General features: G+C 52.7%; 11 protein-coding genes and 1 pseudogene across 12 annotated transcripts in view; 6 read left to right on the forward strand and 6 right to left on the reverse strand.

Annotated features, from left to right (window-relative positions):
- Window positions 1-1181: 1181 nt before the first annotated feature.
- CTHT_0012780 (uncharacterized protein) lies at window positions 1182-2188 on the forward strand (the record flags this gene model as incomplete). Its single annotated transcript, XM_006691732.1, has 3 exons — window positions 1182-1262; window positions 1318-1543; window positions 1611-2188. The coding sequence occupies 3 exons, from the start codon at window positions 1182-1184 to the stop codon at window positions 2186-2188; spliced, it is 885 nt and encodes a 294-aa protein (XP_006691795.1).
- Window positions 2189-10330: 8142 nt separating this feature from the next.
- CTHT_0012790 (putative sequence-specific DNA binding protein) lies at window positions 10331-13498 on the forward strand (the record flags this gene model as incomplete). Its single annotated transcript, XM_006691733.1, has 3 exons — window positions 10331-10650; window positions 10844-11210; window positions 11399-13498. 3 exons carry the CDS (start codon window positions 10331-10333, stop codon window positions 13496-13498), a joined length of 2787 nt encoding a protein of 928 aa, XP_006691796.1.
- A 1053-nt stretch (window positions 13499-14551) lies between these two features.
- On the reverse strand, window positions 14552-16528 carry CTHT_0012800 (uncharacterized protein; the record flags this gene model as incomplete). The annotated part of the gene is made up of 3 exons (XM_006691734.1): window positions 14552-16141; window positions 16224-16389; window positions 16458-16528. 3 exons carry the CDS (start codon window positions 16526-16528, stop codon window positions 14552-14554), a joined length of 1827 nt encoding a protein of 608 aa, XP_006691797.1.
- A 1114-nt stretch (window positions 16529-17642) lies between these two features.
- CTHT_0012810 (phospholipid-transporting ATPase-like protein) lies at window positions 17643-22375 on the reverse strand (the record flags this gene model as incomplete). Its single annotated transcript, XM_006691735.1, has 2 exons — window positions 17643-21869; window positions 21935-22375. The coding sequence occupies 2 exons, from the start codon at window positions 22373-22375 to the stop codon at window positions 17643-17645; spliced, it is 4668 nt and encodes a 1555-aa protein (XP_006691798.1).
- Window positions 22376-25489: 3114 nt separating this feature from the next.
- On the forward strand, window positions 25490-27462 carry CTHT_0012820 (uncharacterized protein; the record flags this gene model as incomplete). Its single annotated transcript, XM_006691736.1, has 3 exons — window positions 25490-25780; window positions 25888-26682; window positions 26854-27462. 3 exons carry the CDS (start codon window positions 25490-25492, stop codon window positions 27460-27462), a joined length of 1695 nt encoding a protein of 564 aa, XP_006691799.1.
- Window positions 27463-27836: 374 nt separating this feature from the next.
- On the reverse strand, window positions 27837-28789 carry CTHT_0012830 (vacuolar ATP synthase subunit e-like protein; the record flags this gene model as incomplete). The annotated part of the gene is made up of 3 exons (XM_006691737.1): window positions 27837-27987; window positions 28068-28576; window positions 28757-28789. 3 exons carry the CDS (start codon window positions 28787-28789, stop codon window positions 27837-27839), a joined length of 693 nt encoding a protein of 230 aa, XP_006691800.1.
- Window positions 28790-30038: 1249 nt separating this feature from the next.
- On the forward strand, window positions 30039-31826 carry CTHT_0012840 (uncharacterized protein; the record flags this gene model as incomplete). The annotated part of the gene is made up of 4 exons (XM_006691738.1): window positions 30039-30080; window positions 30192-30207; window positions 30517-31542; window positions 31810-31826. The coding sequence occupies 4 exons, from the start codon at window positions 30039-30041 to the stop codon at window positions 31824-31826; spliced, it is 1101 nt and encodes a 366-aa protein (XP_006691801.1).
- A 413-nt stretch (window positions 31827-32239) lies between these two features.
- CTHT_0012850 (uncharacterized protein) lies at window positions 32240-32980 on the reverse strand (the record flags this gene model as incomplete). Its single annotated transcript, XM_006691739.1, has 2 exons — window positions 32240-32748; window positions 32812-32980. The coding sequence occupies 2 exons, from the start codon at window positions 32978-32980 to the stop codon at window positions 32240-32242; spliced, it is 678 nt and encodes a 225-aa protein (XP_006691802.1).
- A 4955-nt stretch (window positions 32981-37935) lies between these two features.
- On the forward strand, window positions 37936-38832 carry CTHT_0012860 (uncharacterized protein; the record flags this gene model as incomplete). The annotated part of the gene is made up of 3 exons (XM_006691740.1): window positions 37936-38187; window positions 38331-38465; window positions 38554-38832. 3 exons carry the CDS (start codon window positions 37936-37938, stop codon window positions 38830-38832), a joined length of 666 nt encoding a protein of 221 aa, XP_006691803.1.
- A 3287-nt stretch (window positions 38833-42119) lies between these two features.
- On the forward strand, window positions 42120-42647 carry CTHT_0012870 (uncharacterized protein; the record flags this gene model as incomplete). The annotated part of the gene is made up of 1 exon (XM_006691741.1): window positions 42120-42647. One exon carries the CDS (start codon window positions 42120-42122, stop codon window positions 42645-42647), a length of 528 nt encoding a protein of 175 aa, XP_006691804.1.
- Window positions 42648-57147: 14500 nt separating this feature from the next.
- CTHT_0012880 lies at window positions 57148-65545 on the reverse strand (annotated as a pseudogene; the record flags this gene model as incomplete). Its single annotated transcript has 4 exons — window positions 57148-62855; window positions 62928-64474; window positions 64622-64668; window positions 65498-65545. Coding segments are annotated over 4 exons (7350 nt in total).
- Window positions 65546-68587: 3042 nt separating this feature from the next.
- CTHT_0012890 (uncharacterized protein) overlaps window positions 68588-69165 on the reverse strand; it is a gene marked incomplete at both ends in the record, with an annotated part of 801 nt that continues 223 nt past the window's right edge. The window contains one exon of the mRNA XM_006691742.1: window positions 68588-69165. This exon is cut by the window's right edge and continues 223 nt beyond it. Within this exon, the coding sequence (XP_006691805.1) occupies window positions 68588-69165 (578 nt within the window).

A 69165-nucleotide genomic window follows, 5' to 3' on the forward strand; every position in this document is an offset into this window, starting at 1 on the left:
ACAACGGCTAACTAACAATGTATGCTTGATGCTTTTGTCAATAATTGAATGGAATTCAAGTCAATATTCCGGCATTCCGATTCCTGGGGGAGCTGGGCTTGTTGTTGTGGTTGGCTCGTCGGACATCCCCTCGTTTCACATCCGAGCAATGACTGGCGGCGACACAGGACCAGTTGGTGCTGCCAAAGTCAGTGAAATGAGAATCTCCAATCATTGATCTTGAGATATCTCCATGTCTCCATCGTTAAGCTCTTACTCATGGGTCCGCTTTCAATCTCTACCCTGTGAGCTTGGGTGATAACTTTGGTTTGGCGAAGTTGGACAACTAATAACACAAGCAAACTCCATTAGCAATTACTCCGCTTTTACTACAATGACAGCTGAGAACAGGCTACGTCAGTCCAGGACAGCGCCGCCTCAGGTCTGCCGCCTCGGTCCCGAGGGGCTGGGCACTCGCGGACTGAGCCGCTCAAGGCCCGCCATCACTGGTGCATCTTGATGTTCTATCTCAACAAGCTCGGTCATTTCGGCGCATATTACACGCAGAGTGACGCGGCTTCTTGCTCTCTCCTTCTTTCTGAAGATGGCGCTGCTGCGGCATCCATAACATAACGAACATCGAACATGCAGCCTGCTGACTGACTGATCAGGTCTCGTTGTAGTGTCACTGCGTTGCTGCTTGCGCTTCCCTGCCGCGTCGATGGTAGCACCTACCGTAGTGTCTGTGCCCCTGTGCTCTCACGTTCGCTGGTGTCTTTGCGGGCAGTGCCCGATGATGGAGTGAGATCTGAGAGCCCGCGATGCAGGGACGCGCGGCATCAGCGCGATGCAGCCTTCCATTTGTGCTCCTCCCCTGGTTTACCGGGCAGCTCCTGGCATGGCAGAAGCCTGCTGACCGAGTGTCCGGATCCCCGAATCGCTGACGTCGTTGTTCCGGAGATGCATCAGGCGTCATTGGGGGATATCTGAAGTTGTGTTTTCTATTTCGGTTAGGATGAGATTCGGGCACTGGGAGCTAAGGCCCTGCCGCTTGGGTATAAGTCTTCGCATTGGTCCAGTTATAGAGTGCTCAGAGGGCATCATTCTTTATAAATGACAGTGTGTATCTAAGATATTTCTGCCATCAATAACATCAGACTTTGTTCTTTGCTATCCAAGATACACGAACATTAAACGCAATCATGAGGACAATCGCCATTCTCGCGACTGCCAGCATTGCCTCTGCCGTCCAAGTGTGGTGGGGAGGAGCCCCTGAATGCGCCGTTCGTCTCATCCTCTACCTTTTCATCTCTTTTACAACCACTAACTCGAGCATAGGATGACTGTTTTTCATCCTTCTGGTCTTCGGCTAGCACCTGGCCCGCACCATTTGAGTACTGCTCTGCAACTCAAGGTCCTGATGTCCTGAATTGCCTCAAGTCCAAGTGCTCGGCCACTCCAACAGCCATCACATCCTACAGCTCTCTCTCCTCTGCCTTATGCGCAAACTGGGCCTCCTGCAGCGCGGCCGGTTCGACGGGCGTCTATACGGTTTCTCTCCCGGGTATGAAGTCATGTTGCATCATTGTGTCTTTCCTTACCTGAGCCCACACTAACTGCCACTTTTCTAGGCTTTACTGGCGCCTGGGGCCCAGGTCATTCCGGCCCTTATCCCGGCGGCCGTTGGGGTGCTTGGGGTTACCCCCATCCCATGCCAACATCCGCCCCCGATGCCAGTAACCCGGCCTATGATTGGGCTGACGGCCGCTGGCACGACTGGACACGCACCTGGTCTGGTGGCGTCTACACAGTCACCGGCTGTGAGTGGGACGGCAACCCGTGGGCTGGCGGTCCAGGTGGCTGGGGACCAGGCGGCGCTGGTGGCTCGCCGTGGGGTCCTTGGGGCAAGGGCTGGAAGTGGACGACAACGACGGAGATCATCACGCGCGTGGTGACCAAGACGGACGATGGCACGACCTCGCTTGTGACCTCTGTTGGCCCGGCAACCGTTGCTCTCGCTGTTAGTGGAGACATTACCAGCACGAGCGTGCTTAATGCGCAAGAGACTGACTCCTCGGGTTCTTCGGGTGGCTCTGGTAGCTCGTCGTCCGATTCGGGGGCCGCCGCTGGTAGGGGGGAGCCGGCTGCTGGCGTTATGCTTATGGGGACCCTGTTGGCGGGCGTTGTGGTTGTTGCTGGATTCCTTTGAGGGGTTGGCGAAACATAAGTTAACGGAGAAGCACGACCTTTTGGAATGAATTGCTGAGTTGTTGGTTCATGGTGGCAGAAGTGTGGAGTTGCAATATTCGAGGGAGGGTGGTTTCAAGTCGCCGTTTCTTTCCTTCTGACTTTTCATTGCAGTGTGCCTCTTACTCCAAGTTTCCCGGCGGATATCTTGTACTGGCCTCATTGATGTTCTTGGAAAAGATCCAGAGATGACAATGGTAGTGCTGAGGAAGAGTTGAGATTGCTAGACAGTCCTTGACGTATGGTTTCTCGTCAGTACAAGAATAAGTTCTTGGTCTAGACCGCCGTCACAGTATGATATTTATCTCCTCAGAAAGTTGTGCATCAACTATTTGACAATTTGAAACATGAGGAATAAGTTTGATGATATGTGACTTGCTACCCAGGGAAATATGAAGTTGACATGTTTAGTTCACTTAAACAATTGTCAGCTATGTCGAGGCAAGCAAAGACCTTAACGGACAGTCGGATTATGGGGAGCAATGGAAATGCAGAGGTTTAGTGTTGTGATATCTTAAGCTTAGGCTGTGTACTCCGTAGACATGAAGAAAAGCATAACTTGACAATCAATTACCTTCGCTTGTGATTCTTGCCATGTACTCAAGAGGTTGCACGGTATTATGTGTTGCTAGTGACCAAGTTCTGATCCTCTTCCCCCCCCCCCCCCTTAAAAACAGTAGGTGACTGAGGGCTCACGAAAACCCACAGCTGCATGGAAATGCTGTGTGTTGGCGTCTTTTTTGTTTTGTTTTGAGGCAGCAGAGCAGACTTTGTAATCATTCCAAGGGTCAACAACTGTTTGGAGCAGGGTAGTAGCCATATGTGTCAGGTCGATTCCTTGCTCTTATCCTGTCGACATAGTCCAGTCTTTTCAAGGAATCACGAAGCACTGCAGCAATGTATGCATCGTCTTCGAAAGATAACAATCAGAAGCCCTGCATGTCGTGCGCCGTCTCTTGTTGCACCTGTCAGTCGAGTTCACAAACACGTGGTTGTTGTAGTAGTGCCAGCGAAGGTTCACAAACAAGTTTTTGAACAATGACCATCAAAGAGCGCTTATAGCAAGGACTTGATGAAGGGTGACTGAGCCTACTAGTCACCAGATGGGCAGTAAAACGCTATGGTTGACCAACCCTGGTTACCATTATACATTGCACTCTCTTGCTTGGAAGATGACCCTGATACCGGTGGCCAAGAGGCTGTTTCATCAAATTCTGGTTGCCTCTCTTTGAGAAACCAAAGGATGGCTCAGCGATCCCAGGGCAACCATTCGTAAGGGTCGAAAGGGTTATGATCGCAAGGGTTGTTGATATCGTGGGATTGGCGTGATCAGGTAGTACCATATGCTTCGGTCACCACGACTAAACTAAACAGAGTCTTCCCCTGAGACGTTTGTCTCCTGAAGAATCGATAGCTTAAAACGGTCAACCCGGCCAAACGTTCGTCGATCCGTCTTATTCCGGGAATCCACTTCTAGGCTTATCGGTGCGCAAATTTCTCAAGTTGGGCATTGTCGTTGAAGGTTGAAACAAGCTCGAGGCTCTCCCATTTAGAACTTTCAAGCCAAACAGCCATCAGCTGAAGGGAGCCAGCGCACTTTTGTAGTATTTGATCGCTATCCGTGCAACGCAAAGCGCAGAACACGGTTGCGATAACACCATCAACTTCAAACAGTTAGGCAGCCGATAAGGGCAAATCCGTTGCAATCTGCCCAATGTGCGAACCGAAGAGGGCCAATCCGCCCCCTTCTTTCTTTATCAGTATCAGTCACCTGGCTCATTCGGAGGCCCCGTAGCATGCCACGGCCGTCCCTTTCCTGCCTGTCGGCTTCCTTCCGAGTTGCCCAGCCGTTAGCTCCAGGCATGAAAGAATTTCCTTCCAAGTCCAACGCCACGGAGCAGCACGATGGTGTCCGGCTCCCCTCACAACGCTGGGCGATGTACCCTGATGACCTTTCGTGCAGAAAGGCGCAGGGGTTTCGATGCATGCTGTACATCCAGGCTGGAGATTTGCGGCTGCTTCGTGTCAAGAAGATAAAGTTGCACGCGTGCGTGGCCTTCGTTGGGCGCTTGGGAAGCCACCTTGATAGTGACTGGTCTGCTTGTCAGATACTTAATCCCCTGAGCCAGCCCACCATCGAAGGGGCTCTGAACGCTCTCACACACTCTCTTACACCTCTCTTTCGCATTCACATTCTTGCTACCTATGCTGGCCGGTTAGTTCTATGGCCTTGTTTTCAACCAACTCATAACGTTGGAACTGAATCTCGGTCAACTTATGGCACCCTCTGCACGACGGTTACCGCACCTCATCCCTTGGATCACCGACGACGCAATCACGCACAGAGTTCCCATCATTGCCACTCATCATGCGGGTCAAGGATTGTTTGGCCTCACCATCTCCTGAAACCTTTCCTCCCAGCTTCAACCCCCCCTTCTCCTGGTGTTCGTCTGTTGTCGACCCCTAGTGTGTTAGGGTTAAGGTTGTGTCAAAGCCGAGGATATCTGGGGACGGCGACGATCATTTCTTGACGTTGCAGTTACCACGAGTCAGGCATATCCTATTTGTAAATCGCGAATTCAGACAATCAATTGCTATTATCGAACAAACCACTGGGCTCGGGAGCCACCCCCACGCTCCCCTGCCGTCCATGGCAGCAAGGATCAAGACAGTTTTGCCCCCACGCCTTTTCCAGGGCTTTGATTGGGCTGAAAGGACCTCAGCGACGGATCAAGCGCCCGAGAAATTCCGTAGGCAGTTTGGAAAGGCTGGGCAGGTTTCGGTGCGCTGCGGGTCGTATCCGTAACGTATTGATTGAACATTACCTAACTTTTGTTCACCGGGGTTGTCGTTGAAGGATGGAGAAGCTTTCATTAACGGACCAACGGATTTCCGTCCTCCCTAGTACGTACCTACAATCCTGCAGCCCGTTCTTTCTGGTTGAGTTTTCCCAATTTCGGTTCTTCGTTTGCCACAAAGAAGGTGTGTTTTGGTACGGGAAGTTAAGCGACTCGAAGAGCTTTCACCGCCTTCGACGACTGCGCAGACGGCAGAGCGGAAAGAAGGTTTCATCCAGCAACGGTGGCAGGCCAAGTGGAAGCAGTGGGTCAAGTCCAGCCTTGCGAGCAAGGAGGTTGGCATGACATGTGATTGCGATCTGGCGGTTGCGCTTCGACGTGGTCTTGGTGCTGATAAGCCTGTTGATCGCGCTGATAAGAAACATGCCATTGGCGAACGAGACCTGTTGAGTTGAAAAGCTTCTCGAAGCTCGGAAGCGGAGCAAGCAGCGAAATCGGAACCAAGGCTCACACACAGCATCCGGGACCCGGAGGGTTTCATGCTGGTATAACTGGACGAGAACCGCATTCCCGGGCCGATTCCGGGGCGTGCAGCCCAAGACGGGAACAAGCTTGGCGAGTGGAGCGGTGGGAACTGCAGCAGCACTGCAGCCAGCGCAGTTGAAGCCCAGCAGAATGGAGGAATGCGAGGGCAACTCAAAGTCGACAGGTAGACCGCTGTCGTCCTCCCAAGCGAGCCCTCCGGTCGTTGCTGTGGCTAAATTGGACAGCGGGGACCAAGCGTCGTACCGCACCCGAAATGTCTTCGCTTCGTCGCTGGGGACAACAGTAAAGGCTACAGGACAGCAGAGCCGTGGCAAGCCGGCTAATGCTGCTTTGGTGCTGCGTAGTGCAGCGTAAGACCTCGCCCGGCCGCTCAGTGGTTGTCGCCGGTCGGTTGCTACACTATGTGCGGTTTACACTACCGCGCAATCCATACGAACGCCGACCTGCTTGCCATCGCTATTTCGCTCGTACAAACCCAGAGTGTTGCAGATATGGTTGCTTGTCTTCGGAAAATGAAGGGAGCGAGCTCCACGAAGCAGTAGTGGGCCAAAGTGGGCTGCTAGAGCCTAGCAGAAAGCTTCACTTACCAGTGCGCATCCAGGCAAGTAAATGGTAAACATCCAGCTGGGGTTTTGATGCCACGGCTGGTTGTAGTTGTCGGATTCCGAAGACTGTACAACCCGTTGAGTATTGATGCCGGACGCTGCGACGTTGCCGTGACGTTTTTATTTTTGACGGTTTGCAAGTTATGGATGCAATAGGAAGCCCACCCGTCCCAGCTTTGCAGAGAGGTTCAGTCGGGAGCGTGAGGCACGACGAGGCTCCACCAAGCGGCCCAAGTGGGCCCAGGGGAGCCAAGGCTGCCAAGCACATGGCGAGACGCTAGTAATGTGGCTGCCGGGTAAGGTAACATTACGGTCCCTCCCGAAGTGTCCTTAGAGTTGGAGGAACGCGCGTTCTCAGCCAATGTGCTGTTGAACCGGAAGAAGCAAGTAAAAATATACATCAACGTTAAAAAGACGGCGTTGTGATAGGATATTTGGAAATATGATAATCTCAAAATGAAGACAGTGAGAAAAAGATGATGAGTCTACCCTAGCTCACCTTTTGGTCCTTGAAAGCACACGTACGGAGGTACTGTGTAATCCAACCTTCTGTTACGGGCTCCACAGCTAAGCTCCACTCCCTGGAGTGGGGGTTCCCATGCAGGCTGATGCAAGTGCTCGACACATTCTAGGACCAAGTACGGAAGATGGAGCGCAGCAACATGTCTCCGTACCTAGCGCACTTTCCAGCTCCATCTTCAGTTCTCGTGGAGGTTATTCGGGAAAACACTAGGCTATTTTGCTGTTATGGCCGCGTCGATCTAACGACACGAACTAACGGGAACAGCCTTTTTTTTTGCATCGAGCTTGCACTGATTAGGACGCATATGTTCTGAGAATACGGCCCAGTGAAAGCCCGAAGGTCGAGCACTTGTCGCCGGCACCTTCTGCGTCTCGGTACCTGTGTCGGCACCCCACACGGACTGTAAGCTGTAAGCCCTCAGTCCAAACTCGGGAAGCTCCCCACGCTCTCACCGTGTCACACGAATGCCTCGCGCCAATGTGCTCTTCCTCTGCTCTCCGAGGACTGGATCTTATAGCGGTTGGCGGAAAGACGGAAGTATGGATTCGCGGAGCATCTCGACACTCTGGACTTATACCAACAGGTTGCAGCTGCTTGAAGAAAATACGAGTGCAGTAATTGTACCATGGACTCACGAATGCTCTCAAACAGGCAACCGCATTATATTGCTTTGGACAGCAACTCAGTCAGGATATGTCTGGATAAAAGTAACATAGACCGAAGACCTCAGAGAAGCGTGAGCCTTGAGGAGAATTTGGATAGGTTCTCAGAACCCGGGTGCCCCGCATAACGTTTCTGCGCAAGGGCTGCCACACAGCCTTCCGGGACGTGGCAACCTGGAACGCGGGATGGCAGCCTTCCAGAGGGGATATTGTCCGTTGCCGATACGTATGTATGAACATTGGAAGTGGCTTTCGGCTTGACCCGCCTTGCTTCTTCCCAGCAACGAGTGCGACCCTATGAAAGGCTTCAGATGCATAGCCTGACCAGTCGAACCCGGGAAACACTGCACAAACATATGTCTGGCAACAGTCGTAACTGTCTGCTCTTCCCGTTCCCATAATTCTCCAATACTGGGCGGGAGCACAGGGTTCAAAACGCCGACGGCAAGTCGGCTGGTCGAATCCCTCAAGGCACGCATTCGCTAAGTTTATGAACGGTCCCCGTGGTCAACCGTGGTACATAGACCGGCCATCTCAGCAACCCCCCGTCTATCTGTCCAAATACAGGCTAAGGCCCGTTGACGGGCCCAAATAGACCCCGGCCCTAACACTGTTCGCACGAGCAATCTTGTCATCTTGTTATAGCCGCTGGAGAGACATGTTTGATGAATCTGGTGGCGATTTCGATCGTGGCAGATCTAGATTGGAACCGTGCTTTTCTTCACGTGTCAACAATCGCGGCAGAGGCAGCTACAACAATTAATCCTGAGCATTGGTTCTCAGCCTTGATCGCCTTGCCACCATTCACAGACAAATGGGAGGTTGTGGTGGGTCTTTCCGCGTGTCTGCAGTGGAGTTGCTTTACGCCGAGACTCTCCGCATCCCACCCATGCAGGCATGCCACAATCCCACCTTTCCTTCGGATCCACTAAGCGGGGCAGAGAGGTATGTACACGGCGGGAGAGTGGACATGGCCAAGTACTCGACTTTTCTTCGCCAGGGCACTCGGCACTTTGAGAGGCTTTGAAAGTGCTGAAGTCATGACTTTGTCGTCTCCTCAGACAACATGACATACGGCCCTCATACTGCCATTTGCGCATCATCCCATGGAGATCAAATGTTAAGATATCGTGGGGGAATACAACAGTAACATGGATCTCCTCCCAGTCCCCACAAATCCGCAGATTATTGTTCACAGAGGTGGCAGAACAAACCAAGAGGGGGGCAGAGCAAAGGAGCTGGTTTCTGCGGCCAACCGCCCATTCGAACTGCATATTAATAAGTAAAGGGAGAAAGATTATAGTAGCCCATTATGGACGAGAATGCAGCTGATGGAATTTCATCTGTCACGATTCAAGCAAATACTCCAGTACAAGTAATTTCCAGCTCATCCTTTGAAGGGCGGTCAGCCTTAAATGGGCGTAAGACGGGGGCTCTTGGAGTTCAACGTCTGAAATAGACTCGATGGACTTTGAAAACATGCTCCCAGAGACTAGTCTGTTGATTGTAAAGTAGTCTCCAGCAGAGTTTCTGGGTCCGTTCAGCTACGTTTATCTGAGATACATACATTCATCGGTCCCAATTCCCGCGGTATGCGGGCTGGCTGTTGGCGGGGTTGACTCGAGCAGCCGCCATCAACTCAGCGGTGGACAGTGGACGATCCCCACCGGCGGACAAGAGGCCCCGGCTATCCTCGAGGTTGCGGGCGATCGGCGCGCTAAGCACAGTTTTGCAGGACCAACGCTGCGACGCTGCGAACGCAGCTAGTTCCCAATACACGAGTTGGAAGACAATTCCACTTGCAGAGGGCGCAGGTGGGCCCCATTGGCTTAATTGGGGGATTTCAGGCCGGCTGCTGAACACAGTGGGCTGGCCCCTCCTTCCGTATGCTCACCCACCCTAAAATCTCATGTCTTGAAAACACGTAAAAGCAAAAAAGGCTGACGTAGCTGTTTTACCTACTACACCTAGCTCTGGTCTTTTGGCATCTGCACATCTGCCGAGTGCAGTGGCGTAGTGGGCCTTTTGGAGCTTGACAGCGAGGGCTTGGCTGCCGGTTCTGCCCGGAGCGCACAGGGAACGCGAAGCTTTAAAGAAAGCGTCCACGACACGGCCAGTGTGTGTGTGGATTGCGGCTGTCCAGTGTCTGAGTGTGCGCCTGCGTGGCCGGGTGAGCGCTGCTTCGAGCCCTTGCTTTCGTCCTGAACACATTGAAGGTGAGGCGCCCTGCGGACCCCGATCAGATGCCCACTGTGGTCTGGGCATTGGTGACTCCCACCACTGGCAAGGTTAAGTGGAAGCCAAAGTGGAAAGCGGGCAACCAGGGCAATCCACCAAGCTGCCCGGTGCCTGCCCAGCGCCACCAAAAGAGTGTGCGTACCCGCTGGAAACCCCCCCGGCTAACGACCTGGAACCCCCAGCAGACCTGTACCAAGGGGGCCTGTGCTGCCACCCGAACGTGGGGAAAAAGTCCAAAACCGGCACAGTGACGGAGGCACGACGGAGCCAGCGCTCCTTTGCCTCTCTTTTGCGCCGAGGGGCCGGGTTCCTTTTTCGCTTTCGCCGCCAGTGCTTCCAGCTTTCTCTCTCCCCTCCATACCTCGATCGAACCTGAACATTGAACACTCCTGGTGATCAGACTTCCATCATCACATCCCGTCTTCTCTGCATTGCACCGTTCGCTGCGCAGCCACTTTCTGGCCCATTGTCACCACTCACAGGGCAATGGCAGCGACAGCGGTAAATCCCTTCCTGACAACAAGTCCGCTGGTCTCAGCACACCATCCTACCACCACAGAGCACGACTTCCGCTTTCCACGCAGGCCCGCCAACACCATCGCCGCGACCGGGAGCCGGACAGGCACAGGCCCAGGTACAGGCGAACGACTCAATTCCGGCAGCCAGAACCAACCGCCTTTCACTTCAGTCACATCCGGGATAACGTCAACTACGACGACAACTGCAACGCCGATGGCAACAGTAGCGACAGCGACAGTTAACGGCGCCAGCCGACTGGCCAGCAAATGGCCCGCGCACGATCTCGCCTCAGACACCTCCCTGACTCACAATCTGCTGCGCACCTCCACTTTTGCCCCCTTCCAGCAGAGCGTCGCCCGTGCGGAGCAGAGCTTCGACGAGATGCAGAAGAACGATCCGCTGGCCCTGCAAATATGGAAGTTTTATGCAAAAACGAAGCAGGCCCTGCCGCAGCAGGAGCGCATGGAGAACATGACCTGGCGGATGATGCACGTCAAGCTGAACAAGGCCAGGGCTGCTGCCAGTGCTGCAAAGTAGGTTTTAACCCGTGGTGCGGGTTTTTGCCTGCTCCTTCCGATTGTCTCGACTGTCCTTGACGTGTACCTTGCTGGTTATATAGCAAGGCACATTGCTGGACGGATTGACCCTTATTTTTTTTTCTTTATTTTATAAACCCATGCCTTCTTGCCTTTAGCCAGCAGCCTGCTGACTCGGCCAATTATCTAGGACACAGCGCGTTTCCAGCGCTGCAGCCGCCACTGCTCCCAGCGGCATTGCCCAATTGCGCAAGAGCTCTGAGCAGGCTGCGCTGCAGTCTGATCCGATGAATCTGGACGACTTTATCAACAGCGACGACGCGGGAACCCCGGCTGGCCTGGGGCATCATTCTCCCCTGGACACCTCCCAGCAGGGAGACGAACGGTCGAGTCATTCGACGGCCACGGCCATCCCCATCAAGGGCCGCAAGGAGCCTTTGCAGCAGCACTTCGTCCCACAGTCGGTGCCGGTCGCCGCTCACCAGAGAATGCAGGACGAATTTGGCTACATTCCCCGGCATCAACGTAAAACCAGCATCGATGAGACTGGGCAGCGGGTAAGTGTGCGTCCCTCGTTTTCATTCTTCTGCAGCTTCAAGGTGTCTTCGTGGCCGAGGGGCCGAGGTCGGGCTTGTCCCGGCTTGCGTTCCTCGTTACGTGAGCGCTTCCGGAGCCTGCTCTGCTTTGCCTTGTGTCAACACCTTCTCGGCTGGCGATGGCGATCTGATATGGCTTTGCCTTTTAGCAGACCCGGAAGCGCCCAGCAAACTTTTCCCCTCATCTTGCCGCCGTCAACAGCAACAACAGCTTTTCAGGAAATGGCCTGGATGCTGACTCTGAGCTTCCCGAGTATTCTCTTGATACTTTGCATCACCAGCATGGTGTGAGCCAGCCGCCAGCCAACGGGGGCCTTCCTTTCCAACTAGACACCTTCCGCATCAACAACGACACCATGATGGCCGGTGCGGGTACTTTCCAGACCGGTTTCTTCTCCCCCGTCACCTCTCCCTTGGTGCCACATGACCCATTCTCTGCCATGTACAATGGCAACAACATGTCTAACAACCTGATGACTGATTACTACTCACCTCCTGGCTCTGCTCACCAATCCAACGTTTCTACTCCTCACCCCCTGGGTGAAGGCGATAACTTTTACTTCGGCTCGATGGACATGCGCCAGCAACGCCAGCAGCAGCCGTACAGAAACGGCCAGCCTATTATGGGCAACAACGCTATGGGCCAGCAATTCCCCTATGGAAACAATGCCAACGGCAATTTGATGTTCTCCACAGTGACACCTACCACGGAGGCCGCTCCTACGTTTAACACAACCAACACCTTTGGGCATATTGATCCGACTCAAGTCTTCCAGCAAGATCATCGTTCTCCTGGCATCAGCCTTGGCCAGGAGAGTATTTTCACTTTCGGCGCAGACTCTGATGAGGAGGATGGTGGCGCTTTTGCTGACCGCAACCTTCCCCTGTCTCAGGAGTTCTCTCCTCGCAGCGTCGATGAGAACAATATTGACAACTCGCTTTCTTGGGATCCGTCTCTTCCTGGCAACTTTAGCACCCACGCCGCAAGATATCCCGCTGGGCCTCCCCGCAAGCAGGTGACCATCGGAGGCACCACGACTGATTATGTTGACCCAGCTGGGGACTGGGAGAACGGAGGCTTGAACCGGACGCAGTCACAGCGTTTCCGTACCGCAAACAGCCGTCCAGAAAAGGTTCCCAGGCCGGCGTCCATGGGATCGCTGGCCATGGCAGGCCAGAACAACCAGTTCACACAGCAGTCACGTACTTCACCACCAGTCGATCATCGTCAGGCTCAGGGCCAGGGTCATTCGTCTGTGGCGCCTAGCCGGCCTTCTTCTCCTCATCCAACCTCCAGAAACGCCTCGACGACCAATCTGCAAGCTGCGGGAGAAACCCAGACCAAGAGCAGTGGCAACAGCAATGGCAATAACAACAACGGTAACCAGCCGACGACTTGTACCAACTGCTTTACTCAGACAACCCCTCTTTGGCGCCGCAACCCAGAGGGCCAGCCCCTTTGCAATGCCTGCGGTTTGTTCTTGAAGCTGCATGGCGTTGTTAGGCCGCTGAGCCTGAAGACAGACGTTATCAAGAAACGCAACCGCGGTTCCGGATCCGGCGTTAACGTTGGCGGCTCTAGCACTCGTTCGAGGAAGAGTGCCAGCTCGGCTAACCTTTCTGGCGGTATCACCAAGAAGAGCTCTTCTCTGAACGTTTCAACTCTGGCCAACAACTCTCAATCCAACCAAGCGAGCACTCCTCCTGCTACTCAAAACAATGGTAATGGTAACGACAGCCCATCTGGTTCCAACAATGCCTCTGGCAGCACTTCCACTGGCTATACTGGTGGCAAAGGTGTCGTGCCTATTGCTGCTGCTCCGCCCAAGAACACCCCCGGGCCCGGAGCCGGTTCTCTGTCGCGCTCTGCAACGGTCTCTGGATCTTCTTCCAAGCGCCAGCGCCGTCATAGCAAGAGTATTCTCACCGGCGAGCAGACTACTTCGGCTGGCGGTTCCGGTATGGATATCGACAGCCCAGAGAACTCGACTGGTTCGAACGAGGCTGCTGGTACTTCGTCCACGATCCCAGTTTCTCGGCCCTTGGCATCCAGCACAGCGCTGTCTGGCCTTGGTGGTGTCACGAGCAGCAGCTTCCTCAGCCTTGGCACCAACGCATTTGGCGCCTCTTTACAACGGCCCAGTGGCGGGTTTGGCTCTGGTATATCCGGCTCAGGCGTGAGCATGGGCATGAACTTGCAAACAAGGTCCGGCCCGCAAGAGTGGGAGTGGTTGACGATGAGCTTGTAGTCGGCCATTTCACAGGCGATCAAGCTAACCAACCTTTTTTGCTGAGAGACTAACCTTCTCATACTGCTTGCTTAACTTTGCAACACATGATCATGATATTGGGGGGATAATTTTTTTTTTTGGGGGGGGGGGGAGGGGCGGCGGTCATCAGGGGAGGTTTCACGCAGAAACCAGTGGATGGACTGGTAGATTGATGGATGGTTGGGCGCATGCATGGTTTTCTATTTCTCACTTTCACATTTGATTTGTCATTCATGCTCGGATTATACACGCATGGTCGGATTTGATGGCTCCATGTTTCTTCGTTTCTTTCCTAGTTTATGGCCTTTTTTTCCCCACTGGGTCCTGGTTTTCCTTGATAATTTTTAGATGGGGCGGTTACTATTACTATTGGGTGGATGGGTAGCGACTTAGAGACACACACTCACACACAGAGAGCCTTTTCACTACTCTCTTTATTCCGTACGGATTCCACGCTGGTTGTGAAGGACGGACAGACGGGAAGGATACCCCTCATACTACGCGAAGACATACCCCTCATAGCACAAGAGCGTGGACGCTAGGAAGCAGACGCGCATGTCGCGACGGAACGATTTGGTCCATGATCACAAACGGGAGGCAGAAAAAAAGAATCACGGTTTGCGAGATGGGGGACACAGAATCGCTTAGCGATTAGGTATTTACCTAGCCGTTCGCGAGGAATTATTACATCTGTTTAAAAATTCTATATATGTACTGTGATGAATTTATGCGGTGACACGTGCTTCCAGCTCCTCTTCCTGAAGTTCCATTCATCATGTGTCCACCACATGAAACTCAAGACTCAACATTCAGGGGGCCGTAAGAGATATTTCCTCATGATCGTCGTCACATATATTACTATAGTATTAGGCTTAGTGTATACGTCTTCAATTTCTCCATGCATGTTGTCCACACATTCCTTGCGATATTGCAAGACACAACCAAATGTATCTACTCAACTGTCTTGCCGACTCCCGAAAACCCGTAGACTTTCCTGGCTTTTATCCTTGCTTCACCCTCTCCATACAGCAATTAGCTGTTCTTCACAATCCCCAACACACCAGCCAGCTTTCCCCAAAGCCCCATGGCATAGCCAACCTCCACAATGCCCTTAGCAAACCGCCAGCTGCGCTCTTGGTCCACGACAGGGTAACGCATCGGCGGCGGGATGGCGGTGCGCACGCCAAGCCACGACATGCGGTCCTCGCAGACAGCCTTAACGTTGCACAGCCCGCGCAAGCCCTCCTCGCCGGCGAACCGGCCGTACCCGGACCCAGCGACGCCGCCGAATGGCAGCTGCACCGCGTAGGTAGCGGCGAAGTCGTTGACCGAGATCATGCCGGCCTTGATGCCGCGCACGATCTTGGGAATGCGCGGGTCCGAGTCGGCGCCGAAGACCGAGCTGCCTAGGCCAAAGTCGGGAGCGTTGGCGACTGCCAGAATGTCCTCTGCTGAAGGGGACGGCGCGCGCATGATGACCATGATCGGGGCGAAGCACTCCTCGTTGGCGATGGCCATGTCTGGGGTGACGTCTACGAGCAGGGTCGGGGAGAAGTAGTGGCCATTGGGGTAATCCGGGTGGGCGTAGCGCTTGCCGCCGACAAGCAGACGGGCGCCGCGAGAGACAGCCTCAGCGATGAGGCCCTCGAGGCGAGCGAAGTTATTGTCAGAGATCATAGCCCCAACATCGGCGTTTTGGCCGAGACGCAGGGCGCGGACACGAGGTTCGAGGAGCGAGACTAACTTGTCGTAGATACCGGGAGCGGCGATGATGCGCTCGATGCCGATGCAGTTCTGGCCAGAGGCTTGGAAGCTGCCGCGCATGAGGATCTCGACGACGCGGGGGAGATCGCTCTTGCTGACTGTATCGAGGATGATCGAGGCGTCCTTGCCGCCCAGTTCAGCGACCACAGGAATCAGAGCCTTGGCAGCCGAGGCAGCAACCTTGTGGCAGACAGGGCGTGAGCCGATGAAAGTGATGTGGCTGATACGCGGGTGTGAGGTGATGTGGCCAGCAACCTCGGGCCAGCAGACGACGGTCTGAACGAGACGGGGATCGTGGCCGTGAGCAATCAGAGCGCCGCGGATGAGCTTGGTGAAGTATTGAGAGCTCCAGGCGGTCTGCTCAGAGACCTTGACGAGGATACCGTTGCCGGAGAAGATAGCGCTGATGACGGGACCGATCAGGTTGTGGAAGGGGTAGTTCCAGCTGACCAATGCAGAAACGACACCCAGGGGCTCGTAGCGGACAGTGTTTCGCTTGTAGGTCATGAGCAGGTTAGTAGGGCGGCGCTCGGGCACCAGAGCCTTCTCGCCATGCTTGATGGTCCACTGGAGCTTCTCTACAGTGACGAGAACTTCGCCGAGCTGCGCATCCACCATGGTCTTGCCACTGTCAAGACAAGCAATACGGCAGATCTGCTCCTGGTTGTCCAGAACATGCTGGAGAAGAGTCCGCAAAACGGCACGGCGCTCGTTAAACGATGTGTTCGCCCACTTCTTCTGAGCCTCATGGGCTTCCTCGATGGCACGGTCAATCGTCTCTGGTGTTGCCGGCTCCACGTAGCCAAGAAGCTCGCCAGTCGCGGGGGCGTAGCAGCGGATCGTGTTCGAGCCTTCGACCTGTATGTTGGGCACAAGTCAGTCGAGGACATACCAGGAAGCCATCGAATCGACCAGTTTGACACTGGAAATCAAAACACACCTTGATGGATGGCTTCTCGAGGATCTCTGGCTTCTCAGGCCGCTCTGGCGGAGAAACCTTGTATGGGATCGGCCGATTGCTCAACGATTGGAACAGAAGCCAATTCGAATAAGCCAGGACAATGGCAGCCAACACTGTGAGATAGGTCTCTGGGGAGTTCTTGGGGCTGGAAGAATGGTCAGCGATACCTTATTACTTTGCAATGAAAGCACAAGGATGCCTCAACCGACTCACCTGAATTGCTGGATGATGGGCGGCAGCTGGTCGAGCAGCTGCAGCACCGTGTCTACCACCGTGGATGCCATTGTCGCCGTCCTCAATCCAGACTGCACTCTCAGCAAAGAGGAACACCGGTTTTGGCAAGCATTGACGAGCCGGCAAGGAAGGATGTAGGAGAAGATGATGTGGGATGAACGGTTCACTTGTACGCGCTGAGGTTGAAGTGCGCGTCGTGGATGGGACGAACGAAGGTCAGGTCATTCTGTTATTTTTTACTGGCCCGCCTGTTCCTGGGGAGGGTTTGTACTGTGCAAGGGTCTAGCGAGCAGGCTAATCCCAGACCCACTCCACACTGGCCAGCTTTGGTGCTTGGACACAACATCGAAAAAGGGGATTCAAGACAAAGTAAACAACAAACATCCAAACACCAAACGGCGACTTTCACAAGAACAAAGTACAGATCGGGCAGGGAGGGAAACCCATTGAAGGCAAAAACTATATACAAGATAAGCCATTGTATTCTAAAATACAACGTGTCATCGTGGTTAGTTCTGCTTCGCAACAGTGGTGACCTTCCCGGTCGTGCAAATGCGAGTCCCATTCCACCCCAAACGCCAGTTGTCAGGTTAACTTGTCTAAAGCACCTCAACACATCCAAAAGAGGGAACAGTCAGTGCCAACTCCCGTACCACTCTGCCTGTCCCATTGAAATAGGGGCAAGCAGAATGGAACAAAGCCAACTTTTACACCTCACCAAAATCTTGATGGCACAACAGCCATCACTACCATTATCGTACCACTCACCATGTGACGATTGCCTCTCCCTTCCCAATCAATCCTGCCGACAATCACAAGCTGCCACCCTTTTACAGTAGCCACGTACATCTTCAGGAAGATATCATGCACAAACAACTTCTTCTTTTCCCCCTCATGTATGGGTGACGACAGAACGCCGCAAGCAAAAAAAAAAAAGACCGGGATATCTATCAACAAAAAGATAAACAAGAATATGTGATCTCAAAAAAGAACAAAGAGTCGATGAAGACGGGTGCCGTTACCATGCCTGCCTGTCTGACAATCCAATATCGACAGACAGCCGTCAGCCAGCCTCATGCAAACATGATTACAAAGTACTCCATACAGTATCCATACAATCAAAGTACCCGCCCATATTGTTCTCCAATCATGACATTACACAATTCACATTGGCGGCTCGCGCGGCGGCTCCCCCTCCGTGGTATCAATGCTCTTCTTCGAAAATGCTGACAGCCCTCTCTTCCTAACAGTGGCGAGGTTAAATCTCCGCTGCCCCGGCTCCTGTCCCTGTTGGGCTCCCGAGGATTCGCCGGCGTAGCTCTCCCTCTGGTGGCTGTATGTATGCCCGAGGGACGAGTGTGTCGACTCGATTCGGCTCAGCCTTGCAGCCGACGTGAAGTCATTGCTGGCCTCAAAGCTGGGCCGCACACGGTCGATAGAACGGCGGATACGATCATACGATGGACGTGTGCGCTCAATGGATGGCCGGACGGCGGGCGTCTCCTCCTCGCGATCGCGGTCGAACGGCATCTCTTGTTGCAATTCAGTTGATGTGCGGCTCTGCATAATGTATGTGGTGCCGTCACTGCCGTTCTGCGCGCGGGTGTTGTGCGTAGCGATAGACGGAGGATAGATGGGCCGGCGGTCCTCGTCCACGCTGGCGTACTGCTGGTGCTTGGATTTCTTGCTGCGTCCAGAGCCCTTGCCTGAAGATGACAACGAACCGAGTGATTCGCCTTCGACCCTTTCGGGACCTCCAAGAGCCGCCACCGCTGCTGCATCGGCCGCTGCAAAATCGCCGCGGTTGGCCTGCTCGCGAATGATGTCCACGTCATAGGGGAATCGCTGCTTCTGGATGCACTTGACAACCAGACGTGGGAGCAAGCAAAGAGCAGGAGTCACGATTAGGCACATCCAGAATGTCAGTTCCTGGTATACTTGTGGCGCTGCCTGGTAGAAACCAGCGGAATAAGTTGTCGCCGTGTAGACACCGGTCCAAAAGAAGATAAAGACGTCGGAAAGCACGATGCTCAGAAGCATCAGCCAATCCCAGCGGTACGTATTGATCAAAATGTAGCCGTTGATCGTGATGACAGCCGGATGCGCGATGTATGCGCCCAATCGTGTGCGTTCAGACACATCAAGTCCGTTGCCGGCAGCCGTGGGGGTGAGGACGACGAAGATGAATGGAATGAAGAAGGACATGACCGACTGGTAGACACCATCAATCATGTACAGCCAGAACTTTGTTTGCGTCCATTCCTTCCGCTCAATGCCACGCCTATAGAGCTGTGGAACGGCCAACGACACGGTGTCCGATACGTCCTGATCCAAAACGCCCATAAGGATGACTGGGACCGACGTAAAGAAGAGGTTGAACATGAGGATATAGGTGTACTCGAAGATATAGGCGATGTCGAAATTGCAGTAGCACTGGTACCAGAAGATGGACCACGTCCAAATCATGTTCTTGTAGAAGAAGTTGCTGATGGTCTCAGCCAGTCGGCGATATGACCACCTGCCATGGACAAGGACAAGCCTCTGCAGGAAACGGAATTGACCGATCGCGAAGTCTGATGACATGACAGCTTGCCGGCCTTCCTCACCAGCAATGCCCACGCCAACATCAGCCTCTTGGATCATAGCGACATCGTTCGCTCCATCGCCAATCGAGAGAGTCATGACATCAAGGCCATTCTTGACCATCGACACGACAGCTGCTTTCTGAGCTGGACTGACACGGCAGCAAAGCACCGATTTGCACTGCTTGCACAGCAGCAGGAACTTTTGCTTGAGTGAGTCGCTGAGCACCCACCGCAGCGTGAAGCCGTCGATGACAAGCGCGTAAGTCGGGGAGGGAGCGTTGTGGTCTTTCCTAGCTCTCTTCAGCTCTTCGTCGTCGCCTGTCATGTTGAACCTTTCCAAGTTGGTCTTGAGCTGCTCTTCAGCGAGCTGAAGATAGTCGTCCTCGGTGCTGGCGTCGCTCTCATTCACCTGCAGACGAAGCAGATCCATGTCGTTATTAAGCAGGTTACATGAAAAGCCGATATTGATGGCCGTCTCGACCTTGTCGCCCGTGAGCACCCAGAGCTTAATACCAGCATCGGCCAGGAGGGCAATCGTATCGGGAACGCCATCCTGGAGCCGGTCTTCGATTGCGGTGCCACCAAGCAAAGTGAGGTCGCGCTCAATCTTATCAGCCACCTCTTCGAGCTTCTCCTCGCGGTTCTCCAGAGCAGTAGCAGCGAGGTCGTGTTCCCTGCGCCACTCACGGTATTCCTCCTCCGAGAGCTCCCTCTCCGCAATACAGAGCGTCCGAAGACCCTCAACGGCGAACATTTCGAGATGCTGCGCGGTCTCTCGGCGCATATCGGCCTGCTCTCCTTTCTTGAGACGCGAGTAGATGACGCTATCAGCCCCCTTGCAGAAGAGCAGAATCCGGCCGTCTGGCATGCGAACAATCGTGCTCATCCTTTTGCGGCTCGAGTTGAACTCGATGATGCTGAGCACTGGGAAATGCATATCCTTGCCCATAACATTCACATTGATGCCCCCGTCAGACATGCCGAGAACGGTGAAGCCCATGTCGCGCGCGGTCGCAACCAAGGCGGCCTCATCAGGTGACTGCGCCTTGAAGATCATCTTAGGAGGGTCGCCTGGCTGCTTCTCGGCGACGACCGTGTGGCAGAGGGCAAGCGCAAGCATAAAGTGCTCGGTGGCTTGCTGCTGCTCCGGACCATTCTTACCGGCCAAGTCTTCGACGAAATCGGGGGCGATGAAGGTCATATCCTCGTCGTGGAGATATGGATTGTCGTGCAGTTCCCGAAGGCCGCGGATGGCCCTCACCTTCGCTGCTGCGATCTCTTCTCGAATCACCTTGGCTTCCTCCTCAACATTGATACCTCGTCTCCTATCCATGCCGGCCTGTGCCTCAGTGTAAGCTTCGCCATAAGGTTGACCGTTGATAGTCGCCTTCTTGAATTCCATGACGTTCTGTGTTAGGGTGCCGGTCTTGTCCGAAAAGATGTACTCGATTTGGCCCACATCGTCGGATATGTTCCACGATTTGGGGATGCAGGGCTGGTCGATCTTTTCGTAGTACATGCCGACATCGCTGTAGATGAAGAAAGCTTGTAGTGTCCGCACAATTTCCAACGAGATGTAGAGAGAAATGGGCACCAAGTTCTGGAAGACGATGACAGCGGCCCAGAACGTGATAAAGCCAGTCAGCGCCGGAGTCCCTCCAATCGAACCATACTCGAACCAAGCCAAGGAAGCGTCTGTCTTTCCCCACGCGATACCGTTGGCAATGGCGGCGATCAGGCACATGATTAAGAGGATACCGAAGTTGCAAATGACATTGAAGTTAAGCTCCCGAGCAATGCGCGCGCGCTTACTGGGCGTGATGCCAGCATTCATCATGATCTTAGTGTCATGGCCAGTGAAGACAACCACGCCGAGGGCCCATTCGGTGTTGCGGAGATGGCAGCCACGCAGCAGGAGGTTGTCGATGCCAATGGGCTCAGACATTTCCCTAGGTTCTCCGTGGGGATCCCAGGGAACCCTCTGCTTCCATCTGATAGCACCATTGTACTTGTAGAGGTTCGGCTGAGGAGGCTCGCTCTCAATAACGAACTGAGCACGCTCGCAGTCGCGAGCATGCTTGAGCGTTCTCCCGCATCGCAAGGCCTGTCGCACCTTTAGGTTGGTTTCGCCATCCAGGTTCTTGGTCTCAACATAGCAAGCACCATCGGGGTCTGAAGTCGCCAGGATGATGATGTCGGCGGGAAGTTCGTCGTCGTTGTAGATGCGTACAAAGTCACCCACGACTAGATTCTTCCATGCATCCTTGTGGAATCGCGCTTTGCCAGAGACGGGGATCTCGTGGTTGATCAAGTCTCCCTTCAAGTTCTGGAGTAGCGTAGCTTCGTTCTCTATCGCAGACGATACAGTCGGCACGTCGGGATCGTGAGGAACGGGAGATGGCACTGGGGTCATCTGGATTTCTTCCGTGTGTGAGGCAACCGATCGCCGATGAGATGGATCCCACGGTGCAGTCCTTGTCTCAATCGACATGCGCGGGTCCGCAGAGGCAAAGCGTTGACGCATGGACTGAGCATCCTCCTTCCACAATCTTTCAATGAGATGCCAGATGGAGCCGAAAAAGCGGGAGTTGGCTTTTTTGAACCTTCGCCATAATGAAACGTTGTCCTTCTCTACATTCACGTTCTCCCAGCCCTGTAACCGGTGAACAGGGGCATTGTTGAGCTCGATGTCGAGAATCGTTCTCCGGTAATCCTCAATGGCATCCTTGATGGCTGTGACAGTGATAATAACTATTAGGGGGACGGAGTTGAGTCCAGGATTAACTCCGCCAAAGATAGGGAAAATCTATGGTTAAGGAAGGTCAACCGAGACAGTTCAAACGAGGGAAAAGGGGGGGATGAAGCACGTACAACTAAGATGACAAGGAAAAGGAAAAAAATATTAGCGATGTTGTGGAACTGGAACCATAAATTCTTGGGAATGAAGGAAAGCGGCGTGTACTTGGCAGTACGGATCTTGTTGCGCGGAAACTGCTGTATTGGGTGTCCCTCTTCGTCCTTAAGTTCAGGGGGCAGAGGGAGGTTGAAATAGAGTTTTCTGGGCGCAGAGCCCCCGTTATTGCTGCTGGAGATGCTGCCTTCTTTCTGATCACCATCTGCAGCAGGGGAGCCATCATCTGTCACTCCGGACTGCCGTTTTTCTGTCGCCGAGTTCTTTGCTTGCGCCCTCGTCATCAACGAAAGCCGTTTCCTAGCGCCGCTCTTAACGGTCAGCCTTCGGGTGGCCCATCTCGACCTCTGCATGGATAGTTCTGTCCCATTCCCGCCGCCTTCCTCCTGGGGAGGTGCCATGATGACGGGAGTTGCGGGCAAGGCCCGATCACCTGGGGATGCGCGCCAGGTTGATCCGGGGTCGTGCTAGGGCGCAGTTCCAATCCCGCACCGCAAGGAGTCCAGCTTGGCAAAGAAATAGATCGCCCCGTATGGCGCGGGCGTTGCGGTCGCGGCGATTTGAATCAAAGCTAGCCGCAGTCAATTGAGGAGAGGGAACGACGACTGGAGGCGATGTTGTGGTCAGATTGCAAGGTAGCGAGAGCGAGGGCGTTCTGGGTCGATGGCAAGATCGTGAGGCAGGCTTTCGTGGGATGGACAGGACATGCACAGTGTATCGGCGCGTGCTGTGTGTGTGGGCGGCCGCAGGGCACGGATGCAGCGAGCAAGACTTGGGGGTCGGGCAGCCCGCGGCGAAGCAGATGTTTCGTTCGTGATGCTATGGAGAGAAGCTCGCGATATGCTCAGGGGAAGAGAAGTCGAGACAGCGAACGAAAGCGTTAAGGAGCGCGGCAACAAGTTGGTCGCAGAAAGTGGAAGCAGGCCGGAAGTGTCGGGGTTTTGCAGGCAGCGAGAGCGGAAGGACCATGCTAGTGTGCATGTAATCCGTACGGTGTACGACCTAGCGGGCAGTACGGATACCTATCGCATGTACTTGTAAGTAATCCGTAAGCCACGGATATCAGCTCGTGCACCAGGGCTTGGAAAAGCCGCTCAGCAGAATCTCAAGGCTGGCAACGAGAAAGCAAGTCAGCAGGCCGCAAGGCATGCAAGAGGTGTGCTGATGCCTGCGTGCTGCATCAATGGGCAAGAAGGCCGAAAGGGGGAATTTTTGTCACGACGACCTCAGGCTCGCGGAGGCGCTGCTGGGTAAACTGCGACAGAAAAAAAAAAGAGGACAGCAGGGGACAGCTGGGGTCCCGGGTCATGAATTGGTCAGCCGCTGTTCATTTCTCATGGAGTCGCGGCACGACAGGTGGGGCTGCACTGGGGCTGCGCCGGGGTCGCTCGGCTTGGTTTGGAAACTCCCCTTCTTGCCCCAGCTGGTCGTGATCCCTGCAATGGTACAGCCATGCAACGTTGGCCGTATTTCGTGTGATGCTGTTGTCTTTGCAGACTTGCCCAACGCAGCGCCGAAATCGTGGGAGTCGTCCGGCAGCCGTGCTGCTTTCTTTGAGTCTGAATTTCACAGCACGTTTGCTCGAGATTTCCATGACCACATCGGACGATTAACTTGCAGGTTGGTCACTCGCATGTCCATTAGCGCCCCAGTAGCCACATGAATTCAAGATTCGCGCCCCCCAAGAACCTGGTGGAGCTGGCGGAGACGAGACAGGGGATCGTCGCCTAATTGTGGCCTGGGCTGCTGACGGTCGATCTTCCCAGCGTCAGGGGAACACAACCAACTTCACGATCTCAGTCCTTTCTCGGGTTTTGCGTGAAGCCCGGCCGCCGACGCCGCGCTTCCAGGTTCCTGGATTGCAACCTTACAACGTCCTGCGGGTATGCAGTTGCCCATCGCAGTCAAAGTGGATGGGGTGCACACACAACGACAGTCTCCAGAGGCTCCCCTCGTCATCTCCGTCCAACCTGTGGTTCAACAGATTTGAGCAATGAACGCCGCCAATGGCTGCAGGCAACCTGTCCGCCAGCAATTCGTACAGATTCCAGTTTATCCGCATATCTCATCTCCTTAAAAGAGCCCTCCCTACCTAATGTAGGTATGGATACACCTGTACGGTTAATTGATACAAGTACTACCGCAATCGACTGCCACACATTGTGTGACCAGAGATCGTGCCTCGTGGCACTTGAACAATCCCTTACAACGGAAGACCATACATCCTGCGTGGATTACAAGCTGTACCGTTAACAGCCCACTCATTCACTCAGCAAGCTGTATCGAGGATGCCTCCTATGCACCTAGTTGGCAGTAAACCGTACATCAATCTTTTTGGTGTGTACGTAAGTCTCCTTAAAAAAAATGCTTATAGATTACGTCTGCTTGTCATGTTGGCGCTTGATGAGAAGGACGCTTGCAGGTGTCTGGCCAAAGATGTCTTACACACTCTCTTACCCGCTGGCTTACGCAGCGTTGAGAAGAACAGGCACCGGCCTTGTGTCTACCATCAGCAACATTCGGTGAACCAATGAATGATGTTACTCGAAGATCTTGCAGAATTCTCCCAAACAAGCCAAGAGCTTCTGTGGTCAGGGCTCTGATCCGCGATCCACGAACGAGTTTCACCTCCAGATGTTTCCAGGAAGAGAGGTGACGAAACTTGTGCATACCCAAAACTGTAAGTGTTAATATCGATCTTATTTCTATATGTCTTGTCATAGTGGAAGGTTGCAAAGCCACGCTCCTTCTGATACTGTGAACTGGAGAAACGGGTTTTGGTTCCGAATCCAACTTGGTTTGTGATACGTCCTTGATAGAGGTCTGGTATCTGAGGCTCGGCTTGCCGCTTGTTGGTATGAGAGCGAAGCGAAGATTTTTCTGCGTAGAGATACTTAGCAAAGCCGGAAACTTGGTCTCTGCTCTTCGGTGCAGGGCAGAAACTGGAGCCAAGCATTTCAGCCATCACATCAACAACTTTAAGCTTTTGGAAGTCTTGATCAGCAACAGTGTTTGCAAGACGTTGCGAAGTTTTCGGAGAGGTCAGATGAGTGGAATCTTTAACAATTATTAAACATGCAGTATACGCTGAGAACTTGATTGCTCGTCCAGCCTCATGTGCAGCTGTCAACTGATTGGGGTAAGAAGTTTAGAACTGGTACACGATGTTCAATGGAGTACCACCATTCAACACAGAATCGTTGGGACAGGGTTTCCAGGCTGAACTGTCAAGAAATATTCACTGTCTTACCGCAATTACAACTCACATAATCCGTATGTAACAGACCTGGTAACGTACGGAATACGGGGCATATTGGATGGTCCGTGCTCACATCAAGGTCTGAATTGTGAGATCAAGAACGCGCTCTCTTTCAGCGACGCATTTCGAGATACAAGCCATAAAGGTTCTGGGACTCCCGCTGGTGTCAAGTTCAACAGCCTGCATTTTGATCCAGTTCTTTCACCGTTTCGCAAGTTTAGCCACCAAGGCTGTCAAGTATAACTGAGGTGGGAAAATGCCCAAAAACAGCGCCATCACCAACTTCTTCAAGCCCGTGCCCAGGTCCTTGCAGCCAGCAGCGTCCTCCCAACAGCTGCCAGAAACACCCGCTATTTCTCGGGATTCCCCGCCCCCGCAACCACTATCCTCATTGCCTTCCGGTCTGCTTTCTTCGTCCCCATCCTCACCCAAAAAGCCTTCTAGAGATCGGGACGCGGTGATCAAGGGATCAGATGACGAGGATGAGGTCTTGAGCTCTGACGATGACTTCCCTGAACTCCCCGGCCTCCCCTTTGGCCATCGAAATGTGTTCCAGCGAAGGAATCCAGCAATAACCCCAATTCCTTTTCCACGCCAAGGGCAAAGCGGCGGGCAGTAGAAATTTATTCGTCCCCCCTAACAATTAACACAAAGTCGAAGCCAAAGTATGATCTCGCTGCTCTGCGCAAGCATGAAGAGGCTGAGAGAGCCCTCCAAGAAAGTGAGAAGCGAAGCAACGCCCTGGAAGCCCTGGGCTCACCGTCTACCCGCTTCGCCGCAAAGCTAAAGCAACAATCAAGCAGCATCCATGATTCATTGTTGGACGTCCTCCCAGATGCGGAAGGAAGCCAGGACGAGAGCAAGGTCCGGCTGCTCCAGGCCGTAGCCAGAACTGAGGCCACCGTACTCCCGAAGCAGTGGTTCTTCTTTGATGAGTCAAGTCAGACCAGCACCATTCCACTCGAATCTCGGTCCTTATTCCCTAAGGGCATGGCAAAAGGGGTTTGGGCCTTTCTCGCAACGGAAGGTCGCCGGAACGAGGTGTTTGAAGACGGTCTCCCCCTTCGCGTTCAGCGCAAGATGCAGAATCTGCCAGACGAGATCTTTCAATGGGTGCTTCAGGAAGTCTTCCATGAGAAGTCCAAAAAGCTTCGTGATGAATACCTGCGGCTGCTTGGGGCATGTCCAAGTCAGATCAGGCGGCTTATGGACGAAGATAAAATTACGTGGCTGTTCCAGAATGTTGGTGCCTCAGAACGTGCACTTGTTGTGGGCTCTCAACCAGCTGGGGGTTCAGACCTACCCACGAGTCGTGCCCCATGCCCAGAGCAACAGCGAGACCTCCTTGGAGTTGTCTTGCGTATTTTGAAAGAAACTGCCCACTCGCTTGCTTTCAAGTCCCTTACGCGGGCCATGACTCTTCTCCTCCGTCTTGGCATGGACCATCTGGTACGGGAAGACGCTGGCATCGCCACTGACCATCAAAATGCTTTGTCTGGGATAGCGTTGGGCGTTCATAGCTCAGATTGGAATAACTTCGTAGGCAGCCCCTCTCTTCCACCAAAGAAGCCCTTCCCAATTCTCAGGCTTGCTGACTGAATGTGCCCTCCTGTCGTCTAGTGCGGTAACGTCAGCGACTCTCTCTACCATCACACCCCGGAAGCAACATTTCGCTGGAATGCGGTCTCGTCTATCCCGCCGCTTCATCCAAGGTTAGTCGAGCTCCGACGCAGACTGGCACTCGTCTTCGTGTTTGACGACCCGCAACGCGCGTACCGCCGTCCCGAAGACACTTTCAGCATGCGGTCCGTTATTGACCGCCTTGAACATGGAGATGGCTTCGTTATTGACCGCAGCAGCACCGACTTCCTTGAGTTATTTGCACTCACGCAACTTTTGGCAGTCGCTATTGGAGACGGATCGCCACCTCCCGGTATTCCGCAATCAGAAGCAGTGAAGCAATTCGATGCAGAAGTGGATGAGGTTGCGTATCGCATCAGGCACATCTTCTCAATGATACCTGAACAAGGCGCAGCATACATGTCGAGAACTGAAGCACGTGGGTTGCTAAAAGACTTGGAGCACAAGCTCCTGTTTGCCGTCCGGACGCGGAGTCCTCCCAAGACAGATGCCTTTGGGCTTAATCAGCCTAGCGATGGAGTGGAACTGGCCAAGCAGCAGGAGTATATGAAGAACTTTCTTACCCGTAACCAACACTCCTCTCAATAGATTGGATGGCAGTAATCACTCATTCACTTGTCATCGCGATGTCTGTTGTTGTAACAGGCATCCTCATGTGTAGAGGATGCCCATAACGAATGTTTGGGCAATATTGCATTTTTCCTGCCCAAACTGGGCTTAACTTCCCTTTAGCTTATATCATGTATCATACAAATTCTTAGATACCCAGTATTAGCCGCCCTTGTTTGGGCTTGGTCTTGTCTTTGCATTCGTATGATGGAATAAATTGACTAGAATGCTTCGAACCCTACTCGGATTCGCATAACCATGGCGAGCTGCTCCTTACAATGCGTCTCAGCAAAACATTACTCCATACCAGCCAAATAGTCTCTCTCCGGAGACAGTACCCCCTGTCTTTGATCTCAATCAAAGAATTTGCGATTGGGGTTCTTGCCGAACAAAGTCTCGCGTATAGCCGGCAGTGCACTCTCCTTGAGGTGCTTCAACCTGGTCTCGAAGGTGTTGTCGATATCGATCTTGCCATTGCCGCCGACAATGAACACACCACCTGCGCTGTTGAGTGGGGCGAGTGATGTTAGCATCACCTCTTCAGGGTTGAATAGTGATGACATAGCAGTGACAATCATTCTTACCTGCCCTCCGGCAAGTCGTTCCTCTCATCGACTGTTGCGGAAATTTCCTTTCCTGTTTTATCCTTATACTCCTTGACGGCAGCATCAATAGCCTTGCGCACAACTTCACGGTCCTGCTTTCGTGACCGGATCTGAAGGGCTGGCTCGTCCATAGCATAGAACCCCTCCAGGATCAGCCCCTTAAGTATGCCCTCATACCGCACAGCGTCCTTTGTGGGCTCGCCCAGGCGCTGCTCGGCGGCGTTAAAGATTTCGTCCAGCAGCTCCTGGCGCGCAGCCAGCACGCGTAGGCGTGTCTTGTTGGCCAGAGTTGACCGTGTAATCTGCTGGGACATGGTAGCTTGCTTGAACTTCTTCTGGTAAGCTTGGTCGATAGCATCGGTCTCCTGCCTCACGAGCTTGGACTTCTCTATGGCGAACTCTTCATCTGCCTTGATCTCAATCTCACGCGCCTTCTCACTGGCTTCTTGCTTGATGAATGCTGTCATCTTACGCAGCTCTTGTCCGACCTAAGTTAGGAAAACCATGTTAGTAAATTCCGTCCTCTCTCTTCCAAGACCGTTTCGGGTGCTCCTCTTCCCCATCCTCTTCCCCATGGCGGGGAAGGCGGGGAACCTCTACGGCCACAGTGTCGAAGGTGCGAGGACCACTGCGCCATATAAAATCATGTATTGAGAATATAAACGTACTTGATCGTCGGACAAGGCGTGGACTTGTGACATCTTGGGCGGTATGGTAGAGGGCACAGTATGTTAAGGGTTCTGTAGCCTGGGTGGTACCGGTGATGGCGAGCACCAGTTCGAGATAGGGATGAGGGGTTGCGTGCGGAGATGCGCAGACCAACAGAATGCAGGCCGAGTGTTTCCAGAAAGTAATGTGCAGTGTCTATGAATCGATGTTGCTCACTCGGGGTCGTTTGGTCAATGAAATGTCGTTTCGATACTGGGCAATGGGTCGGCGACGTCGAGATTAACCAACAACGCCGTTGACGCAGCTCCCGCTGGACATTGGATGGAGACCTGCTTCTTAGGCTTGGCAATGGCGCAAGCTGCCCGGAGGCCCAAGAGGGGGGTAAGGTGCGATAAGATAAAGACCCTGGACCAGCCTCCACATGTATCATCACCATGCTAAACCCTGGTTCCTGTCAAATGTACCGTCAGCCTGCGTTCTCCTGGAGCCACACCCCACAGTGCAGACATCGTAACGGAAGCGCGGCAATGGCCTGGAGGAGCCGCAACGAGCCAAATGTAAAATGTCACAGATTGGTGCCAGAGACTAGGGAGGCTGGTTGTTTTGCATCTGCCTGTCGCCCTAACCGATCTGCCTCTGTTCCAAAACCTCCAGCTGTTGCTCTCTCTCAAATGAGCAAAGGCCAAGTGTCCCACCCCTTGTCACAGCATCTGTTTCCTAACTCACCCCGGTGTGACCCGTACGGATCCGTACCTGACCTACGCCATCGCCCAGGTGCCAGGACCGCTTCTCCAACCCATCCGCACGCGCAACCACTTCATCCAACCTCAAAATCACATTCCACAGGTTGGACCTTGCATCTTGGCCCAACTGAGAACAACCTCACGTGTGCAACATCTCTGGCCAGGCACAAAACAAGTTACCCGCTATTCCTAGGCCAGCCGATTGCATCATCGCCCAAGAGCAACTTTATCAAGTTGGAAGTGCAATAACTGGCCGGTATACTAAGCACCTACCTAGCGCTACTTGTTTTCCCGACAACGTTGGGCTTCTTTGACCGTTCAGGCCTGCCGGACTGGCTAAGTCAACAGACTTTCTTTAGAAGGCCCTACCGAGTCAAGCCCATCATCAATTCGACCAACAATTCGCTTCTTTTGGGACAATACGTATCGTTCCGTTTGGAGACCTTTCTTTGTCATCTCCGATTTGTCCATTTCATGTGGCTGTGACGACCCGCTGCCGAAGGTTGATCTGCCTCATGTATCTTGGCCACACGACATCATGGGGCTTATTGATGGCATCTCTCCTGGTGGCAGCTTGGCTGTAAGTTGCCTTGCGCTTAATTTGACGTTGTGCCGGCCTTCCCTCCTATCTGTTCTTTACCATCTTGTAACCCATGCCATTCAGAATTCTGGACATTAACATGAAATACAGCTCGGTATTATAGTCGGTTTATTGTCTACAAGTGTCCAGAGCCTTGGCCTTACTCTACAGAGAAAATCTCACATTCTCGAAGATGAGAAATTCCCCCTTGATGCCCGGCGGCCCCCCTACCTGAGGAGACGGTGGCAGATTGGAATGGCTATGTTCTTGATAGCCAATGTCCTTGGGAGTTCGATCCAGATTTCTACACTTCCGCTGCCTATCTTGTCGACTCTTCAAGCGTCTGGTTTGGTTTTTAACTCGATATGTGCCACCCTAATTCTCGGAGAGCCTTTTACAAGGTGGTCGGTTTGGGGGACCTTGTTGGTTTGTGCAGGGGCTGTCCTTATTGCCACCTTTGGTACCATCCCCTCTCCGGCACACAAGCTGAGCGAGCTACTGGAGCTTCTCAGCAGGAAGCCGTTCGTGATTTGGATGTCGTTCCAGGCTGTCATCATTGTTGGCTTGGCCTTGGCAACTGACATCGTCAGCTATTTTACAACTCTGATGCAGGACCATCGATTCCGTCTCACCCGTGGGTTCTCATATGGATTTATCAGTGGCACACTCTCTGCTCACTCCTTGCTGTTTGCCAAGTCGGCAGTGGAGTTGCTCGTGAGGACAATCGTTAATAAAGACAACCAGTTCGTTCATTGGCAGGCGTGGATGATTGTTGTCGGGCTTTTGATTCTTGCTCTGACACAGCTCTATTATCTACACCGCGGCTTGAAGCTGGTTTCGACTTCCGTCCTATACCCCTTTATATTCTGCATTTACAACATCATCGCAATTCTCGATGGCTTAATTTACTTCCGACAGACAGACCTGATCAACCCGCTTCGCGCGTGTCTCATCACCCTTGGCACTGTCATCCTCCTGTCCGGTGTTCTCTCCCTTTCATGGCGCCTAACCGATGAACAACACCCTCCAGCAATAGGACAGTCCACGCTCGCTCCTGGCTTGGGTCTCGTTGAAGATACAGAGGGAGAGGAGGATTTTGAAGAGGACGTCTCTCTTCATTCAGCCTTGCTGGACAATGAAGAACGAAGCAACCTGGATACAGTGCCCTTGCCCAGCTATCAAACTTTTGGTTCTCCGCCAGCGCCCTCTCCAACCATTTTTACACAGCCTACAACTCCAGGTACCCGCAGCCAGACCCTTATGAGCCGCTCAAGATTGCGTAGCACCCCTTCTCGCTGGCAAGATGCCGGCATTTGGGGCGAGCTTGACGATCGCAGCACAACTGCACCTCAGTCTCCAGCTGTCAGCAAGCGCCGGTTGGCATCTATGCCGATCACTACCAATCGCTCCGGCGAAGAAGCAGAGCCTCTCCTTGGAGGGACTAGGAGAAGTCTTGGCGGTGGTAGGCGAAGAGTGTCGACCGGCTTTCTTGGCTTCACTGCAAGGAAAAAAACATTAAGTACACGCACAGGAGGGTGTACAGTTTCTGCTAGTGGGCGTTGGGGTTTGTGGAATTGGTGGCGGAAGAGACAATCACGACCAACACCAGTGCCGCCCGAGTATAGAGATGATGCCAACTTAGAGGACGGCAGAGGGTCTGGGACGAGTCCAGGTATAGGATTAGGGTTGGGAGTTCATAGCGCGCATGAAAACTCCGTAGTCTAATTAGGGGGCGGCTACGTATGACATGTAATTTTATGTATAAAGGTCTTAGCAATAACACTATTACGTGGACTAAACTATCCGAAATACCGTATATCGATATCCTTCGCTATTGGGCAAGGTCAAGAACACAACAGGAGTCTATAATAAAAGCCGCCTTTTGATGTATTGAGATACATGCGAAACTGCATTGAGAGATAAAACAGCTTTATGTCACAAAGTGCTAGCGATTGAATTCACTATGTACTATCACGAAAGGAAACTAGAATAAGGACTGGCATCGTGTTCACCATCAGGAACGTTTATGTCCTGCTGCTCTTCAAACTCCCAAGACTCAAAAGATTGCTTTGTTACGGGTAAGCAGGAGCAAGGTGACCTTAAAGCAAAAAACATTGGCTCTTCCTTCTCACAAGTGTATACCAGCAACCCCTGTGTCTTCAAAACCTCCCGATACCGTTCTTCTCGTCAATATGACGGAAGCGCTCGCGCTCCTTGCGCTCCTTCAGCAGGCACACGGCAGAGAGCAGGAACACGACGTCGATGCCCACCATGCCAAACATCGCAGTGAAAATGTTATCCAAGAGCACATTGATAAAACTAGAAATAGGGGCCACACAGCCACGCATGAGTGCCGCAGCGGCAGGGCTGGGGCATGTAGCGTCGGTGACGAAAACTGGGGCAGACGTGGCGTTAAAGTAACCACAGCAGGAGAAGGTGGTCTGCATCAAGCTCTTGATGTCGTCCGGCTGCACGGCGAAAACCTTGGCGAAGCTGGCGCGCGTCTTGAGGGTCATGATCCAAAGATACAAGCCAAGAATCATGGTGAAAATGGCGCAGACAATTGTTAGATAACCGCCGATCTTGATCCAGGGACGCGATCCGAGAGCGAGACCGGGAAGCGTGGTGATGAAAGTAACGAAAATGAAGACAGAGTTAACAATACCCGCTGTTACCAGTATTAGCTCGGAGTCGGAATTGAGCATTGGCTCTGCAAGGGGTCACGACTAACCTGTCAGGGGGAATTGTTGATACATCAGATTCCGTGCAGCTTCCCTCCCGTTGGAAGGTGCGTTATCCTTGATGTTGTTCACGACGACGCAGAAAATGAGGATGAAGATGCCCATAAGAAGGAAGAGGGCGTCAGAGATGACGTAGACCATTTGCACCTTGCTCGCCATTTTGACTGTGAGAGTCGACTGTTATGGCACTTAGAATGTGACCGTTTTTCGCCTATTTCCCTCTTTCCTCTCTCTCGATTCCCTTATCCTGACCGAATACGATTGACGTCCAGCGTCGTAGGTGCCCTGAAGCCTGCTGGGCAAAGAATGTGGTGAATGAGATTGGCCGGCAACTCGAACACCGAAAGAAAGTAGTCGCGATTAAAACAATACAAAGAGAAGGAGGGCCTCGCTGGAGTATCAAACCATCGAAAAGGCCCAAAGGAATGAGCCCGACGAAGGCTATCTATCCTCGAGACGATGAGGAAGAAGAGGAGGTGTAGAAAAGAAAGCGACAATAAAACCCAGAAAGGCTCCAGGAAGAGAAGGGAATGAGAAACGAAGGTCCAGCCTAAAGGCCAGCAAAGGAAAAGGATTCTGTCCCAAGAGAACGAAGGTACTGAAAAGAGGAGAAAAAGGGAAACGACCAAAAAGAAACAGACAGGCAGCACGAGGGCAATGCAGTGGGCATCGATGGGGCAAATGACGGGGAGAACCTGGGCAAGGGCCTGTTCAGCAGCCAAGAGACCAGGCCCAACAGACAAAGCATACGACATTGCTACTGCTTGTGCTTCAACTATCTTTCTCCAGGGCTTTGGACCAGTCAAAATTCACCAAACACGGCAGAGAACCCAAAACAGGCATGTTTTGGCCAGTGACATGGCAGTATACGAGTCAATGGCCTGCCCCAAGGCGCTTCTGTGTTGTGGCTCGATCCACGGTCCCTGACAGGAGCCGTTTCAGAAGGTGTCGGGAGACTAGGCTTAGCGGCAGTGGTGGCGGCTCGGGAAGCGTCTTGGCATTGGGAGGCGATAAAAATGTCTCCAGCCTTGGCTGTGTTTCGAAGAGCTATGTTGACGCATGGACCAATTTGTCTGCTTGCCTGTTCCGTAGCCGCCGCCGGTGCTCCATCAACGTCAGCATCGCTTCACGGAGGGTTGCACGCTGCGGTTTGCGGGAGCCTGCTCCGAAGCTTTCCACCATGTGGAGAGAGAGACACCGGCATCCTCGGTGAGAGCAGACCGGTGGACTTCGGCAACTGTCCTGACGGATTGCTGAATGCCATGACACCTGGGAAGAAAAAAATGGCTTGCATGTTTTGGTCAATAACTTTCGGTAAGAGTTAGTTTAGTGTAGAGATCACGCAGGTATTTATCGTGCATTTCTGGAATGCAAATGGCTCATTGTTGTTTCCTGCCCTCTTACCAGTTGGTTGCCTTTAGGCTAGGTAACTTATTAGTTGTCTCAGTAAGATAGACATTTTGTACGAGTCGGTGTGTAGGCTACAATATTGGACAGAGGTGGAAGATCATGACATTCCGATCCGCTGCTCCCTCTGCCTAGAAGCCTGATACTCCAATTACCAGGTTTTCATACATCAAACAACAGCCTACGATACACAAAAAAACCTGATTTCACAAGCATACAATATAACTAACAATCTAAATGACTTGTGATATCCAATGGCCTTCCGATCCTCGAACAAAGCAGACTCGATTTTTCGGCCTGGAAGAGAAAAAGTGAAGCTGGCACTCTGTGTGCGTTTCGAGGGCCCACATGCAGGGTTTTGTTCTACCAGCCAATTATAGCCTTAAAAGATGAAATCAAGTGGGCCTGGAAGTTTGTGCATGTGGCCGATGAGCGAGACAGCCAATCAGAACACAGCATGCTTCCGTAAGAAGCAGTTGATCTTTGCGCGCTTGAAAGATTTGTTGGCGGACGGTTCTCTGTGTGATGGGAGGAGAGCATTAAAGTTAGGAGAAATCGCCTTCCTATTATGCTACGAGCGACCACACACTACGTCGACTAGAAATGCCGCATGTACAGTAATAGTTCAAGTTATTGTAAATAACCTCTTTATTGATCTAGATAATGTCCGCATGCTCTTCTAAATGTTAAGCAGGTTCCCCTGAGCTTGGAGCTCAAAAAGTAGCAAAAACAATCCTCTATTTGGTTGTCTCCTCCATATCCATACTTCTGTTGCTCACACTTGAATGCTTACTTCTGTTCTGAGGTTTGGGCTTCCGTATTCCGCTGCTACCGCCGTCGATCAACCCTTCGTCTGCATCCTGGATCAACTTCTCGAGGATACAATGTCCAGACTTTGTTGCTCTGGCACTCTCCAGAAATTCAGATCAGGCACATAGGTGCCTAACTACATTTTTTTTTTATTTTCTATTCCAAAACCCATTGTTTCACTTTTTTTTCGAAGGGTTACTTTCCCAACCAGAATACTTGAAGGTATCCATATAACTATAGCTAGGTCGATTAAAGGACCTTCCTACATCCTTTATCCTTTCATACTGGTAAATCACAAAGTTAAGGCCATAGCTGGACTACACAGGCAAATATAGTACATGTGGCTACGAGGTAATCATCAGTTTTCTCAGGACCTGATGAAAGGGACGGGGGCGTGCAATCACACAATACATATCGCCCACCCCGCTTTTCCTTGAGCAACCCTAGTTACGCGATACAAACCCACCCCTTCCACGGCGACCCTGGTTAGGGGAAACGCGGCACAATGTTCCACGCACCAGTGGCCCCAGAACAGCATCTTTGCTCAAGTTTTAAGATCTAAGATCCATTTCCCGAAGAGACTGCTGAAGTTTCTTTGTTCGCTTCGTTCAAGATCCAGATCGACCACTCTGTCCGTATCCGCGCAAACTAGTGGATCAGCTAGTGTACAACGTTGTCTTACTCTAGTAGCTTCCATCTGGAGCGTTCTATGCGAGTTCAGCCCACGTCCTACGGCGTGGGGCAAAGTTACCGGCAATTTCATCCCGCTATCGATCGCGACTGCAAGCGACATCAGTCGCTGCAGGAGAAAACCGTTCGAGGACCAACAAACATAGTCCCGTCAAGCCTTTCCCACCATCCAGAAGACGAACCGGAATACAGTACGTACACTACGTACGCTATTCTTGCAAGAAGAGATCGACAACATCATGAACAATCACCAGAAGAAGTTGGTGGGGAGAAATTCGATAGTCTTGTTTCCTCTCCCGCACCTGCATCGTCTGATGAGGGCGAGATGCGCGAGATAATCGAGCACGCTCGTCATTGGACAGACGAGAGCTCAGAGTGGCCCTGACCCGTGAAGCATCCCTGCGAGCTGGATGCGCGCATGGAAGGCTCGTCACTCGCTGGGTCGCGGAAGACTGGGGAGACGCGTGAGAACATGCTGAGAATCTGCTGGCGATGGCTGGCTGCCGCCCCTGCAGGTGTGAGGCCCAGCCCGCCAGCTCGCGGTCGCTAAGTCCCCACACTCACATCCTCGGCGAACTGGAGGCTCTGATGCAGATTTGCAGATTCGCGCAGCCACTGGGACTGTTGCTCAGGTCAGACACACCAGTCCTGCCGGAAGCCTTACGCGCAATAAAGGGGTGGCTCCTTCGGACTCGACATTTCTCCGCACTCAGTCCCCCAAGGCTTGCTCTTAAGGCAAGATATCTGCCTGAACATTAAGGTATTAATGCCTTTGCTACTGTCTCTGTCCCAAGTCGAATTATATCCAACAGTTGGCAAAGGCAGTTGCAAAGCTTCATCAAGAGCGGTCAACAGCCAACGGAGTTGCTGTTCCTCGAGGTTCTGCGTGGTCGTTCCCACCCCCACAACGGACAACGGTGGAAGGCACGATTGTGGGCACTGGGCGGAGTTCGATCTTTCCTGCCAATCTCCGGTGTTGCTGCGGGAATGAGGAGGGCACACACAGTGTCTTAACACTAGTTGAACTGTGCCAGCTAGCGCAGCTTTTAGCGCACCAAAGTCCCCACCCCACAGAGGACCCTGCTGACAATTGTCGGATGGGAAAGCTCCCGCTTGCTCAAGCTCCCGGTCACCTGACTTTGGGAGAGCTCCTTCCCACAGAAGCTGCAGGGTCGCCATGCTGTTTCACAAGCCGTGCAGCCACGACTGTGATTTCAGCCACAGTCGCACTAGCGGTAAAACAATTGTTCTGTATTCCCAGGACGACGACGGCGAGGTTGGAGGTTTGAAAACGCCGTTTCTTGAGATTCCTGGGCCTGGCTGGGCGCGTGGGCTTGGCTCGCGAGTGAACACGGTCGCGCTTTCTGGGGCCTGGTTCTGGCTGGCATCGCGCAGGGAGCCTCGTCCAGAGCGCCGTTTACGGGTACTGTATGGCTCCACTTTTGGCAAGCCCCATCCACCGGCGTCCTCGGTCTCGCACGGTGCAGCATGACTGGGCAGGCGCTGGGGGCGCCACTCCCCGCCTTCCTTTCTTTAACTGCCTGGCCGCGGCCCGCAGTCTGCATGCCACCACCTCGCTATTCTCTTTTCAATCATTCCGCATTCACCAAACCCATTCAGTCCAGGTGTGCCCACCTCGCGACTTGACGATTTGACGTCTTTGTTCGTTCCTTACAGGGAATCCTCTCTTGTCTGAAAGGCATCCATCCGTGTCTCCAAAACCAAAAGACCGAACCGCAAACCGTAAACCACAGACTCCCGTGGTTTTTTTGGTTTTCTCGCTTCCCCAGTTTGCAACTTGCCAACTCAGGAGAGAAAGCGAACAGAGCACACAGCCCGCAGGCCCCAGCCCAGAGCACAGAGCACTCATTCACTAGGAGTTTCGTCTCTCGTGTCACCGGGCACCCTGTTCGGCAACTGGCAGCCCTCATTCTCAGGTCACAGCCAGCCAAGGTCAAGGTGGTCGGTGCATGTCACACGTCGATTCGCCTGCCTTCTTCCCAGCAAAATAAAAATTAAACGTAAAATCCTCGCTTTCTTCGGCCGGCACACCAAACTGAATACAGTGCAGCGCCCAACCAGGTCCGGCGACAAAAAGGCGACCTCTCCGCTCAACGCCAGATCCAGTCTAGGCCATCGGCACAACGCTCAAAACAGCATCTCCACCATTTTGCCTTTTTTGTATTTCGTGATACCTGATCGGAACAATGGCCGACATCACTGATCAGCACGACCAAACCGCTCCCAACGAGCTCGATCAGTCTCACACTGTCAGCAATGGTACTGCTCCTGCCAACGAGAACCGCGGCGTCAAGCGTCAGCGTACCAACGATGATGATGATGACGACGAGGGCGAGAAGGGCGGCCGGGAGCGTCGCAAGATCGAGATCAAGTTCATCGCTGACAAGTCACGTCGCCATATCACATTCTCGAAGCGCAAGGCGGGTATCATGAAGAAGGTAAGCCCGAAACCCTTTGAGCGTTGCGCACTTTCATCAGGAACCATCGCGCTCCGCTGCAGACGCGTCATGCGCGTCCGTTGCGGCTGCGGTTGGTTCTCGACGATGCGAACTGACTGCTAACGCGATGCGTTGCGCATCAGGCCTACGAGCTGTCAGTCCTCACGGGCACGCAGGTTTTGCTTCTCGTTGTGTCGGAAACCGGCCTCGTTTACACCTTCACGACCCCCAAGTTACAGCCTCTCGTCACCAAGGCCGAGGGCAAGAATCTTATTCAGGTACGTCTTTGTGACTCCGGACCCTAAGACGCGGTTTCCTCTCCCGTCCCCTACGCGACGCGTCTTCCAACTGACTTTGAACCCCCAGGCGTGCTTGAACGCGCCTGAGCCGCCCGCCGGCGACAATGGCGTAGACGATACAAATCCCGTCGAGGCTCCTGAGGAGCCTGCTAATGCGGCACATCTCCCTCCCCAGCCTAACCGGCCACCTATGCCCCCTAACCACATGCCTCCAAGCTACATGCCAAATGTTGGCATGGACCCACAGCAAGCACTTGCGTACTCGAACTACGTGCAACAGCAGCAGCGTGGCAGTCAGTACATGCCACCGTCCAGCCTTCAGCAACACGCCGGCCACCAGTCATAATCGTCTCCTATCGTCGACATCTCTTATATGACACTTCCGCACGTGCGCCAAAAATACCCACTACTAATGCATTTGTGTTTCGCCATTTTCCGGTCGACATAATTTAGGGGACGGTCTCGGAATCAGCGAGGCTAATATGGTCAGGCGTTGGTGATTGGCGATGTCTGCTCATTCCGTTTTCTCTTGATTTTTCTTTCACCATTTCTGAAGGTTCATCTCCCCTTAGCTTTTGTCGTTGACATCACCTCTTTGCCTGGTCTGCGGGAACAAAGCACGACGACCTAGGTATATAAGTCTGGGTTTGTTGAGTTCCGGTTGTCCTGGGTGATGCACGACCTTTAATATTGGTTCTTTGGGGTGGGTCAAGAGGCTTTCTCCAAGGGTTAGGGTTGAAGGGTTTCTTTGAACTTCTTTCTGGGAGACTGGGCAGTTATCGGCGTCGAGATGGTGGCAGGTTATTTTCGGGCACTGCCTATTTTGGGCGTTTGCGCCGAACAAGGGTTGAGAGGTTGTCCAGGAGTCTCGGGGGGATTGTGGTAGCAAAATGAAGTCAACGACCTATGGATCAATTCATACGACGAATGTTGAAGGCAGGACAGCGTCTAATGTTGGTGACTGATTGTGATTCATGCGAACTTTGCCTCTTAACTTTGGAGAAGCGGTCAGAGCACAGTATTATGCCTGGACAATGACTTCGTATTCTGAATTTCGTCCTCCACTCTCTTGGAGATATCTGCCTGAAGGCAAGGGAAAGGTCAACTTTGGGACAGCAATTTGCTCGCTTCAACAGGCAAGAACACGCTGCTGCGTTATCTACAATGGACCGGAAGTCGGGATAATGCTCAGCGCGGAATGTCACATGTAAATAGTACATTTACTTGTTAACCCGGCAATACCTTACATTGTTAGCTGCTAGGGTGACTTGGTAACGAACCTGCAACATTCCCTCCGTGGATTCTCGCTACCGACTTAGTGGTTCCGTTAACAATCTGATCCTTTCCCTCGGAACCCTTCTTTGGTCTTTTGGGACACGTTGTATAAGACGCCTTCCTAACTTGGCTTACCGTATACCCAGACGGGCAGCCAAGCCGCAAGGCAATATAACCGTATTAGATAACTTCGTAGCCTTCTGAGAGGCGAATGGTAAAGTTCTTGCATCATCTTCCTCTCCCTTCTGATCCTGCACGTCTTTTAAATGCATTCATCTTTATTGCGGGTGGATCGGAAAAAGGGATCAGCGAAGAGGATAAGAAAGAAAGAAGTGCGCATCACATTCGATCATCTTAGAGAATTTCATGGTTAATAAAAGAGATAGGTTAGCAAGAACTTGACGGAAAATCGACGGGGCAGCATGGTACTGCTGCATAATTAGCCGCAAATTCTTAGTATGAAACAGCTATATCAATTTTAACTAGAATTAACTTAGCAGGTAGCGATCTTAAAGCTTGCGGGCCTTCTAGTGTCCACATCCTATTCCATTACTAAGAAACTCTGAAAATAGCAGGTAAAATACACATTCTATGTGAACTACTGGCAAGGCGTAGCCTTGTATATTCTGCTCAGTTGGGGCAATTCCCGGTCGCATTCGAAACTTTCGCATATGCGAGTTGCAGCGAGGACATACAGGTCAAGTCAATCGGCTCTGTACGAATGTTGTGAACACCATCTGACTCGGAGGCATCAATGTTCTCGAGCCGGTCCCGAGACATTTGTGCTCTGACTGAGTAACCATACTTTTAGGTCAAGGTAGTATGCTATGTTCCTTCAGGCTGAAGACTGCTCTCAGGCAACATATTTGAACTCATCAGCTCCAAAGACAACATCTGCTTAGCAGGATTTGAGGAAGAGCATTGACACTAAAAAATTTATCATCTTACGATGGATCATAATCGTAATTTTGCTCGGACATTCAGCAAATCACTGGCAATCATGAATTAGTGGTTTCGTATCGCAACCTATAGGAAAGTAGCAAGAGCACACCAAGATTACAAAGCCGCGAGTACATAAATACACAAATGGCAATATTATTGCTGTTTCTGGCCTAGTAGCAGTTATTTCAATTAGTTTGCATTTAAATTCCAAGTTCTCACTTGTTGCTGATACTCTTTCTTGTCATTTTTTTTGCCCACTGCCTTATGCTCAAAAAGTTGCTAAAGCTCTTCTTTTTGCTTGGTCACGTGAACATTGGAGTCTGTCCCGGACTTTTATATGAAACCAGTCGACTAACTACTCCAGAAATAGGTACGTTTGGAAAGGCCGATAGTTATTCAACGAGCTTGGGGACCTTGTGGTCTCAGAAGAGAGTTGGGTTATTGCAAGTTGTCAGGGGCTGATGCGCTATCTCTCTGACTTTGGAGCAAGAAAAGCAAAGAGGTAGTCTTTGTTCCACAGATTACAGACCAAAATACCGTACAGATAGCTGGGTCACATAACTCCAGGAGTATATTGTAGCGAACAAAACATGAGCAAAGCAAAGGAGGAAAGGATAGAGAATGTGGAAACATAGAAGAGTTATAGAACGAACAAAGGCTTGTGGTCTGTGCGTTGGGGGAGGGGGGTTGCTGAACCCTGTTCGAGACCCTTTGTCTGCCGCCTTGCATCGGGTCTGAGGACAGTTTCGAGATGGTCGGCTTAAAAATGCCGATTAACAGACTGCCGGGACGTCGGAAACCTACTAAGCATAGGAAAGTGGCCCTCAAGATCGAGATTTCCATTTGTCGTGCTCGTGCCTGAGCTCAAATGAAGAACCTCTCTATTCTGCATATTGAGCTCAATGCATTTGCTGGCCTGTCATCTCCCCTGCTCATCCCCACAATTTGAGCACGTTTTTGCGCGGGTTCCCAGCTTCCCGCCGCAGCTGGACTCATGAGCAATATGGCGTCGCAACGGCAGGGCTTCACTCCAACGGCACATACGGAATACTACTTATAAGTCACTCAAACCCGTGCCACCTGGGCTGGCATATCTGATTTCCTCAAAGACGTTTCAGCCTGGAATAATTGCGTATGCTCCCGGTTGCCAAATCTGCGCAGGGAGCATCTGAATTATTCGCGATCGCATACCACCGAACGACTCAGCAACCAATACCTACTTAACTGCCCGGTTGTGTGTGCAAGACCCCACGTTACGGCTAAACAGCAGTGGTCAAACTACCAAAAAGAGACGTAAAGAGACAACGCATCTGTACCACAACACGCCGCTGCTGGACTCGGTTCCGTTGAGTTATACTGAATCCCATCAATTTCCTCGACCACGTTAGCATCACCAGTCTTCGCGCTCTATCACCCATGGACCTATATCAACTATTCCCCCGCCATGACGGCCACTCAACATCAGCCGACGCACACTCCGCCCTGACTATGGACCATATGGATCACGGAAGTGGCAGTTCTTCTTCCCACTCCCAGACCATGATGTCTGTCTTCCACACTGACATGGCTACGTCCTTATTCTCCACGCGCTGGACGCCCTCAAACAGAGGCACTTATGCCGCAACATGCATCTTCCTGATCGCACTAGCCGCCATCTTTCGAGCATTACTGGCCTTTCGGTCCTGGCAGGAGCAACGTTGGCTGGACCGCGAGCGTAACCGCCGCTATGTGGTGGTCAATGGCAAAGCGCCTCTGGCCGAGGCGCTTAGTCGTGATGAGAAGGCGAAGCACATGACCATGGTGCTGAGCGCCAATGGCGTTGAGGAGAGTGTCATGGTTGTGGCGAATAGATCAACTATGCAAAAGAAGCCATGGCGATGGAGTGTTGACCCCCTAAGGGCAGCGTTGGATACAGTAATTGCCGGGGTTGGATACTTGATGTGAGTTATGCGCCTTCTCTTGAGTTTGAATTTAAAACCCGAGGCTAATTGTGGCCACAGCATGTTAGCGGTCATGTCCATGAATGTTGGCTATTTCCTCTCTGTGCTTGGTGGTACTTTTCTTGGAAGTCTGGCTGTTGGAAGGTATATCCCTGTTGGGGAACATTGAACTCTGACTTCAAAGTAAGCTTTTGGATGGTTTTATAAGCCTGGTTATATCCTTGGCATTGCAACGAACTAGAAGCTCGCTCTGGTGTTGTGGCGTTGGTATGGATTGTAGTATTTCTCGCCGAATGGGACTAATCTAGGTTTACAACCCAACTGGAGCTGGATCATAGTGCACTCTTCGATCCATGGTTCTTTATCAACATATGAACGTTCTATAAGGTCACAGTGATTCTTGGTGAACACATTGAGCGCTTGCAAGTATGTACTGGAACTACACCCAAGTGTCCGATTTATACACCCAATAATGTTCCTTTCAACTGGGCACATAGTCTCTTCGTATCATAGCTTTAAGCCCCTAACAGCACAAAAGCCGAAACAACACCCGAAATCTAATTGAACCAGTAGGGGAAATTAGAAAGGAGGAAACTGAGGTAACGGGTGAAAGGAAAGAAAAGCATCTGAAAAGATAAAGAAAAGAAGCACACAAAAAATATGGAAAGGAGAAAAGAGGGTAAGAAGGAAAATAAAAAAGGGGTAGGAGGGAGGTAGGAAAGGGCCAAAGAAAAAAGAAGATGAACACAGTTTTTACCCAGTCTTATTTGAACGGTAGAGAAGATAGGTCAGAAGTAAGGAAGTGAGGCCAAGGGGAATGGAACAGGTTACAAGAGCTATAGTGGCCAAAGAGAATAGAAGCATCGGAAGCATCTAAGAAGCAGACCATGGAAAAAGCCAAGGGGGCAAGGTGCCAGAGAGCCAGGGAAGTCAACGGAGGGCCCGGGCATACCTGGAGCCAATGACTGGCATGCAACCAGCGAAACGCTGAACGTTCTGAGGCCATGGTGCATAATGTTGTCAATGAAAAAAATGAGATGAGAAATTTGGGGTCGTAAGACGGCTTGGCTATGGTTAGCGTTCTTTGTTAGACGTTGAACAAGGACAGAGACTTGGTGCGGTTCGTCGAGAAGCTGAATCAGAGCCAAATTATGTGCAGAAAGGTTAGCAAACCTTACACCCTCCTTTGATTAATATCTTGTTCCTCTCCTACATGACATGAAAGGTTGTCCGCTTACACCCTTCCCCTATGGTATCGTGGCTGACCGTGGCTTTTTGACCCATTCCCGATCCGGGTGGCTTAGCTGCAGTTTGTCTGCGAGATTAGTGGCTCATAAGTTCTGGTATCTTGCCCCCAAATTGTTGGTCTCCCGCGTTAAGCGAAAGTTTATGAGAAAGAGCTTGGGGTATCTGCGAACTTGCCTACCACACCCACCCTGGATGCGTGTCCTTGGTGCTCCCCCCACTCTCAGAATCAGACTTTCCTCGAGGATTCCAAGTATCCGGCATGACCGAGCGGACAGGATGACTTGATCGGATTATAGCGATACACCGCTCGAGGACCGACTAACTAATTAGGGATGAAGTCAATAAGTTACACCCTGATGTCATGGAAAGCTTGCCGGTTCCTGAGAATCAGACGGTCCTCCATTCAACTCACCGTTATATACTGCCCCATGTTATTAAAACGTCGACGTATTCACGCATTCATGGGCGAAACTTAAACATCGTGGACCTCGAGACACAATGAAGCAGAGAAATGAGGGAGGGGTCGATTCAGATACGCTTCGTCTATTAAACAGTACATACATTCACACCTCAAAATATCGCATACGTACCGACATAGGTAATCCAAATGTCCTGATAACTCTATCACTTTGATCATTCCTTGTCAGCACTTCATGATATATTGGCCCCAAAGTCCTACCGAGCGTGAGGACGCCAAATACAATGACTGTTAGAATGCCTATAGAACAGTAGCCGCCATCCATATAAAGGTTGCGCATTAATCAGAGGTTTCGAGGCGTTTAGGGCTGCACGCCAGTCATTGGCTCCAGGTATTCCCTAGCCCTCCGTTGACTTCCCTGGCTCTCTGGCGCCTTGCCCCCTTGGCTTCTATGGTCTGCTTCTTAGATGCTTCCGATGCTTCTGTTCTCTTTGGCCACTATAGCTCTTTTGGCTTGTTCCATTCCCCTTGGCCTTACTTCCTCACTTCCGACTTATCATACATAAAAGAAAAAACAGGGGGGGTGAATTTGTAAAATCAATGCAGGAGGTAAGCACACTGTAAAGTCAAGTAAAGGAAAAGGGAGACGAAAAAGTAAGAACAAAAAAAAAACAAGCAAGTAATGGAAATGACTTGATAGAAAAAAGGATGAGTTTATTGTTATCGCTTTCTTATGCTCTCTCTAGAGTTGGGCCTACATTATTGCCGCCGGGCTGTGGTTATACCAGCTCAACTAGGTCCGTAGTCGGTTCGCCGAACAATCCATCTATTTTCTAAGAGCCCCTGAAATCTACGAGAAATTTAAGGCCCTTCGGAATTCTTCCGCCCCAGGGACTCCTTCCGAGAAGAACAGTGCGGTGACCCTGAGAAGTGGTTATAGTTCTATGATCTGTGAGACGCCCCAATCCCTCGTAAATCATTCTACTTGCTGAGTTCCCGTAAGCTCTCCAGCTTTGATCGTCTCTCCCATTCCACAACCACAGTTCGCCCTACAGATTTTTTAACTCATCGTACTGCGCCCGTATTTTTTGCTCTTCAACCTCCGTTGAGAGCTGCAGGCCCGCAACATGAGTCTTGTTTACGTTCGCGTAGTATTTCATCAACTGTGAGCAGGCGTATCACTTACCAGCCTGTTCGCACTCACTTTCTGCAATATACATATATGAAAGAGCAGAATAAGAGGAATAAGGAAAAGAAGGAATGAAAAAAGAAATGAAGAATGGAAGAAAGGAAAGAGAAGCCCGGAGGAAGAAGAGAGACGAAACAAGAAATCGAAAATTGGGAGACGTATCACGATTAGATTTGTATTAATGTATATATACCGGTCCAGGTGGAGTTCCTCTTGTGTTTAATGGTATCCGATAACCTGAGACACGTCCCGTAACCCCTATCCAAAAACTAGCCAATATCCATACAAAAAAAAAATTTGACCAAACCAATATCGCAGCTTAGTGAATAAAACAAAGAAACAGAGTGATATCGACCAGAACACATCCGTCCTTGCCTGTTTGTTGAGAATATCTGGTCTCCATTTAAACTGTCCCGCGCCCCCCCCCCAAAAATCCTAATTGCCGCTGACCCAAACCATGAAGACAGAATAACTGGTCGAAGAGTATCTAATGTGTTCAAAGAGTTGTATGTGTCAGCAAGACTGGTAAATATGATCTCCGTGCTGTGGGTCAAGACCCCGACAGTGACCCAGCTGTCGCTTGAGTTTTCGTCATGTTAAAAGTTGTCATTCGTCTGTATTACTCTCACTCATTTTTGACCATGTTTGGACTTGGGTCTCTCTTGACATCGTCTCCACGGTTCGAGGATGATGTGTTATTGCCACTTGTTGTGGCAGTTCCCTCAGTTTTTGAGCCGCATCCTTTAACCAGACGATGACGCTAGAGATTTGTTAGAAAAGCTGTTCCAAGACAAAATTGAGAAGCAAAGGTAAAGAACATTGGATAGAAGACTAAAAAGTCTTGGGGGAAGAATGGGGGGGGCCTTGTAAGAAAGGAAACAAAAAAATAGAGTCGAAGCGTGGAATACTCGACCAGAAAAATCTGGAAGAGATCAGAATTGCCAGCAGAGGCCAGAAAACTCACCTTAAGAGCATCCTTTCTACTGAACCGCTTCTCGCAAGAATCACAGCCAAAGGGTCTATTATTTTGTTAAAGAGAAGCTCCCAGGGATGTTCTGGCGGCGGAGGGGGACACTTACTTAACTGCCAAGTGTATCCTTTTGTGTCTCTTGAGGTCATGATTTCTATTGAAGGCTGAGCTGCATTCTGAACATTTGAATGGCCTTTCTCTATCAGGATGTTGAGGGGGGACTGTATGGTGGCTATAGAAGGCCGGGTGAGGCGGCGGCATGGCCGGGTGATGTCCGTACCCGATTCCAGGAGGAATCCCGCCTACAACGGCGAGTGGAGCACCGGGATGATGGATATTGCTGAGTACAGGCCCAGAAATTGTCCCATAAGACGAGTAGGAGGGGATGGGGGGAGGGACAGTGTGGTTTCGAGTTCCTGGATAGGTCAAGGGGGGGGCCATGGGCGGTATCGACGGCAGAGAGCGAGGGATGGGCCCAGACGACGTTGTAGGAGAAGTGACTGGCGAATTCTGCGTTACCGGTGAAGGGTATGGCGGGAAATTACTTTGTTGAGGAGCCGAGGTTGGGGGATAAAGGCTGGTCGGTGTGGGGGGCGGACGGTATGAACTCCCCTCTTGAGATGTGAGAGGTGCTATGCTGTTGCTTTGTTCCGACGCTCCTGGTCTTGAAGTGCTCGAGTTCGGTGGGTTCAAAAGGGGCTGTGGATTTGGTGGTGCTTGTGTGTTCACGGGTGAAGTTAAGGGGGGAACTCCGCCACCGACAGTTCCCGTCTCTGAATGCCCGACAGGGCTCGCAAAGCTCGGCTGATCCTGGTATGAGTGTGATGATGGCTGATTTTCACCATTTGTGATAGATGGAATGCGCCCGGGAAAGTGTTGGACAGAAGGCGAAGTTGCTGTTCCATATGAGGGAGTTCGAGGATAAGGCGGCTGTGTAATCGGCCCCGAGTTTGCAGTCGTCGGGCCGGAGTTACTGTACGAAAATCCACCCAGGGTCGTTCCTCCGGGGGTTGGCCACGAACCCGTCATGTGGTTCGAATAGGGGGGTGGACCACCCGACACAGCAGACTGCGGACTGGTGTTGTGCGAGCTTGTGGATGAGAGACCTTCGGATACTGCTGCTCCTGAGGACGGAGTCAGAACATTGGCTCTTGAGGAATTTAAGGCTGTGTCAGTGTTGGAGGTGGTGACAGTTGTGGTGGTGCTCGCGTTGGAAGATACCGGGACGGGGCTGAATGAGGTACTCGAGGAGGGCACACGAGGGGCAGAACTCGCGAATGACACCGCCTTCTGTCCCCCCAAACCACCGACACTCGGGCTGGCAAGCATTGCTGCGGAAGTATGACTGGGGTATCGCGTACTTGGTAGCTCTGGCGGCGGCAACGCGAAGTTGGGCAGGCTCGTCGCTGCCGGTCTGTTGGTCGCCAAACTCGGGATGCCCATACTACAACAGTTGGCTGGTTATTGGCGGACTGTGGGCAGAGAAAGCCCAAATAAGCTGTTGTTGTTGTTGTTGTTGTTGTTGTTGGGGTAAAGCGACGTCTTTTTTCCTGTCGAAGAACTGCGCGCTTGGGTATGTCCAGCGTTTCCCAGCTTGTCGCCGTGGCAGTCCAGTGGATGTTTCTTGTCGGAGCTTACAGCTCCTTCCAGGACGCTTTGAGGGATGCTGGCTGAAAGTCGAGGAAGGCTCAGAGCCTGTGGTTTGGTGAGAAGGACGATGGGTGCAGACAAGGCTTCAGGTGAAAACAAAGGCTGAAGCTACGACTCCAGAGGGCACCACAAAGATGAGTTGGGGCAAGAGAGCTTTTTTCGATGCTTTCAAGCCCTCTTTGACGCTGAGGACCCTGTATGTACGATGTTACAGCAGGGGATGTTTGGGAGCGGACCGGGAACAAGGTGTGGAGTGTCGATCACTGGCCAGAGCTTATGGTGCTCCCGATTATTGGATGCTGAGAGCCTTCGGGTCGGGAACCCTGTCGGTACAGGCTTGAAGGTGCAGTGGCAGGGGGTGTGGTGTGTGAGCTGTGGAGAGAGAGTGTGTGTGTGCGTGTGTGTGTGTGAACGAGGAGCAGGGCGGCGCCAATGGCTGATGGCTGGTTCTTCACTTGGTACTTTTGGGTTGTGGGATGGACAATGTCAAGCCGAAGCGCTTGTTGTGGCGTTTAGGTGTTCCGTTGCTCGCAGATGTTGGAGTGACTAAGTTGCCGGCCAGCAATATGGTATACTGTAGGTCGGTATGGGACTTGGATAAGTTTTGGTCTCTTTGGTTTGCGCCTCCTCGTGCTTTGTGCTCTCTCAGCAAAGGGGTGTGAGGGGGTGAAGATGAGGAGAGGGGGGGGGGGGAGGACCAAGACGAGAGTGCCAGCGTCTTTACTTTCCGAGTCTGGGTCAGGCCCAGGCCCAGTCCTGGGCAGTGAACCCTAGCGCGGGAGGGCTGAAAGACGAGCTGAGAAAGCCCTGCGAGAGTGAGCTTACGAGCCACACAGCTTTTCTTTTTCTGCCCTTCTTGTCTTGCCGCTTTCTGCTTGTCTTTGCCGTGCCGTGTGGGAAATTGGGCGTCTCAAGGGACTGGTGTTTCTGACAGGTAGAAGATCGGAGCTGGTAAGTAGTCGTGTCCTGCACAGCACGGCTTGTGCATTGCCTTTCTGCTTGAGACACTGGACAGCCTGCTGCGTGCTGAATGCAGTGACAAGCAGGAGAGGCGCAAAGAAATAACAGTTAGTCCTAGGCTGTGAATGTGTGCTCAATGACAGGCTGAGATGCAATTTTCCCACGACACCAGCAATGCTTTTAATGAAGGAGAGTTTGTATCAGTAGCGTAGTAAGTAAGCAGAGCTAGCAGAGAAGTATATAAATGTCGCGATGTGCTCCTCTTGACAGCACTATTTCCCGCGCGCCCTGGTCGAAGGAGAATCGGGGGAGATCAGGATAGAACTGAACAAAATGCTGGATAGGTCCTCGTTTGGAGCCTTGTCTTCCACAATTTGCTAAGCACTTGTAAGTCGAGGCTTGCGACTTAGGTATAAAGTCAAGGTTGGAACCTTTGACTAACAAATCGCCTCTTGATTGCAATCTTTGACAGGAAGTGGGTGACCTCAAGATTTAATGCTTTCTTTCTGGAATCGCAATCCAGACGTTGCCCCACAGTTTAACTCAACATTGATGACGGGAATTGATAGCTGATGTGGTGAACAAGCTTTGAATAATTTCCCTCCCCAGACAGACAAGACAGACAGGGGGGCCATGGGGACCCCGGCACTCTGGGGGAGAGAAAGCGCCAAGTTCACCCACAAGCATGCCGTCCCATGTCGAATCCAGGAGGGAGGGGGTGCCTCTAGCGTGATTCCGCAAGGGCAAAGGGCGCAGAGCAGAGATCGGTGACCATAGAAACCACACAGCAGTACAAGAACAGGGCTCAAAAGCAGTCAAGTCCAGATCTGGCATAGTTTGGCCACCTGGGATGGGCCTCCACTCGAGTACACTCCCAACAAGCTCCCTGACTGGTTAAAGATTTCAGCTGTTGGAGTTGGGGTTTTAGCGCTTGCCCTCCTGTTTGCTGCTGACAGTCTGACACAGTGAATGGACACCCTTTTTGTTATATCCGCTTGCCTCTCGATACTTACACGACGCACGTCCACACGGTTTAAGATCAGAGGCATCGGAGCGTTGGCCAAGCGAACTTCAAATGCCGGAGGTGAACAACTGCAAGGCCGGGCCGGTATAGTGTACAAGCATGAGTTCCCGAGAAGGATGTTTTCTTTCTCTCACAATCTCAGGGCAGCAGATTTTCAAATCCAGACTTCCAGTCCTGTGTTTGTCCCAAGTGTGCTTGGCTCAGCTTGTACTTACTGTAATGTAAGTAGGTATGTACATTGTACTCTGTGCGAAGACCTATACTTCAGCTCTCGGCGTCATTCAGCACTCTCACTAACACTCACGTCTCTTCCTCTCTGAATACACCACACGGTAGGCACCGCTTACATCGTCCCGATATTACACTAAGGGATTGATCAAAACATCAATACGCGGTATCGCGGTTTTTCATGTCAGACGACGAACGAACCTGGGTTATCCATAACCTGCAATCCATATTGTGTTCTATCCAGTATATGGACTCGATGGCATGGGGTGATGCGTAGAATTTCGACCCAATGCTACGGTGGTGGTCTGGAAGACCGTGTGATCTCGGGCGAGTCCCGAGCGATGCTGGGGGTCCAGGGAGGATTTTTTAGCTCGTGATGTGCAGCAGGGATCGAGATCCACACTGCCCAGCACCCACACGCATTGTATGTACATTACATACGAAGCCAAACATCCAGACTACGGGTGCCCGCCCTTCCAGTGCCCAGACCAGCTTGGCTTACGGATGAAAGTGTAAGAGACTAACAGAGCCTTCAGCCCGCCTTTTTCTTAACGGCTGGAAAAGCAAAGCCCCGAATCTCGACGGGGTTGCGGCGTGGATCCTACCAGTTTGTGGTCGCCAGCATGTCTTTTGACTTTGTGGGCCTTGGATTTTTGCGCCACTAGTATCCTGAACTTATACGGATTACGAGCCTACACCACCACCTGTCACGACCTCCAGGAAAGCAACAAAGAGGCAATATGATGCAAAAAAAAAAAAAAAAAAAAAAAAAAAAAACTAAGCCTGCTGGCGCTGCGGATAGACATGGTGCCTGGCAGGCGGGCAAGCAACCGTCGCTGCTGGATGGACGACTCTCATCTGGGCGGGTGAACATCGCTTGCGCGGACGCCGAGGCCACGAGACCTGAACCTGGAATCGCTCATCCCTGACGTTGCAGGGGTCGAGCCCAGGCCGCAGCCCTGGTCAACCGATGGCAGCCTGTCCCCCGCTTGCTTGGTGCCCCGCTTACAGAAATAAAAAGGCGCCCGATTTGGATTAGCTGAACCAGCTTTGCGGGTTTGGTCTATCACAGTGTATCCGCATGTCATCAAGCACGGTATAGGCTGTCATTCTGGAACTTCACCTAACCTTCGATCGTCCAGAAGATACCGTTTGAGATGGGCTTGGATGGAAGACCTTTGACTCATCTCAGTTCAGCTTACAAGATGTAATATATACTTAATCTCTTCTTCGAACGGTCTTGATTTAGTTGACCTTCACCACGGTGCAGATTACTTAAAGTTGAGATCGAAATGCTGAGCTCAGTCCAAAGTTTGTTCGCCTTTTCTTGCAGCTGTGTTGCGTACAGTGCGGTGTAAAGGAGTAAATTACAGGCAACTAATCCGTACAGATGCAGGCCTTCAGAGATACGCGGCCCTTCCCACGACCATGGCACTTGCGATGTGGTCGCGTTCATCTCCAACAGTGCCCATTTGCGCCTCCCGCCCGCCATGCTGCGTCTGGATGCAGCGTCATCTGCCTGCTGCTGCAGCCATTGCAGATGTTGCACCTTCTCTCATCAAGTAACGGGGAAATCCCGGATTCCTGTGCGGTCTCACTTGGCCACGATATTAATATTGTTCGGATTACGGATACATACCTGCGTTTGAGTATTGTTCGGCTCGATGCTCGATGCTCGACACTGATGCTCAATGAGCCCCATCAACCAGGGGCACAGACGACAAGCAGACCGTGTGACTTGTGACTTGCTTGGTCTCCGTTCTCTCGACTGTCTTTTCGAGTTTTGACTGCCTCAAGGACCCCCGCTACCAGTTCCTGCAGGGAGGGTTTTGCAGCCCAGGCCAGGCTGCCAGAAAGATTACAAGGTTGCTTTTGCGTGATATTGCTTGAAGAACAAACCCATCCCCGACTGCCTGGGAGGTATTGGTGGTGGCTCTGCGCAGCCTGGTACGCAATCTATTTTTATTTACATCCCTTTTCATTGTCACCAGGCCAAGATCCGGTCGACCAATATTCGGTATGCTTGCCCTGTCTTACCTGCCTTTCTCCCATCTTCAAGGGGCAAACTCGACTTGTCTACATCGCCAAGCAGTAGACAGTCAGATAGAGAGAGAGAGGTAGCATCCCAGGTAGGTTAGCAGGTGGTCTTCAGCATGTTGAGTTGGACGTCCACATCTGACTTTTTTTTTTTCCCCTACATGAGTTTTTGGCGGTTGTGATAAACTAGTGCCACATCACCTTGCGGGTGACCTAGGTGCGGATGGGACAGAAGAGTAATTGGATAACTTTGGGTGACGGATCGAGGGGGGGGATTGGAAATCTGTGTAGTTGTTGACTTGAGAAAGAACACATCCTTGCTCCATTCGGGAATTTTTGACGAGAACTGTCCAGCCAACCACAAGCAAAGGATGCAAGACAAAATCGTTTCTCATCTTTTCCAACACTGTTGCAAATTATGGTCGAATAAGCCCTACTTTCTACCTACTACAGTGCTTCAACAAAGTAGCTGTGACCCAGAATCGATGATGGCGGCTCATCATTTGTTCTCAATGATCGACCCGTGTCACCCGCCCCACTGTCACTACCCACCCCCAGCCGCTGGGCTTGTTCCCCAGGGTTGTCGCTGTGTCACACCACATAGGCTGCCCCCTCGCTCTGCCCTTTCACGCTGCGTGTCCTGCAATCTTCTGGGCCAGGTTGGGTGACACGCGCAGTCCCAGCAGGACGCGTGCGCGGGGGTCGTCGGCTAGAAGCTGGCACGAACCGCGCATAACAGCAGTCCGGCAAGAAGACAATGCATGCGATGTGTTCTAAGCACACCCAGGGTTGCGGATTGCCCATAGGGGAGCATTCACGAGCTGTATGTACAGTGCATTCACAAATCTCTGCCCACCTGCCTTTCCTCCCTTGCCAGCGAGCAGACGGATGACGGCTGCTCAACAACCCCCATGCAAAGTTACAAGGACGTCCTGTGGTGTACACTACATACTGTATGTACTGTATGTTTCGTTCTCCTCACCGCCAGCTTGTTTGTCATATGGTTTGAGGTGAGCAATCGACTCGGCGGAGCGGTGTTGGTGTCGAAAACCAACAACATCTTCCAGAGCGAAAAGGGACAAACCTGCTGCTGATGATTAGGGGCTCCAACACCAGCTAGTGCGCCGTTTTTAGGGTTTAGCGCATGCAGCAGACACAATCCGGACGTGCTAAAATGATGGCGTTGCAAGGTTGTTAAGGTTAACCAAACTTTAATCCGATCGCCCCGAGTGGAGCCTAGTTTAGGTCGTTTCGAGGCCTTCGGTCTCTTAGCAACGCACCACCTGGAACACACCAACGCAGAGGGTGCCACCGCGATAAGCCAAGCCAAAAGGCGACCGGCACTTTTTACTTACAGCTGAAGGACCCAATTATTTGGAGTACTGAGGCAAAATGTCCTACGACAGTTTGTTGCATGCACCACACTAAACCTATGATACGATCGCGTTCCGTATAAGCACTCAACTCCCTACATCCCAGAGGATGAGGGTGTTTTTCTTCGTTTGCCATGCACAGTAAACTCCAGAGATCACCCAAGAAAGGATCTGATCAGGAAGAGAAGACCAAGACTCGAGAGGTTGAAGGTTACCGCGGTACCCGAAGTCGAGGATGGCTCACCGGTTGCGCCGCAGCCGGGAGATGACAAGCCACTGCGCCGCTGGCTTGCGGGACGGCTGACGTCCATCATCAGGGGGCTCATGGATCCCGCACATGGAGATCCATCGAGGATTGGAGATAGCCGACACAGTGCTTGTCATCATCGGCTTCGAGTGCTTCTTACTGTGTGAGTTGAGGCAACCTACAGGAAAAACTTTGCTTGGAGTCGCCGATGTCAGCTGCAATGAAGCTGACCGACTACAATGCAACGTGGACAAAAAATATCGCGGAGATGTCCTTATGAAGTTGTTGTGCTTTTTGCCTACCTGCTCTGGAATCCATTACGGTGGGTGCAGCCCTAGTGCACATTCTATGGGTAACTGGGGGCCAATATTTCGCGCACCGTTACCCTTCGAGGGATGCGGAAAATACCGAACCCCACGCCTGTCCAGCACTCGACGAAACACACAGTCCCATCCTTCCCAAGCGCAATATCCTGCAGGTTCAAGGGGCCTTCTAAGCGGCTGAGTTCAGCTTTTGACGAGGGATAACGACAGCATTGGTGGGCTGACTGAGGTCACCCCCCATCCCTACTATCATGCGTTTGCCTGTTTCGATGCGAGCCAGTCTCTCACCCGTAAGCGGCAAGCCATGACCCCAGCCAGCGAAAGAGAGTCAGACAGCGCAGCCTTGACCGTGAGAGAATGAAGGCTCCCCCCCCCCCTTGAGCCTCAAATCGGGAAGTGGCACGCGCTGATGCCGGCCCTGCAAGGAACCAGCACACAACGGCGACTCTTTTGCGCCTTCACTACCACGGCGCCCTATCCTGTCCAAAGTGAAACGGCGCCATGATGGAACGGCCGGCCGTTGAGAGCTTAGACAAAGTGGCGATGCCGCGACGGGCGGACGGTATCTTAAGTGGAGTATGGACCTGTTCCGGAGACCAAGGTTACTTGGTGCGATGCGCCAATGTGGATGCACACACGTGAATGGCGCCGGCCGTTACCAGACAGGCGGGTTTTCAATTCAACAAAGTCACCGGGCCTGAAGCCATCCCCGGCAAGATCAGAAAGTGGCGACCAGAGCCGAAAGCCACATTTTGCCCCTGTGGGATTTGCGCCCATTGGCACCTACCAAAACCGGACATCTCTCCACAGATCTAGATGGCCATTTTGCGGAGGGGCTGCAGCGCTGTGCCAAAGTGCGGAAGCCTCTGGGACCTGCAGCAATTTGCGACTGCGACTGAGACTGCGGCTCACCCAGCAGCAGACCGAGCCCGGGCCCGGACTCTGGGTTTGCGCCGCCCGATGCGAGTAGAAATGCGAGAAATCTATCTGATATCGTCCCAGAGCTTGTTGCTGTGCCGGGAGTCAGTATTCGGGAGCCTTCGGCAGCACTTCCCGAAGAGAGGCAACGGGTCCGTGACCAGCCTTGGTGCACTCTTGCTCTCATTATATCTATCATTACGTTCAGTTGTAACCCATCATGTCATCAACTCGTCATTCTTTCTCACATGTTACTGACACTTAGTTTAAGATAAGACAGATCGCACTAGCAGAAAGAAGGCGCGATTTCACGTTTTCATTCCCACCTCCTATATCCTTCCCCCCTTCTCCCTCCCTTCGGCAGCCAATATCTATTTGTTTATTCAGCTCCTATGTCTCTTTGCTTGCTCTTAGGTTGTCAGTCCAGCAAGATCCCCAAGGCAAGATGCTGTCCAAGCCCGCGCGTCACACACAATAAAATGAAATTGGCGGAATCCAGCATAACGCAATGTCCCGATCAAGGCTGTCCCGTGTCGCACAATTTCCCGGAAAATGTTGCCGACAGAGCATGATGACTGTCCAACTGCGAGAAACTGCCTTGGTGGGCTCGAGTCCTGTGTCACCAATTATTTAATGTCGGCACCCCTGGGTTACTACCGCGAGACATGCCGCATGCCGTGCGCCTCGCTGTGTGAAGGATGCACATTGAAGATCACAACTAAACACTGACTTTCCGTGTGTGCGCGCGCAACCTGTACCTGCCTGACACATGCATCAATTTGATCCTGACTTGCTTGATTCCTCGTTTCGGGATGCGTTTGATAACAACTTCCTCGAATTGGAGCATTCTGGATCTCCTCGGCATTTGATGAATTGCAGAGACCTAATTTTTTGTGCTAGAGCTGAACCATCATTGAGGTCTTCTACATGCAAAATCAAAATCATCTGCGCCGTCTCGCTGCCAGGGGAAGGTGGCATCAATATCTTCCGTGGGATGTCTTTTTCGAGCCCCGTACGCTTTGGTTCATGATCTTTCGACTGAAGGTCGCGGCTTGTACTTGGATACTCTAGATCGTGTCACAGATGTGAGGAGAGCTTGGAGTGTTCTGAGGTAAACAAACCATTTTGTTTACTTGACTCAGGGGTAATGGACATTGGGTTCGGTCTGCCGGGAAGACTCCTGTTTCAACAGTTTAACCACAATAGCCTTATTGCCTTATCAACTTGGGTCGATGCAACCATGCACATCTGATTCATTACCTGAGCAATGATTCTACCTCTTACAAATGACAGATAGCCTGACCATCCAGCATTACAGACCAACACACAGAGTTGAAAGGCCAATCTTGCAACTAAATACACCAATAAAGTAATCAGGATAGAAGAGTATAATAAACCTCGAGAATTTGGTAGCAAAGGTAGCTCGCCCGAGTCAAATCAAACCAAGTTAAAAAAAAAAAAACAAGTGGGGGGGGGATGATTAAAGTAAGGCGGGGGTATCATTCCAGCACAATCTTGTCCCGAGTCCTCCTTCACTGTCCTTCACCTCTCCCATGTGCTCCAGGACTGCTGCTGTTCATCAACCAAAATAGGGTGGGGGCTGGGACAGAAAAACGGGGAATAAGCTGAGCAAAGCAAATCACCATCGCATCTGTCATCACTCACAACCTAACAAAGTCCTTGCTCTGCACCTACATCTTGCCATCATGACCCTCTGCCATCCAGTCTCCTTCTCCTTTCTGTAATTGTTATCGACTCAATCTGCAAGATAATAGACGCAAAACAGAGAAAGGAAAAAGAATAAAATCAAAACTAATAACGAGTAAAACCAAGGAAATGAAAAACAACAAAGGAAAGGCTTCAGCGCTCTGGTTCAATCAATCCAGTTTTGCTAGAGTATGTTCATTTTGGATCAGTCTTCAGTCATCCTCAAAGAACCCGGTGTCATCAAATTCTCCAGCCGCTTGCGCATCCGAGTCGTACGCGCTTGCCCGGAGCATCACGTTGGGCGGCGTGACTGGTCGAAGGGGCTGAGGGGCCTGAGGAATGAGTGAAGCAGTAGCCTGCATCAGCGGTGACAGCAGCTGGATCGACGGTTCAGCTTCCGTCGTCTGACCCTCAGCGACACGGTTAGAGACGGGGACGGCCGTCATTGACATTGCGGACGCTGACACTAAGGGGCCTGTCCGGTTGGCCAAGTCTTGAGGACCTGTGCTATTGAATGCCGTGGCCTGCTTGAAAACTGCTGCTTGAGCGGTCTGTTTGGTTTGCGAGGCAGGAGTCAGAAGACTTCCTAACAAGCCACTAGCGCCGCTGCTCGCCTGGGAGCTGCCGCTCTTAGACGGTGTAGAGTTCCGGGCGGGGGCAGGAGAGGAAAGCACGCTGGCGAGGCCGGCCTCCCTGGCCTTGCGCAAGCTGCCCCATGCGGCAGCCAAGGGGCCCACAGCCTGGGCTACGCGAGGAGTGCGGGCAGCGGCTTCGCGGATGGTGGCAGCAATGTTTGGCAGGCTGAGGGCAGAACCGCCGTTGAGGGCACGTTCGCGTTCTTGTTCTTCCATCTGGAGGTTGGCCTTGAGACGAATGGCAGCATCGCGAACGGCAGCACGGTCGAAGTTCTCGGTCTCGAGCGCTGTGATGATGTCCTGCAGGTCGGAGTGGCGCACAGCGAGCAGTTCGCGCAACCACATGATTTCGTCGTCGCGCTTGGCAATCTTTGTCTCTGCATCTGGATCGACCTTGGCAAGCTTGGTCTCGAGATCTTCGATGCGCTGTTCGCGCTCCTGCAGTTGGTCTTGCAGCACCATGATGGTCTCGCGAAGAGCCTGAGGAGAGATCTTCTCGGGCAAGCCAAGCTGGCGCGGACTGGGAACAGCCTGACCCTGGACTGACTCGGCGCCAACGGCGGATTTCGCGGCCTGGGCAGCAGCCCGAGCAGCCTCCTTGGCGATTTCCAGTTTCTCTTCCAGATGGGCCACCTTCTCCTGCAGACACTCGATCTTGGATGTGGAGATGCTGAGACGCTCCAGTAAGTTTTGCTCGGCTCTCTGAGCATCCTCGGTCGCGTTGCTGAGTTGACGCTCGTAGCGTGTCTGCATGTCCTCGATCTCGTTTTGATGCTTGCGCAGGAGGGCCTCGATAGCAGCCCGCTTCGAGGTTTCTGCCTCCTCGAGGAGCATCTCGTGGCGGGCCTTGGCCGTGTCGGCATCCAGCTTGACCTGGTCGAGCTGGGCCCGGAGCCGCGCGATCTGCTCTTCGTACTCCTCGCGAATGACGTTGACCTGGTGGTTGGCATTCTCGAGCTCGGCTTGCAGGGCGTCGCGCGTGCGTTTAATCTCCCGGGCGGCTGTCTCTCTGGCCTCCTGGAACTCGGCCTGGTAGCGCATGGCAGTTTGGTGGAGTTTATGATTCTCGTTCCGCATCTCAACCAGTAAGGCCTCGAGTCTTTTGCACTCGGCAACGGCGCGCATGCCCTGGCGCTCGCCCATTTCCAGTCGCTCTAGCTCGGTTTCAATACGCTCGCGGGTCCGCGCTTCAGCTTGCAGGCGAGCCTCCAGAACCTCTTGGCGGGACAGCAAGGCCTGCTCCCTCTTCATTCTCCTGGCGTTCTCTTCGGTAAGCTGGCGCATAGCTTGAGCCATCTCATCTTGCAGTGCAATGAACTTGGACCGCCAGGTATCCCGAACGCGCTCGTTCTCCTGGAGTTGGGTTCCCAAGGTGTCGATCAGTCTGTGCAAAGCCTTGTTTTCGTCAAGCGTCTGGCTGAGATCTTGCTTGTTCCGCTGAGCAATGGCCATAATACGGTCGACCTCCATGCGCCAATGCTGCGCGTCCTTCCTAGTATCCCGAAGCTCAGCCTCCAGATCATTGATACGGTTCTGCCACTCGCTCTGGGTCTGCTGGGCGCTGGCTTGGCTCCCTTCAAGCATAGCCAAACGCATCAGGGTATCACTCTGTGCGGACTCGAGTGCCTTGATCCTCTCATCCTTCTCGTTAGCCAGCTTGCGCAAGTGTTTCTCATCTTCAGATGCGACCTGAAGAAGACGCTGAAACTCGGCGGCCTTATCTTCAGCTGTCCTCCTGTGCTGGAGCTCTTTCTCAGCCTGAGACTCAGCGTGTTCTGCCCGCTCTTCGAGATCGTGGATGCGTTGATTGAGTGCACTCTTGTTCATCATCTCGACCTCGATCCTGGTCGTGGCAGTCTGGAGTTCGCGGCTGATTTCCGCGGCGCGGTTTTCGGCAGCCTGTCTGGCAGCAGCCTCGGCCTCTGCCTTGGCAGCCTCCTCGTGAACTCGCTTCTCCAGTTCAGCGATGCGAGCCCGAAGCTCCTTGACCTCCTCATCGTTGCCAACGGGAGGCGGCAGCAACGTTGGCATGCGGGTCTCCAAAACTTCGGACAAGATGCTCTTGATATCCTCGCTGCGAATAGCAGGCTCGGTTGGTTGTCTAAGCTGCTCCTTGACTTCCTCGAGCACTGCCAGAACTTCCGAGTTGTCGACAGGAACAGGAGTAGCCTCCTTTGCTTGGTTGCGACGCTGAATAGCAAGGGCGTCCAGAACCGCAGTGCGGATCTGCTCCATCCTGCGGTCGCGCCGCGGGCTGATGGAGCGCATCGTAAGCGGCATCTCGTCATCTTCATCATCGGCATCGCTTGTCTGGATATCGGCTGAGATACTGCGTCTGCTACGTCGGCTGGACGAGGGACGCCGCGAGAACCCTGCGAGCGAGTTGTTGATATTCTCCAAAGCCCGCTCAAGCGGCCCAAGTTTGGAAGCCAGCAGGTTGCCCACCACTTCGTTAACGCGGCGGTCAAAGGCGACCTGGTACTCAAGCTTTGTCTGCTCACCCTCGCTGAAAACGCTCTCCCAGTCGCTGTTTGGAATGCTGCGAGCGCCATTGAGGTGGTAAATGGGACCATCCGCACCGGAATGGATATCATGAGAAGGCTTGTCAAAGTACCCTTCAGCCTCGACTGGCTGGAGCTTACCAAGGCTTGGGCTGGGAGCTACACTGCGGATTTGTTCTTGAGGCAGGCGTTCGGCAGAAGAGTCTTCTTCCTCGGTAACAGAGCCAGAGTGGTGTTCTAGGGTCGGTTCCGGCTGCCACTCTGGTTCCACATCGTATGTCCTGTTGACGCCCATCTCTGGTTGCTCCTGCAGGCGACGCATGACCTCATCAATATCGGCCATGGTCGGCTCAGCAGGTAAGTCCCTCTCGTCGAGCTCGTCTCCTCCAGGGGCGAGAGACGGAGTCTCGGCAGTAGCAGGCGTAATAATGCGTTGTGAGCCCACAGCGTAACCAGCATCCTCAGAAACTGGTGAGGGAGTAGCGGCAAAGCGAGATGCGGCCAGGCCAGTCTTGGGCTTTGCCGAGGGAGAGAGCGAGGTAAATTGAGAAGCCGCGAGACCCTTGGGCGCAAGTGGTGACTGGGGAGATGCGGCAGTCGGCAGAGGAGATGGAGCCTCCTTCTTCGTCAGATCTTGCACAGGCTCGCAGGATTCTTCCTTGACGTGGGGATTCATTAATTCCTCCTTTGCAGAAGTATCCACGTTTCCCGCAGGTTCCGTTGGAGCAGCCTGCTTAACTTCACTGATCGAGGCCTCGTCAGCAGAGCTGGTCTTACCACCCCATGCTGTGGCTCCGGGCACGAAAGCTTCAGCCGTCGCAGAGAGTGATTTCTTATGGATATGCTTGGTGTTTTCAAAGGCAGAAGGCCGAGTGTCATTGAACTGTTGGACTTCAAGAGTACTCTTGAGCTCAGATGAAGCCCAGCTCACCGTAGGCTGGCCAGGAGATGGCTCAGACGGGGTGACAATTGGCTTGGTATCTGTGGTTTCAGACACCATGGTAGAAGCCATCGTGCCAAGGTGGGAGTCGTCGAACGACTTCTCTTCGACCGGCACTGGATCGTCCCGGGGAGCGGCGTCTGCGGAAACAATAGCATCCTCCTTGGGAGGCTCAGCAAATTGGGGTACAGTATCGTCCTTCTCAGCCGCAGCACGAATCCTCTTGACGCGGGAATCGTCAATGGGACGCCCATCTGGTCCTTCCTGGAGACCAATCGCAGCAGGAGCAGCTTCATCACGGCTCTTTGGACGAACGACGGGAATGGCCTTGGGCCTCTCGCCGGGCTTGACAGTATCAGTGCCGCTGAGATCAATGTTGCCAAAGATAGAGCTGGCCCTGTTGCTTCCACTATCCGACGTCATCGGGCTCGTCATAGCAGTAGAAACCGTATGTGGGGTGAAAGCAGGAGCATCCGGACGGAACTTGGGGCCCGACGTCGAGAAGTTGAACTCACTCTGACCGGGCGAAAATACGGGGGCGTTGGCATTGATTTTAGAGGATGAGCCAACGCGTGGCAGACCAGAATGGCTGGCATCGGCATTGTTGTTGAAGCCCATGTTGAACGACATAGGCTGGAGTGGGTTCGGTTGAAAAGAGAATGCACTGCTGAAGTTAAAGCTGCCAGTAGACGGATTGAACTTGAACTCTGGTGCCTCCACGTTGAGCTTCGAAAACGAGGGCTTGCTGGCATGGTTGGAACGGGCTCGGTGAGCAGCGTCGGCGGGCTTGTTTGACTCGGTGTCTGCCCATGGGTTGCCAGAGGATGAAAGCCCACGCTGATGGCTCAACAGGTTTGCGAAATCCAGGGCCTGGACAGGAGTACCAAGGCTGTTTGGGTTCATGATAACTTCATCATCCTCTCCAGGATGAGCGTTGATGCTCTGCAGCGTGGGCTTGAAAGGGCCTGCGTTGGCCGCATCCTCCTCCGTGAAATATCTCTGGGACAACGAATGGCCCCGGCTGTGCGGTCTGGGATGATGCAAAACAAGGCCTTCGGTGTTACTAGAGTAACGGGGCAGTTGGGGAGCAAGCGCGTCACCAGGCTTATCGTTCTCTTTATGTGGGCTATAATCCCTGTCATTCTCAAGCTGCGACCGCATCTGCTCCTCCAAGTGATATTCGGCTTCTTCAATCTCCCGCTGTAGGCTCTCGTTCTGGTTGGGACGAGGCAAGCCAGGATTGGGCAAGGGGGGATGAACGTCGTGTAAGCCTTCCTCTTCAACCTCACGTAGCTCCTGAAGACAAGGAGAGGCCCTAACTGGGGCAGGAGGGGGTGGGAATGGCAATGCGCCGAATTGCAGGGATTGATGACGCTGATGGCCCATTGGCATGCCGGGCACTCCATCTGGAGAGAAGGGCGAGCCGGTTGGCGACACGATCGAGGCGAGATTAGCGAGCGACGGTGATCCAACACGATGACCCTGCTGGAGCATCAACTGATGGCTCCACGCGTTAGGTGAAGCGACCGAGATTGACGCCCGAGGGTTGAATTTGACGCCCAACGGCACCGGCGAAGGCCCAGAGGGCATGGCAGGACTGGGAGCAGCCGAGGGTATGAAGGGAGCAGAGAAGGACAGAGGGGGAAGTGCTGGATTGCTCGTCGCAGAGCCGGGAGGTATCGGCGGGGAGAATGGTAGCTGGGGGTACTGGCCCATCGGTATCTGGCCCTTAATGCCAGGAACCGGGGAAATGGATGGCGCAGGAGCTGGAGGATCGTTGGCGGACCCTACGCCCAGAGCACGGAGCTTCGCCTCGTTCAATTCGTCGACGTAACGCTTCCAGGCTACAGCGCTCAGTTAGCATCACGAGCTTGCGATCTGACAGTGACGTTGTGTAGCACAGCAGATTGACCTACCATCTAAGTCCGGAAGAACAATCCTGAAGTTCCTATCTTGATGCTCCTGTCTCATCTCCGCAGGATCGGGCCAAAAACGCTTGCTTTGTGCCTCCGCTGAGGCACCAAACTCGTCGGGCGGCCCATACAAATCAAAGCCTCGGATATTGTAGCCGAGACTCTCCCAGCGGTGAAGCAAGGCAGCGACCTCTTCCTCAGAAAGAGGGATAGGAGGCTTTCCTGGCTTACCACGGTCCTCGTCCCTAGGGAGCAACACCATTACGCTCTTACCCCTCCATGGCACCCTCTTTTTCACCCTAGGCGACGAAGGTGGTGCTACTGTCGCCGTTGTTACTGCCGCTGCTGCTGCTGCTGCTGCTGCCAGGGACTTCTTTGCAGAGGCTCTTGCGGGCGTCGTAGGCGCGGCAGCATCGCCATTGGCACTGCCATTGAGCACGCCATTGGTGGCGTCTCCGGTACCGTTGGCTGGCTTTGCAGTCGGGTCAACACTGGGTGTGCGAGGTCTCTGAGCGACAAACGGAGGCTCCAAGAACTTGCCAGTTTGGCCGACAACAGAAGTTGAGCCGTCTGAGCGGTCTCCGGCAGGTGTTGAGTCCGACGCAGCCATATTTGGGGTGGCAGCCTCTCCTTTCGTCTTTTTGGGAGCCACGCGTTCCTGGGTTAAGGTCTCGCTGCTCGATTGTCTCCAGAGGCCGGTAGTAGACGGTTGGCGACGACGCCTAGTCTTATTCTTCTTCTTACGACTATTCCTGGGCGTGTGGGCGTCGTCGTCGTCGTCGGCGGAACCCAGCCAGGCAGCCTCCTCGCCGGAGAATGAATCGCTCAGTGAAGAGGTATCAGTCTCTCCGGAGCCGTCGCTGAACCAATGTCGCCTTTCCTTGTCGTGATCGGTGGCGCCAAGGGTGTGTTGGCGAATCCAGCCTTCAGTGATGCCGTGGGCAATACGCCGTGCCCGGTTTGCGAGGACGGCGGCAGCGGCGCTGATGCCCTGGAGCCGTAGCTCAGGCTGGGACTCTTGTTGTTGGACGGGGGGCGGCGCAGGACGGAGGAAGGGAGTCTCGAGCTCGAGGCGGTGAATGGGCTCGTCGTCGGAGCCTTCGCTGTCAAGACTGTGGCTGCTCGGTGAGCTCTCGCTACGCAGGTGGGGCGGGTACGGCGAACCCCAGATGCAAGAGCCAGGAGGGTCAGACTGCTGGTCTTGCTGGTCTTGCTGGTCTGTGGCTTCGCTGGCCTGTTGCTGGGGGGCAGCGGCTCCGCTCTGGGGCGCGGCAGGACTATCCGGCGGGGTCCTCAACAGGCCGAGGACTCGGTCGGACAGCCTGGGCACAGGCAGAGGCGGAAGCTCGGGAGAAGCCTCGCCGTCGGCCGTGGAAGCGTCCGACAGGGCCGGAGACGCAGTCGGCGATCGGTGTTCTGGCCGGGAGCTGGCAATCCTGGCGATATTGGCCTGCGGCAGCGCCGGATGGGACTTGGGGTTGAAAATGGGGTTGGGATTGGAGTTGGGGGGTTGCGGCGACAACGTTGAGGACGACGTTTTCACAGGATTTCTGGATGGGCAAGATGCGGGTCAGTAGAGCCTTCGCCGGGCTATTTGGGGCTGCTGGGGCTGCGGGCCAGACATCCAAACAGACAGGATGGCCAGGCCGGGGATCGGCGCCCGTCAGAGGCGCTGGCGTGTGTGGTGTGAGGCTCACCAGGCGAGATCAGCACAGACGAGCCGGATGTCGACTGTCGTCTGCCGCTGATGCTCAGTCTCGCAACTCCACAGTCAATCAAGAACAAGGACACAGCAGGCACAGGATCAGGACGTGTGCCTTCCCCCGCCTGCACGGTACATACAACACCCGAACGATGTGTCGATGTGTAGTGTCCGTGCCTGTGCTCCGCAGTGCACCTAGGGGGCCCAGGATGGCAAGTTGGCAACGTGGTGCCGGGAAATGATAGCCAAGGATATGTCGTTGATTTGTCCCTGGTTGGACGCGACGCGTGTCCGGCTGGGTGTGGTGTGGGCGTGGTCGACGATGCGGATGCAGGTTTGATACTTGATTCGAGAGGGCCCGACAGGGAAACCAAAAAAACAGGGGGTTCGCGAAATTACAATTGGTAAGGTAAACCTTAAGGTGGTAAGAAAGCAGTAATGCAGCACCTATGGTAAGGTGCTATTCGCAACTGCACCCCGCGTGAATTAAAAGAGCAACAGGTAGTCGAAAAACGAAAGACCAAGAGTTCCCAGGCCCATCAAGACACGCACTTGCTGCCACAGCTCAACGGTTGAAAGAATACGCAAGAATGGCCGACTTGCCGACACAGGATAGACAGGATGCTCTGATGGGTTGTCAAAGACCAGAAAGTAAGACGAACACACGATAAATGCACGCTCGGCTTGTGGTTTGACTCGCCAGCGAACGGTGGGAAAGCAGCCAAGATGGATGTCTTTGTTGGCAACAATTAATTTTTCTGCTTGGCCAAGTTGATGAGATGGAACTTGAAAGGCAACCATTCCATAGCCAAGCAGCCAGCCAGCGAACCTGGCTGGATGGAAGCGCCGCCCCCCTGCACGATCCACTCACATGCTCTTTGACTACAGATTCGGCCAATAGTGATAATCCCCAGGGCATGATGCTTTGCTGCCATCGCTGTACCTGACCGTTGCATCCAATTGCTGCAAACGCTGCACTAAAACACTCCTCATCTCCCTTGCCTCAATATAACTTGCGACAAAAATCGGTGCCGTGAATAGTACAGTCTCTATATTAGTAGAGGCGTCAAGCAGCCGACCCCAATTTTTCTTGCCGTTTGCGACAGTTGCCTAGTGATTCAGCCATAGCTTTAGTTAGGTATCACGGACGCGCCCGCGACGCGCCCCTCCCGGCATCTCATCTGCATGCACTTCTGAGCATTTTGGGTGCTAACCCACGAGTCCCGCGCTCGGCTGTCTGGCCTGGCAACGTGGCATGCATGTTCCCTGGACAGTGGTCATCTGGGCCTGGGAACTGGATGCTGGGCTAGAAGCCTTCGGAGCCACCACGTGGGGGGCTGCACGGACTGCGGACCAGCGCCGATATGCTGGCGCTCGGTGAGACCCTTGGTCTGATGTCCGTCATTACTTCAGGCCCAAATTATCGGATTCAGGGCCCAGTCGCAACGAAGGTCGCTGCGCTCCAGGACAGATCTCGAGAAGCAGAAGAAGCACAATAGAACACAATGGAAACTCGACGCTGTCCAGCCCAAGCCAAGTATGGTCAAGGCTCGCGGACTAGTAAGGCTATTGGCTGGTATAGCACAGCTATTATCATTGGAGGACTTGGAACCGCCAAATACGTGGTGCAGCAGGTAAGGAGGATGTGAAGGCTGTGAGGAGCCTTTCTCAACGGACCTATACCCAGTTTGGGACAGCTATGTAAAGGAATGCATTAATATTTTTGTTATTTCGCATGCTTACCTGCCTTGGAAGTTATATATACATCCTCTACCCCGTCTACCTCGCTGTCTTAGTCCAGAAGCTTTGGATGGCCAAGTAGACCTTGTCCACGATAATGGGTTGGAGCCGGTCAGAAAGATGACTTTCCTCCAGTCAAATTCTTCAGCACTTGATTGGTGTTCCGAGGACCCAGCTGCAGCTGACGTTTAGAATGTATTCAAACACCAACTCATCGAAAATCTTGGTAATTATACGCCTGCCGATCCCAACCAAAACATCAGACCATGTCCTATCCGAAAACAGGACCAACCTAATCAAATACATTGAAAGAAATATAGGCAGTTTTCTTGAATTCTACCAAGACTGTTCATCAAACACCATCATGGATCACAGAAAAAATCATACTCTGCACTTGATCCAACAAACACCGGAAATGAGGTGACTGTTGCTGCAGCTGCCACGCTCTTACACCGTTCTGTGAAGCAACCGATGTTGTTAGCCGGATGTTAATTTGAACGTAGATACGGGAACTAAATCAAGACTTGAGCCAAGCCCCAAAGAGGGGTGCGAAACTCAACAAAGAGGTAGAAATATAAGAAGTTGAAGCATCCAAAACAAGTCAATAAACCGTCGATGAAGATAAGTGATAACGACTTACCATTTTGCTGGTCGCAGTCTCCGACCTTGAAGTTTGCAGACCCGTTGTTGGCTAAGTCTGCGCAGGCATTCTTTTGTCTGTCACAGGCTCTCTCTGAAGCTGAACGGAAGTCAGGCTGTGAAGCAGCAGCACGTTAGCCCCGCTCCTCTATCCTTCTCCCGTGTCCTTCGGGGTGAGCTTCGATAATGGCGATGATGGCATACAAAGGTATCTCCATCCACCTCAAATGGTCGTTCTGGATCACCCGAGTTCGTGATGGCTGGCGCTGGGACTCCTCCGAGGGCCCCTGTGAAGGTCTGAAGATTAAAGCGACCAACTGCTTGTCGGGGAAGAATCGCGCTACCGCTGAAAAATAATTCACCTTGTCTTCGTTTCGCAAAATCGATGGCTGGAGATACCGACGCTAACGCTGTAAATGCCAGATTGACGGTGAAAAAAACGAAGACATCGAGTCTCATTGTGGGTGTAGCGTTCAACCTAGACGAGCATAGAGCACTGTGGCGTAGAGGTTCCGTAAAGATGGGATATTTGGCGTCCAAACTATGCCTGCGTTTTTGGGGCTTGTTCTCTACCTGAAGATTGATAGTCAAGTGTGAATGGACATCAGGAGCATCATCAAGAAAGCCAACAGGACAGTTATTGGAGACTTTAATTCTGTTGTTAGTTTTATATTCGTGCCGATCTCCGCACGGTCCCTAACGCTATTGCTCCATAATCCAAGCAAACTGCCAGAGAGGACTATCTAATAGCTAAGTGCCGACGATGAAACTATCATGAGACAGATGCCATCAAGCGCCGAGTCCCCCAGGGGTGTAAGTCATGTTGGCCACGTGACCGGAGATCTGCCGAACCGGCTTATCATCGCTGGGGGTCGAGGCATTCACGATTTTGTTGCACCATTGGTTAATGAGTAGGTAAGAAGACAGCTGATGAAAAAACAATTACAAGGTTTGTTGGATGAGTGTTGTATTAAAATGTGCTACAGGGCGCTAGCTATTTTCGTGATCCTGCTCTCACGGACAAGACACCGGCTGAACATCCAAACCTGACCCAAAACCTCCCATGCGACGGAAGAGAAGGGCATCCGATCATGAGACGAAGAACAAGAAGCAAGTGTCATTCGTCAAAGTCTTCCAGTTGTCCATCTCGTCGGACTATTCGCCGGCTCACGACGGCGTCGAACAAATACCCAAGAGCCAGAACGCTGTACAAACACCATCTCAAATGAGCTCCAAGATACGCACTTGATTTTCGAAACATTGGCGTATGTCGGAACTTTGAGACGACATCTTCCTCCGCCCAAATGACATTAAGGCCGGCTCTGGCCCGAATGCTTGCCGATGCCCTTTCCCAGCACGATTAGCCCTCCACCTAACTATGAACCCTGACTTGCCCGTAAAAAACGACAAATGGTTGAAAATGCCACAATATAGATCCCGTTGAAAACTCCATAAACAGGCTTTCCCGTATGAGACGCATGCTTAAATCGACAGAGAGATGACCCAGAGATGAAACCCGGCACGACAATGACGACGACGAAACCCCATTAGTTATACCGCAGAGGGAACCGTTCGCTTTTCTTTAAAAATTCGATGCCTGGTTCACGTGTGTCGGCGCGTGGTAGCTCTCAAGCGTACTCTGGAAAGGAGTGCGGCCGCTCAAGGAACCGCCTGATTCAGGCTTCTCAACCGGGCTGCCGTAATCCATCAGCACTTCGTTCTCTTCCTGGTTGCGGCGGCGGCCCCAGATCCTCCAGACAACAAATGCCAGGCCGCCGAGAACAATGGCGCCGCCGATGCCGACAACGACGCCAATCACAGTGTTGCGCGTCTGGGTTGACATGCCCGACTCGCTCTTGCCATCGTCGCTATCTGCGAGATCGGGGGTTTGCGTGGTGACGACCTCGTGGGTCTTTGTGACCTTTGAACCATCAGTGTTGGTGATCGTCTCATAGTAGGTACTCGTGATCGTAGTGGGCGTCGGTTTCGGCTTCTCGGTCTTGTCAGTGATTGTTGATGTTTCCCCTGGTACGGAGGATGTCCCAGAGTCCGTAGCAGTTTCGGTAGGCGACGTCTGCGCATCTGTGGGGGAAGTGGTCGTCCGGGTTGCGGTCGTCTCTTCAGTCGATGTTGGTAATGAGGATGTGCTAGAAGTCTGAG

The sequence above is a fragment of the Thermochaetoides thermophila genome (genome assembly GCF_000221225.1).
Source record: "Thermochaetoides thermophila DSM 1495 unplaced genomic scaffold scf7180000011814, whole genome shotgun sequence".
NCBI lineage: Eukaryota > Fungi > Ascomycota > Sordariomycetes > Sordariales > Chaetomiaceae > Thermochaetoides > Thermochaetoides thermophila.